Here is a 72089-nt window from a genome sequence, read left to right on the forward strand (position 1 = left end):
ACGTTTGGTTCACGGAATGAATTTTGAGATAATAGGAATGCTATTCTATTAGGAATGGAATAGACAAAGAATAAAATAGGAATTGTATTATATTGTTTGGTTCACAGAAAGAATAAACTTTAAGAATTATATTACAGTGTTATGGCCAATGAGACCAACGACAGAATCTCCGGATCATGAGCAACGGTCGATACAAGAGCATCGAACATCGCGTTATGGCCAATGAGACCAACGACAGGATCTCCGTCCCGGTTTTCGTGAATCCCAGGCCTAACGACATTGTGGCGCCGCTCCCGGAAGTGCTGGCCAGCGGGGAGAAGGCGGTATACAAGCCGGTTCTCTACTCCGACTACGCCAAGCATTTCTACCGAAAAGCTCATAATGGGAAAGACACTATTGCGTTCGCCAGAATAGAATAGGGAACTCATCAAGCTAATAAGAAAGTTCAGATTGATGAACTCCTTACTGGATTAAGCGATAAATATAATACATATGTTTAACAGCAACTATATGTTTCATTAATTTACCTCTACCAAAATAAAGTGTAACTTGTTGCAGCATTTCGTTTTTTTAATATGATATATGTTCTTTTATTAGTGTAATTTGTTGTATTATAAGATTTAGCTTTGGGAGAAGATTTAGCTTTATTATAAGTCGGAATCATTTATATAATGGTGTGATATTTAAATTACTTTTTAAAAAAACTTTGTAGTACACACTCTCTACATCATCGCTACGAGTTCCAATGAAAAAAAAAAACCTTGAAATTTTTATGTTTTAAAAATTTCATTATATTAAAAAATGAATATTATGAAGATTTAAAATTTCTTAAAGGGAAAATGGCACTTTTTCCCCCTGTGTTATATACTTATAGCACTTTTTCCCCCTATATTATTTAAGTGGCAATTTCCCCCCCTGATATATTAAATGGACATATTTACCCTTAAAATAAATATTTCCTTTATTTTACTTCTCCAACAAATTATAACCACAATTTGAAAAAATAAAATACATTAATTGTTGAATTTAGAATACTTTAAAAATAAAAAAATAAAATTTTAAAATAATGTTTGAACCAACAGTTCAAATTGGATCCGAAATTGTGAAACAACGATTCAAAATAAAAACCAAATCGCGATTATATATACTTATATGTGAGAGTCAATATAAATGCGAAAAAAACATACACTACTTGCAAATATTATAATTCTAATTTTAAGCTATTGCTAGTAGTTGTTCCGATTTGAACCTCTGGTTCACGGTTCAGAATCTATTTTTTTCCACTTCACAATTTTAATAAACGGAAACCCAAATATTGGGTTATGTTATGAATCATAACCGAATTTTTATTTATTTGATTGCTATAGTGTTCGGTTCAGTTCGAACCGAACCGTGGTCATCCCTACGTATAAACAATAATTTGTTGAACAAGAGAAATAAATAAAATATGTATTTAAGGGTAAAAATGTCTATTTAATATTATCAGGGGGAAAAACCGCCACTTTTATAATAATTGAGGGGGCAAATGTGGATGCATGAATAACTCAGGTGGAAAAAGTGCTATAAGCATATAACATAGGGGGAAAAAGTGTCATTTTCCCTTTCTTAAAATATTACTCCGTAACTTATAAGATTTTAAAAAAATAGTCATAGTAATCGTTAATCTAAATTATATTGTTTTTTTTTTGGATGTTTTTTGCTGCTGAGATATTATTATTCGCAAAGCAATTTCGTGCACGAATACGATATCTTGGACTAGGCACACTACACTATTCACTAAGTCTAATAATATATATATATATATATATATATATATATATATATATATATATATATATATATATATATTATTATTAGACTTAGTGAATAGTGTAGTGTGCCTAGTCCAAGATATCGTATTCGTGCACGAAATTGCTTTGCGAATAATATATATAGGGACGCACTCAGGTGCGAATAAGTGCCCAGGAAGAAAATGCGAACGAATCAGCGCGTGACACGTGTCCAAATCTAATAACTTAAAAAAAACGCGGTGGCATTTTCGTAAATAATTGAACATCGAAGTGCAAGTAAAATCTCTTATAAGGGCACCTATTTTCACCTATAAGTGCATGTAATTTTGCCTTGTTAGCATTCACTTTCCGCAACTATTCATGCACCTGGGTGTGCTTATAACTATTTGTGCAACTATTTATAACTATAGGTGCAACTACTTATAACTATATGTGCACCTACTTTCACCTATAAGTGCATGTAATTTTGTCTTCTTAACATTCATTGATCTGAGTTCAGCGGGTAGTAATACTCCTGAAAACCACTCGCAAACATTCATACACCTAGATGCAACTACTTATACCTATGTGTGCAACTACTTAGAACTATAGGTGCAACTAGTTAGAACTATAAGTGCAACTAAGTATTGATGCTCAGTGTAAATTTTTACTTGCACCTATAATACATTTTACATGCACTTGTAATACATTTTACTTGCACTTCAATGTTCAATTATTTACGAAAATGCCACCGCGTTTTTTTAAAAAATCAGTGTTTCTCATCCATTAGATCTGGACACGTGGACGAACAGAATCCATTCCTATTTCGCGCCTGGGCGAGCCGTTCGCACCCGAGTGCAACTCTATATATATATATATATATATATATATATATATATATATATATATATATATATATATATTCGGGGCCTGGGTAACCCCCAATATCTACGTCACCTCCTCCCTATTCCCTTCATCAGTATTTTTGCTATAACATATACTAGACTTATGAAAGTTAACCACATGCCCAGACAAATTCTCATATTCAGTTAAACATTCTTTAACTGCCAACGCCTCTTGCATGTTTGTCTTAAAAAATAATAAACTGTCATCTGCAAAGAATAAATGTGAGATTGGGGGGCCGCCTTGCTACCCTACATCTATGAATTAAATGATTATCTTGTGCCTACTGTAACAACAAAGAAAGGCCTTCTGCACAAATAATAAAGAGATAGGGGGATAATGGGTCACCCTGCCTTAGACCACGAGTAGGCGTTAACGGTTCACTACGGGAATCATTAATTAAGAAATTATACGACACAGTAGTCACACATAGCATAATAAGATCCACCCACTTTTCAGCAAAACCAAGAGCCAGAAGCATTCTATGCAGAAAAGGTCATTCCATACGATCATATGCCTTGGCCATATCTAACTTTAGAGCCCCCCAGCCAACAATCCCACACTGCTTTCTATTCCAAAAATGTCCAACTTCCGCAGCTATCAGAATATTATTTGTGATAAGTCTATCCGGTATAAAAGCACTCTGTTAATCCGATATAACATCATTCATCATAGGGTCACAAGAACTAATTAAAATAATGTTTCTGTACAATTATTTAATGTGTGTGTATATAGGGATGGGGAAAATTATGTTATGGAATCGTGTCCACCCAAAACTGTCATAATTGTGAATATAGAGTTCAAAAATTATATATGAACATAGAGTTATGAATATAGAGTTCTATAGTTATGAACATAGAGTTCTATAATTGTGAATATAGAGTTCAATAATTGTGAATATGAAATTCAAAAATTATGAACATAGAGTTTTATAATTATGAACATAGAGTTCTGTAATTGTAAATATAGAGATCAATAATTGTGAATATGAAATTCAAAAATTATGAACATAGAATTTTATAATTATGAACATAGAGTTCTGTAATTATAAATATAAAATTCAATAACGGTGAATATGAAGTTCAAAAATTATGAAAATAGAATTTAATAATTATGAACATAAAATCGTATTCCCCTTCTAAGGAGTGGACACGGTTCCACGCCATAACAATTGGGCAAATTATGCTATGCGCACGGCGCTAAAACGGCGTCATTTTCCGTGAAAACGACGCTGTTTTAACTATAAAAAAAAAATTTGTTCGAAACGCCGTTAACGGCGTTAACGGCATATTCGTTATGAAATTATGAATATACAGTTATGACATTATGAATGTACAGTTATAGAATTATGAATGTATAGTTATGGAATTATGAACTTACAATTATGAACATAGAGCTTCGAAAATTATGAATGTTCGGTATGGAATTATGAATATACAGTATGGAATTATGAATGTACAGTTATGGAATTATGAATGTACAGTTATGAAATTATGAACATAGAACTCTGACATTATGAACTTACAATTATGAACATAGAGCTTCGAAAATTATGAATTTACAGTTATTGAATTATGAATGTACAGTTACAGAATTATGAATGTACAGTTATAGAATTATGAATGTACAGTTATGGAATTATGAATGTACAGTTATAAAATTATGAACACAAAACTGTGAATATATGCTCCTATAACGAAGCGGTCTAAAATTAAATTTAAAAAAAAAAAAAAGGAAGATAACGGTGCCTGACGGCACCATTATCCGTGCCCATGGAGCACGCTGGGCACGAGCCCACAGCATAACTATCCTAACAATTGTAGGGATGGAATCGAGGTAGATAAAGGCGGCCCTAGCCCCACAAATTTATTTCAATTAAAACAATCTAATGGGTAGGTCCAAAAAAAAAATAGGACAAAAGAATGTTTTATTCTTTCTAAGTTAGGCCCATTAGAGATCGGCAAATCATACTACGGACCATGCATGGTCTACATTGAAGGATTGACCATTGATAAATGCAATTATTATTGTGAGGACTATTATCTATACAATTGTATAAATTATTTTATTAAATGATGTATATTTAATACATAATTAATGTATTTTTAATATATTAAAAGTGTATATTGTATATAGGAGGACTGCGTTCAGGTGAGAACTGTCCGTCTAGAAGAGAAATGAGAACCATTCAGCGCCGTCAACGTGTCTAGATCTAACGGATGAGAACTACTGATTTTTTTAAAAATATGGTGAAATTTTCGTAAATAATTGAAAATCGAAGTACAAGTAAAATGTATTACAAGTGCAAGTAGTAGTTTCATATAGTGCACCTCAGTGCATGTAAAATGTATTACAAGTGCAGGTAAAATGTATTACAGGTGCAAGTAAAATCTACACTGAGCAACAAAACTAAGTGCACATAACGTTATAACTAGGTGCATCTATAGTTATAAGTAGTTGTGCCTAGTGTATGAATGTTAACAAGGTAAAATTACATGCACTTGTAAGTGAAATTAGGTGCACTTGTAGTGATTGTACCTGCACTTTTTACTTGCAAAGGTGCACCAGTTACTTGCACTTATAACACATTTACATGCACTTTTTACTTGTAAAGTTCGAGTTATTTACGAAAATGTCACCGTATTTTTTTTTTTAAATTACATCTGATTCGTTGATCCGGACACGTGGACGGCGCTGAATGGTTTTTATTTCTCTCACGGGGAGCCGTTCGCATGAGAGCGTGCCCCGTATTAAAAAAAAAGTACATTATTTTTTATAATATACATTCAATACATAAATAATGTACTTTTTGTAATGGTCTACACAACATTGTGTGTCAATGGAGAGCAATGACAGGATCTCAGTGCCTGTTTTCGCGAACCCAAGGCCTAAGGATATCGTGGCGCCGCTCCCGGAAGTGCTGGCGAGCGGGGACAAGGCGGTATACATGCCGGTTCTCTACTCCGATTACGCCAAGCATTTCTACCGGAAAGCTCATAATGGGAAAGACATTATTGCGTTTGCCGGAATAGAGTAGGGATGGAACTTAATATTATATAACTTAATAAGGAATTGGAGTTCAATAATCGATTTTTTAATTTATTTTGGTGCAAATTAAATTGGATTGACTTTTACTAGTAAGCCATTCTTATCGTTACTTACTTTGGAATTTGGATATTTCGGCGGCTGAGATATTTAACTCTTCGCAAAGCAAATCATGTATTATCTTGGAACCAAAAATTAACATGCAATACATACAAAATGAACCAAATGAACATAAATTATACTATAAATGAACATGTATGTCAATATTGTACATGAGAGAATTAAGAACTAATCAGAGCTACTCGGCCATCTATAGAAATTTAATTATGGATTTTGAAGCAATGAGAAAAGAAAAAAAATGCATTAACATTAAAGTAAAGGCGATATGGTGAAAAGAATATACTTAAGTTATAAAAGTATAATTGCACAGATATTAGCTAGTATAATTGTCTAATAATTATTATAGTAGTTAATCTTATCAAATAATATACACTACTTACATTGTATTATCTGTTCAAACATACTTTCTCAACCTAATGAAGCACAAAAAGTCAACAACGCCTCCACTAAGACTTGATCTCATAACCTCCCACATAAGAGAGGTCACTACATGCCATCTAAGCATAAGGTACTTGGCTCCCTTTTGTTAATATATTATTATTTATATTATATAAATTCCAAAATAAATATTATGTAATTATTTTAATATTAATATTTTGTTTAAATTTATATTTAAAATTTATTTTTATTTTTGAAAATAATGTTTTAAATATATAAGTTAATATTTTAATTTTGAGAAAAATACATTTTTAGTTCATCAATTATTTTTACAAGCCGTTGGAGTCTCTAGCTTTTTATGTTGCAATATACTTCTTTAACTCTTCATAATAGTTGCAATTTTAACCCATATACCAACAAAACTATTAAACTTATTAAAATTTTACTTAGTACATGAGTGTTTTAGTAAATTTTAATGTTTTTTTAAATTTAATTATAATCTTCTTTAATCTCGATATTTCATTTGTAAAATAAGAAATTTGATTTTAACAAATTCATGTAGGAAAAATAGGGAAAAATATTTTCAATTCTCTATCTTGCATATAAAATACAAAAATTGAAAAAGTTATAAAGAATAAAGATTATAAAATTTTAAAATACACATATACGAAGTTAATTAAATTCTAATAAAGTTTAATAGTTTTATTTATCTAGGAGTTAAAACCGCAATTTTTTTAGAAAAAATGGGGTATATTACAATGATAAAAAGTTACAGAGTACGTACAACAACTAGCGAATTGAAGAACAATTCAGAGAATATAAATGCATTGTTATAAAACCACTATTTATGGACATTTGTATTTGTAACGGAATGTAACGGATGTAACAGTTGTATACATTTATTGTATTTATTACATTGAGTCCTTTATATTCTGTACTCTTGTAAACTAAAGAAATGAGCTAATGAGAATACAGAATTCATCTCACATATATCTCTACTCTTTTCCTTTGCTTTCTTTTGCTTTTGTTCTTCAAGCGTTCACCAAACTCAAAGAGTCTAAGGCCAACTAACCTGCATTACAACACGTTATCAGTACGCTCTAACCCCCGGTGAACGGTATTTTTCTATTTTCTTATATATATCTTATTTTTTTCGGATGCCTGAGATCACATATGTTTATTCTTTATGCTTTTGTGAATTTATGAAAGCATGATCATATGATTATATGTTCCTTTTGGTAATATATATATTTCTGCATCCGTAAATATGTATTTTTATATCCATATACTTGCTATAGTATTTTTTTTAATGCTTATGATATTATATGCACTGTTTTTTTTTTTAACATTTTTTTCCAGAATACGAAAAAAAAAAAAACCCTTTTCTTTTACTGTATCCCTTTTCCGATTAAACCTTTCTTAAGGTAATCTTGTCGATCTGGCTCTCATAATCATGTTTTTTTTCAAATCAACATAGAGATAAATAAACATAGATTGTTCATAGTTGATTTGTTTAAACTAAAAGAACCAATAAATAATTTCTATGAAGAATTGAACACAAATTTTTATGGTTATTATCAAGCAAATTTTTAAACAATTGTCTAATTAACTTTGAGTGGATATGATTAAGCTTATCCCAGACATTTGTGTATGCATGTGTTTCACTATCTAGCAATGGTATCATATTTCTCATTTTTTTCTTTCTGCTTAAATTTTTCGAATAAACTGTATATAGAAATTTTCTACACATAAATTTTTTTTGATAAACAAATTTCTCGTTTTTTTAAAAAAAGTGTATATATACATATACTTTTACAGAAATTTGTACATGCTTGTATGCTTATATTTTTTTAGATTATATGCTCTGTATATGAGTTAAGCATCCCAGATTTATATACAAAAATCGAAGAATATCTATAGATTTTTTTTCTTCGAACTTCATACCTGGATCTGTGTGGATTTTCTTTCGATCTACGATCCGTCCCTATCCTGTACGGTCAGGGATGGCGGCAACGCTGGTTGATGACGATCGGCATCGATTCGCACGATCGGAGACAGCGGCGGCAACGCTGCTCGGCGATAGAAACCGGTGGCTGGAGGTGGCGGAGACAACCGACTTCCTCCCGCGGTAATGGCGACCGTCGGTGGCTCGCGAAGATGGTGGCTGCGGTGATGGCGATCGATGGTTGAAGGCCTCTTCTTTTTCCCCTTCGGTTTAATTGAAAGAGGTGGCATAACATAAATGCCTCATCTTTAGCCTAATAAACGCAGAAGCGTTTTTTTTCCTCTTTATGGCCTAGGGTTTTCTATTAAAGCCCTCCTTTTCTTGCATATTTCTATTTTGGACCAGTGTTTTCATTTTTGGACCACCATCATTCATGGGCTATTTTTTTCTCATTCAAGCCCCTAATTTATTTGGACCATTTTTTTTGGGGCATGATATATAATATTTTCTTTGGGCCTTTCGTTTATTGAAATAAACTAGGCCACACATTCCATTTTTTTATGGTCCTCATTCAAATATTTTCTGTAGAAATGGCTGCTCTCGCAAAACGAGAATTCGCTGAACTCGCCCTCGATGGAAGCAATTTCCTCACTTGGGCACTTGATGTTGAGATATATCTCCAATCTACAGAACTGCTGGACACCATTGAAGAGACATCTACGAGCACTGCAGCCCAGAAGGCAAAAGCGCTCATTTTCCTCCGCCACCATCTCAACCACGACCTCAAGAATGAATACTTAACAGAAAAAGACCCCTATGTCCTCTGGAAATCTCTTAATGCACGCTTTGACCAACAGACGTCATTGGTCCAACCCCAGGCCCAACATGATTGGCTTAACCTCCGATTTCAAGACTTTAAGTCTGTGACTGAATACAACTCCGCCCTACACAAAATTGTGTCACAATTAAAGCTCTGTAAGCAAATAATTACGGACGAGGATCTAATTGAAAAAACTCTATCCACGTTCCATCCAAATGACCTTGTGCTCCAGAAGCAGTACAGGAATACAAAGTATAATACGCATCCAGAGCTCATTACTGATTTACTGGTGGCTGAAAAGCATAGCCAGTTATTGATGCATAATCACAATGCACGTCCAACTGGCGCTGCACCTGTGCCTGAAGCACACACTGTTGCCCAGCAGAGCGACAATCGGCGGGGTCGAGGCCGGGGAAGGGGGAGAGGTCGTGGCAGGGGCCCAAAGCGAGGTGGCAGAGGGGGAGCTAGCGGTAGTAACTCCCGTCCTCAGAACAAGCAAACTCAAAGAAATGGACCAAACAAGTCACAACAGAACTCTGGTCAGTCGCAACCATGTTATAAATGTGGTTGCAAAGGACATTGGTCTAGGACATGCAGGACTCCTAAACATCTGGTCGAGGCTTACCAAAAGATGCTCCAGCAAGAAGGAGGACAAAAGAAGAAAGATTCTGGGCAATCATCTTTGCCTGAAGCAAATGCCCTCATCTTAGGGAATGATGACCTGCTAGGCGATGAACTAGCTGATTATGGAGATCAGGAGTGATACTCCTATTCTTTTCTCTCCTTTTTTCTTATGGACATCCATTTTACTTCATGCCTGCGTGCATGTTTATATTTGAACTCCTTTGTCCTATACGAATAATGGATCCCTTATCTTTGAACTCTTTTGTTTTTTTTTTTGAATAAATACAATGGATTCTTCTTAGACATTATCTTGATACCCATTCCTTTTTCTTTAGAGATATGGGAGATGAATCAACCCTATGCTTGGTTGATTGTGCGACTACGCACACTATTCTGACAGACCGGAGATTTTTCCAAACGTTCAAGGAACATAAAGGCAACCTTTCAACCATAGCGAATGATGACATCCCTATTGTGGGCTCCGGCAGAGCGTCACTTATTCTTCCTAAAGGAACAAAGTTGATCATTGATTCAGCCCTCCTATATCCTCAATCAAAAAGAACTTTGCTCAGTTTCAGGGATATTCGGTCCAACGGTTTCCACATAGAAACTAAAACTAAAAACAATACCGAATTCCTTGTTTTGACCAAAACGGTCAATAACCAGAAAAAGGAAATTGAAGAACTTCCTTCCTTTTCTTCAGGCCTGTATTATTCATATATCAGGCCCCAGCACTCCTGCGTTGCACTCGCAGTAAAGTTTAAAGATACACATTCTTTCAGTCTATGGCATGACCGCTTAGGTCACCCTGGGCAAACAATGATAGGCCGGATTCTTTCAAATTCAACTGGACATAACCTTCTTAGGACAAACATTCTTTCTACAAAAGATTACACATGTGTTCCATGTGCACAGGGAAAACTTATTGTTCGTCCCTCGCGTCCTAAGATTGGTTTTGAGTCACCTGTCTTCCTGCAGAGGCTACAGGGTGATATTTGTGGACCAATTAATCCTTCATCCGGACCATTTCGATATTTTATGGTCCTTATTGATGCTTCCACCCGATGGACACATGTGTGTTTGTTGTCCACTCGAAATATGGCATTCGCAAAATTCATAAGCCAAATCATTAGGTTGAATGCCCAATTTCCCGATTATCCTATTAAGAACATAAGAATGGATAATGCTGGTGAATTCACTTCGTCAGCTTTTGACGATTATTGTATGGCCATGGGAATTAAGGTGGAACATCCTGTACCATACGTCCACACCCAGAATGGTTTAGCTGAATCTCTTATCAAAAGAATTAAACTAATAGCTAGACCATTACTACAACGGTCCAGTCTACCAGTAAATTGTTGGGGACACGCAGTGTTGCATGCTGCAAACCTAATTCAACTCCGGCCAACTGCATATCACGATTATTCCCCTCTACAACTTGTACGTGGTAATGAGCCAGACATTTCCCATTTGCGTGCCTTTGGCTGTGCGATTTACGTACCTATACCACCTCCGCATCGTTCTTCAATGGGCTCGCAACGTCAATTAGGTATTTATGTTGGGTATGAATCCCCTTCTATCATTAAATACCTCGAGCCTATGACAGCAGATCAGTTTACTGCACGGTTTGCTGACTGCATTTTTGATGAAGATCATTTCCCGGCATTAGGGGGAGAGAAAAACCCAGTTTTGAAAAAATGCCACGAAATTTCATGGGATGAAAAAGATCTTCAATATCTTGATCCACGTACTAGTCAAACTGAACTTGAAGTTCAGAAAATAATAAATTTGCAAAAACTAGCAAATAATCTGCCAGATGCGTTTACTGATTATAAAAGAGTAACTAGGTCCTATATTCCTGCAGAAAATGCTCCATCAAGGATAATTGTCCCCAAAGGACCAAATAATAACACCGACACTATCCGACGCCAGAAGCGTGGAAGACCAGTTGGTGCAAAAGATGTAAATCCGCGGAAAATTAAAAACAATAAACAATCACAGTTACTCCAAAATCGTCCTGAAGACGAAATACCCAGTGTAAATGCACGTGCTACAAATAAATCTAACACTGGGAATACGGAACACCTTCACCAAGATATGATGGCAAATGAGAAAGACTTGGTTGAAGTAAATATAGAATCTGCCATAAACTTTTTCGAAACAGGAGAAAATCTTAATAGAAATGTAACAGTCGTCGACGACCAATTCGCCTCTACAATTGCTCTTCACATTTCTTTCAATAATCTGGATCCAGAACCAAAAACTATAATGGAGTGCCGGAAGCGCTCCGATTGGTTGAAATGGAAAGAAGCAATTGAGGCTGAGCTCAACTCGCTAAATAAAAGAAAAGTGTTTAGTCCTCCTGTACTTACCCCTAAAGGCGTGATCCCAGTAGGATCCAAATGTGTATTTGTACGAAAGAGGAATGAACAAAATGAGGTGGTCAGATACAAAGCGAGACTGGTAGCTCAAGGGTTCTCACAGAGACCCGGAATAGATTTTGAACAAACTTACTCTCCTGTCTTAGATGGCACATTGTTCCGTTATCTAATATCGCTGGCAGTAAAAATGAATTTAGAAATGCAGTTAATGGATGTTGTGACCGCATATTTATATGGGTCACTAGACGCTGACATATATATGAAAGTACCTGAGGGCATCCAAAATCCTTTATGTAAAGGAAATACAAATAAAAATATGTTCAGCGTAAAGCTACAAAAGTCATTATATGGCTTAAAACAATCAGGAAGAATGTGGTATTGTCGATTGAGTGAATTCCTCTTAAAACAAGGATATGAAAATAAAGATATTAGTCCTTGCATCTTTATAAAGAAATCAACTGATGGTTTCTGTATTATATCAATCTATGTAGATGATATAAACATCATAGGGACGAGCAAGGACGTCAAGAGGGCATGCTTGTGCCTAAAGGAGGAATTCGAAATGAAAGACTTGGGAAAAACCAAGTTCTGTCTCGGCCTGCAGATCGAGCACCTCCCTGAAGGAATATTCATACACCAATCCAAATACACAGACAAGTTATTGGAAAAATTCTACATGGATAAGTCCCATCCACTTAGTACTCCAATGGTAGTCCGATCACTTGAAGTTGATAAGGACCCGTACAGACCTAAAGAGGATAATGAGGATATTCTAGGACCAGAAGTTCCTTACTTAAGTGCCATTGGAGCACTTCTATACCTTGCCAACTGCACTAGACCTGATATTGCATTTTCAGTAAACATGCTAGCTCGTTTTAGTGCTGCTCCAACCAGAAGGCATTGGAATGGCATAAAACATATCCTCAGATATTTGCAAGGTACAAAGGATCTTGGCCTTCTATTTAAAAGAAACCAAGACACCACATTAGTGGGATACGCGGATGCTGGCTTTATGTCTGATCCGCATAATGCTAGATCTCAGACTGGATATGTGTTTCTTTCTGGAGGTACTGCTATTTCATGGAAATCAGTTAAACAAACATTAGTAGCTACCTCCTCAAACCATTCTGAGATTATTGCCTTATACGAGACCTCCAAAGAATGTGTATGGTTGAGGTCATTAATACACAATATTCAAGACTCGTGTGGAATAATGAATAATGGAAAGATCCCCACTGTCCTGTACGAGGACAATGCAGCATGTGTTGCACAAATGAGTAATGGATATGTTAAAGGTAATCTCACCAAACATATTACACCAAAATTCTTTTATCCACATGAACTCCAGAAGAGTGGTGAAATACGAGTCCAAAAGATCCAGTCAAGTGAGAATCTGGCAGATTTATTTACTAAGTCCTTACCTACATCTATTTTTGAAAAGTATGTATACAAAATTGGTATGCGTAGATTAGGAAGGCTGTTGTCTTCAGGGGGAGCAACAACATCTTGAATGTAACAAAATTATTAATCTAGAAGATCAATTTATTCAGTTTGATCCAGAAGATCAAGACTTATCCTTATGTTTTATACCTAAACCCAGAAGGTTTACAATTGTACTCTTTTTCCTTTTGCTGAGTTTTTTTCCCACAGGGTTTTCTCAGTGTAAGGTTTTTAATGAGGCAACCAAAGCAACACATGCATTATCCATATATCATGTACTCTTTTCTCGACTAGGTTTTTCCCACAGGGTTTTTCTAGCAAGTTTTTAACGAGGCATGATTATGGCAAAATAATGTCCAAGGGGGAGTGTTATAAAACCACTATTTATGGACATTTGTATTTGTAACGGAATGTAACGGATGTAACAGTTGTATACATTTATTGTATTTATTACATTGAGTCCTTTATATTCTGTACTCTTGTAAACTAAAGAAATGAGCTAATGAGAATACAGAATTCATCTCACATATATCTCTACTCTTTTCCTTTGCTTTCTTTTGCTTTTGTTCTTCAAGCGTTCACCAAACTCAAGGAGTCTAAGGCCAACTAACCTGCATTACAACAATTTTTTCATTATTTTTAAAATTGGATTTGAGTGGCAATAATGCAAAACTGAATAATGATAAATTACTAATACGATGAAATGAAAATGAGACCATGAGAGAGTATTTAATGGATGCCCAAAAACCTACGAATAATACATCGGCCCTGTTTGGTAAAAAATTGGCCTATAGGTCAATTTGGGTACTCAATCGTTATGCTGTGTATCCGTATGCACCATGGATGCCAAAACGACATCGTTTTATTAAAAAAACGCGCGTCTCCCCTTTAAAAAAAATTCAGATTCGATTCCCAGCAACAACATTATATTGTTCATTCATTCTGGAATTTTAGTTATAGATTATGGAATTATAGTTCATTGATTATGGAATTATAGTTCATTGATTATGAAATTTTAGTTTATAGATTATGGAATTTTAGTTCATTCATTCTGAAATTTTTAGTTCATAGATTAGATTATGGAATTATAGTTCATCGATTATGGAATTATAGTTCATGGATTATAGAATTATAGTTCATGGATTATAGAATTATAGTTTATCGATTATGGAATTTTAGTTCATATGTTGTTGCTGGGAATCGAACCTGATTTTTTTTTTTTAAGGAGAGACGCGCGTTTTATTAAAACGACGTCGTTTTTGCATCCGTATGCACCATGCATGGTGCATACGGATGCACAGCATAATTTGCCCAATTTGGGCTTATTTTATCACTATTAATTGTTTAATTTAGTTAAAATATCAATATAAATGTTTGGTTAATTAGCTTTTTGCAACTCCAAAAGACTAAAATTCAAAAACCTACTCCAAAAAATTTTTTCAATTAACTTTTTGTGAAAAGAAATTATACCAAACAGCTATCAGCTAACAGCTAATTTACAAAACACTTTTCTACAATTAACTAATGTTACTAACTATTTATACCCTCTAATTAACACAATCAGCTAACAGCTAATATGCATGATCGAGTAGTTCTCACTTTACTAATTACACGATCATGCATAGTTGGCAGTTTCCTGGCATATATGCATGATCGAGTAGGATGGTTGTGGGTTTAAAAGTCGCCTATAAAAACAAATAATTGTGATTTGATACATATACGGTATGCATGTGCATCTTTTTCAAAAATTTGTCCTGTATAACCGCATATGTAGAAAACATGTATAGCAGACATGCCTACACCCTATTTTGGATATATATATACACTTGCCTTCCATACGTACACCAATTTTGGATATATACACTCGCCTTCCATACGTACACGGTACACCCATTTTGGATACACTCACCTAACAAGAAATATAGCACTCATGCGTAGACCATTTTGGATTTTTGGATACACCCACCTAACAACAAATAGTGTGAGTCTCCCGTGAGAACGTCTCATAAATTATTGTGAAAGAGATAGATTATAATGGAAATATAATATAATATTTATGCAGAACAAAGTAATACTAATTAGGAATACATTATTTGTTATTTATAAGGAAAAATATAGTACCTTTAAATCAAAATTTAATATTTAGGGTTGAATAGTTACATATGAGAAAAAAAATGTAATACTGTTTAATTGTTATTTATGAGAGAGAGTGCATAGTAATACTTATAACGAAAATTGTGATACTTTTGATGAAAAATATAATGTAATACTTTTTAAATCAAAATGTAATATTAAGATCGAGTTTGTTAGGAACATTTGTAATTTGATTTTGATTATGTTGCATGTGATTGTATTAGAGCTTTATTAGATACTCCAATTCTTTTATCTTATGTTTTGGCCAAAAACTTAGGGGTCGTTTACCAACTTGGAAAAATGGAGGATTTTCCAAAAAATGAAGAAATTGAGAAGTGGAAAAAATAAAAAATAGAGAAGTTGTTTACTAAATTTCTTCTTCCAAATGTCTTTTCCATCTCCATTTTCCAATCTTCTTAAGGATTTTGGAGAATAAAAAAGCCAATGTTTCCAAATGGAAGAATGGAAATACACGGATGAATAGTGTAAGCTAGCGTGAGGTCTTGGTATCAAACCCTGTTAGCTACTAAGATGCTTTTTCTTCTTCTTTTAACGCCTGAAGCTTTTCCTTCAATCTTCTTCCATTTGGCTGCCTCTTCAAGATTTATTATTATTATTCAATTCTAATTATTATTATTATTATTATTATTATTATTATTATTATTCAATTCTTCTTATTAGTATTATTATTATTACTATTATTATTGTTGTTGTTGTTATTATTATTATTATTATTATTATTATTATTATTGTTGTTGTTGTTGTTGTTATTGTTATTATTATAATATATTATGATTATGATTATTATTATTATTATCTTTGTTGTATAAATATACAAATGGAATATAAGATGATTGTATTTAATAAAATCACAAAATTAGAGAAATGAAAAATTGGAGGAATGGAGAAATGGAAAATTGGAAGAATGGAGAAGAAAAACTGGAGAAATGGAGAAATGAAAAACTGGAAATGGAAAAACAGAGAAATGAAGTAAACGACTCCTTAGTCTTTTTGTTGTAATCAATCGAGTGTCTTCAGCTGAATAGTCTATAGAAGATTAAGAATTGAAGAAAACACTTGGTATCTCTTCTAGCCTATGATGAAGATATATAGGACAAGTCACTACTGGAAATTCTGAAATTTCCGACCACCTGAAAGTGATCTTAAATCAAGTTGAAAGCCTTGTTTCCGACCACTTTTGGTATCCGGAAAAACCTTTGCTGCTATTTCCGACCACTTTTTGCTTTCAACTTGATTTAAGATCACTTTCAGGTAGTCGAAAATTCCATAATTTCCAGTAGTGAGTGTTGCACGATCCTTTTTGAATTCACGCAAAATCTGAGGTAAAGAAAGAAAGTTGTTAAGGACAAATAGTACTTCCTCTGTCCCATTTGATGTGGTTCAGTTAATGAGGTTTGACTGGAGTTATTTTTAATTCAATTTTTCATAATATTAACTTTAGTATTAGTATACAAAATTTTTATATTTAGAAACTATACTAAAAGTATTATTAAATATAAAAAATCAAATTTAAAAATAAGTAAAAAATACTAAAGAAAATAAAGAAATAAGAAAGAATTAGTTTGACCAATGAATAGTAAGTAGGAAGATAAAATGGGACAGAGAGAGTACACTGCAGCACGTTGGAGCATTGTGGCAATATTGGACACCTTTTCAAATAGGGGGCAACGGTCAGATTCAAATTTCAAAGAAATTACTAGCGTGCCATCATTGGCCTCTACGTTATAAATAGAGGACTCCAGAGCTTAGGAAGGTTGCTAGAATTGGTGAATACTGCACGACGGGTAGCAAATTTTAAAGAAGCTTAAGTGCAAGATGGAATCTAGGCTTCATTGTCAGATCTAGAAGCAACCAAGAGCTCATCATTGAATTTCTAGATTTATGTCCAAATGTTTGTACAAATAAACAAAAACCCTTTTGTTGTTTGTGTTTGGATTTCTTCTTTTCAAGGGGACTTTTTGTTTGATCTTTGAAGTAGAAGGTCAGGTGTTGAAGATCGGCAGGAGTGCAAATCCAGATCGAAGGAACATCTTGGCATTTTGGTTATCAGTGCTTTGTGGATACACTGTGTGGCCCTTCCACTTGTATTTGCGTTAAATATTAGTGGAACCTTCTTAAACGATAAGGGGAATTGAAGAGTGGAGTAGGCGGTTGTCCAAACCACTATAAAAATCTCTGTATCTTGCTCTTTATTTTTCCGCACTTTACTTTTCAGTTGATTATCGTACTAATCCCGCTGATTGAATCGATACACTCACAAACCACGCGTTTTCAGCTTACTTGTTTAGTTGTTAGTCTTTAACTTATCCAAAACGCGCTACAAAGTATTTTTTTAGTCTTCCGCTGCTTGCTACTAGCTAACGAGCTGGTGACACGCTCTTTTGAAAAATATTTGAAGTTAAAATTTCTAGAAAGTCTATTCAATCCACCCTCCTAGACTTTCTTCTTCACACAGGACCGGCATAGTTGAAGATTTACTTATAATAAAAATTGTAATACTTATGAGAGAAAATATAATACTTGTAAAATCGGACCCGTCTAATAGATAAGGATCCGTGAGACAGTTTCATAGGAGAATATGCCCCAAAAATATAATGCTTGACTGAAGTTCTTTTATTTTGATTATAATATTGCATTAATAAAAATATTTTATTATTTAACAAATTTTACTAATCCTTGTATGGCCAATGCGTGAAAAAAATACACAATATTATTACTCTTTTTTAAAACCAAAAACTTAGAAATATTATTTAAACTGAAGGAAGTAACGAAAGAATACAATCAAGAGGAATAGTATCCGGAAAGTGAGATTCATATTGAGTCTGCTATCCAATCTAATGCATGGTCAACGAGGTTCACTGATCTCAAAATGTAGCGACAAGAAATACTTTAATGGCCCGTTTGGTTCACGGAATAGGCCGGGAATGGCATAGCATTCCTAGTAATAGGCCTATTCCGTTGTTTGGTAACCATTTCTATTACCAGGAATAATATTCCTTGTAATAGTCTATTACCTCAAATAAGGTAATAGCTATTACTAGGGCCCCCCCTGGTATTAGCCTATTACTGAACGCTCATGAATAGATTTTAGAATCTATTTCTTTTTTTACCCCTTTCTTTAACCTAATTTTTTTTTATCATATATATAAATTTATCCTATTTCACTACCGTCGTTGCCGCCACCACCATCACCGCCGCCGCCACCACCACCATCGTCGCCGCTGCTACCACCACCATCACCGCCACCGCCACCACCACCACCATCGCCGCCGTCGCCACCGCCACCAGAACCACCACACAGCAGCACCACCGCCACCACCACTACCACCACAACCGTCGCTGCCCCCACCACCACTGCCACAACCGTCACCGTCAACACCACCACCGTCGTCCCCACCACTGCCACCGCCATCACCACCACTACCACCCTAGCACCACCACCACCACCGCCACCACCACCGTCACCATCACCACCATCACATATTTTTATAAGGGTATTTATGTCTTTTAAAACATATTTCATTTCTATTCCTTAAATCAACCAAACACTGTAATATAATTCCTAAAGTCTATTCCTTCCGCGAACCAAACAATAGAATACAAATCCTATTCTATTCCTTGCCTATTCTATTCCTTATGGAATAGCATTCCTATTACCTCAAAATTCATTCCGTGAACCAAACGTGCTGTAAAAGCTAGACATAATATTACTATTAATTAGTTTCAAAAAAAAAAATTACTAATACTTAGTCTTTAAAAAATTATGATTATATGTTAGCTTAGAATCCCATGAGAACACATCCGGAAGAAAAGTAAGAACCAATCTCAGCCTTACATCTGTAAAAATCGATAAGAATCAAATCAATTTTTTTAAAAAAAATACAGTGACATTATTGTATTTATCGCCAACTTTACCATGAAACTTTTAACACTATATTGTGCACTTTTTAACAACATAATGTGCATTATTTCTTGATAACTTTTAAAAAGATCAACGAAAAACTACATTTTAAACATAAATTGTAAATGTTAAACTCGTAAAAAGTGAACCCTTGAACCAAATAAAACCAAAAACATCAATCATAAACTAAAAAATCCAAACTTTAAGTGCATTTCACTTTCGCATTTTGCAAAGTGCAATTTTTAAAATTAAACGTGCACCTTTTAATACTTGACCGTGCACTTTTTAACAACATAATGTGCATGTCTAAAAAATCATGAGAAGTGTGCAGTAGAGTGTTAAAAGTAATATAGTAAAGTTGAAAATAAATACGAAAATGCCATATAATGTTTTTAAAATTCCATTTGATATATATATATATATATATATATATATATATATATATATATATATATATATATATATATATATATGAAGGCTAGTGTCCCGTGAGTCTCACCCTGGTATATGAATCCGTGTGGACAGATCTTGACCATTGAATACTTGAGATCAATGACTTAGATTTGACCAACTGTGCAATTGTGCAACTGTGCACGGCAATTGTGCAACTGTGCACTTCACTTGCACAGTTAGTGAAATCTAAGTCATTGATGTCAAACCTTCAATAGTCCAGATCTGTCCACATGGACTTATATAACAAGATGGACTCATTTGATCATTAGTTTATACACGAAAAGGTGCAACAAAGATTGATATTTGTTGTACAGTAGATTTGTTTACAAAAGAGCTTATTAGTAAGAATCGTGCTATATAGATATATGCTCAACCTTGGGAGGGAGTAGTTATCTTTGGGGTATGTGGTTGAGAGTTGAGACCTACTGTTACTTGTATATATATAGGAAGCCTGTACAGTACACAATGAGTACAAATTGATCCATATTTAACAATTTTGTGATAATATAATTGTGACAAGAGGTTACTTAGCACTGTTAGCAGGCCGCATAAGGTCTTATATATAAATAGCAACAATTTTGTCTCTTATAAATTCTCCGATGCACGGCAATTATTATTGTTTTTCTTTTCTTGGTAAACTTGTTAGATATATATGACGTGCAATAACTAAAGGTCCATTCATTTTAATGATTAATGCAAGACAACGCAAAAGTAAAATACCCAAGTAAATGTAATTCATACAAAAAAGATTTTGTCAGAGGGACTAAACTGAAAAGATATTTATAACAATTCAACTTGTCATAAATTAAAGCGTTAATTTCAAAAATGGTCATCTGATTATTGCGATTTTTCAAAATTAGTCCTTGTCTTTTAATTTGGATAAAATAAACTCTTGAGTATCATATTTGTTCCAACATTGGTCCTTCCGTTTGAGATCAGTTAGTTAGGCGTTAGTTTAGGGGTTAAAATGGTCTTTTGCTTAGTTATTGATTTCTTCTTCCTCCCTTGTCCCACCGGTCGGCGTTAGTGGATGGATTAATATTGTTTCCAGTGTGGTCGGCGGCGGCCGTAGCTGACGCAATACAGCAGTACTATCATCAACATGAAAACAACTCCGAGCATACAGGAATAAGCATGAATAATTCTTCTAATAATTCTCCACCGCGGCCGTCTTCACTGGTTTCTTCAATCTCCGGCACCTACACAGACGGTGGTGGCATCAATTGGTGTAACCAGTTTTCCCGGCAACAACATAAGAAGCCACGAACCGGATCACAACGATCTTCATGTCCAGTGATCAAGGTAATCTTCATAATTCACATATTCCAACATTAAAGAAAACCAAACCTCCAAAATGCAACATATATTTTGCATAGAATAATATTACTCATATATATATGTGTGTGTGTGTGTGTGTTGTAAATTAAATGATTAATAAGCAGGTGAGGAAAGAAACACTTGGAGACAGGATAGCAGCTCTACACAGATTAGTGGCACCTTTTGGCAAGGTATAGTTTTTTTAATGGACGGAAGGCTGTTTGGTTTAAGAGGGGAAGATCGTAGGAGAAGAAACGTAGGATTGCTGGTTGGACAAGGGAGGAAGAAGAAAGCAATAGCTAAGGAAAATATCATTTTAGTCTCTAAATTAACACCTAACTGACTGATCTTTTAACGGAAGGACCAATATTGGAACAAATATAATAGTCAAAGGTTTATTTTGTCCAAACTAAAAGACAATGACCAATTTTAGAAAATCGCAATAGTCAGAGGACCATTGCTGGAATTAACTCTAAATTAAATTATCATTAATTTTACCTTGTAACTTTAAAAATCTTGTGAGCATCAAGAGAGGTATCCGAATGAGTGGAGCCTAATTCAAAATTCATTCAGTACACCATTGAATAGTAATTAAGTACAATGCATGAATGTATGAAATAAATGATTTTGTAAGCATCAAAAGGGGTATCCGAATGAGTGGAGCGTAATTTAAGATTTATCCAGTACACCATTAAGGGTGGGGAGTTATACGGTGTATTTCGTTTTGGGTGTGTTGTGTATTTTTGTGTGTATTTGTGCATTTCATTGTTGTGCTTTTTCCTAACACTATTAGTGCATTTTGTTGACACGATTAGTGTATTTTGTCAAGCAGTAGCACGACCGCACGGAAGGGCGCGGCCGTATTTGAACAAATATATATATATATATATATATATATATATATATATATATATATATATATATATATATATTGTATCTAGATAGAAATATAATAAACTTAACCATTTTGTTCCAATGCAACATTTTTTTAATTTTTTTTTTGAAAAATATGCAAGATTTTTCTTATTCGTACATTAAGCCATTTAGGCTTATGGAAGGATCTTCCTAAAAGCTTTGATGGATCTTAGGAGCTTAACGCATCGTTTGGCATCCCAATGATGGGGTTCTTTCTTCCCCGTCTACCACGACGACAAAAACGACGTGCTTCGCCGGTAGGCCCACTTAGGTTCTAGACGTTCAACTTTGCGAAATCCACAGTCTCTTTTCCATCGTGAGCTTTCTTATAGAAATGCCTCACATAATCGGAGTAAAGAACTTGCTTGTACAATGGCTTCTCGCCGCCGTCAAGAACTTCCGGCAGCGGCCCGATGACGTCCTCCGGCCTTGGGTTGACGAAAATGGGGACGGAAATCCTGCTGTTGCTCCCGTTGGCCATCACGCGGTGCTCGATGCTCTTGTACCGGCCGTTGCTCAGGATTTGGAGGGCGTCGCCGATGTTGATGACCAGGGCGCCGGTGATCGGAGGGACAGCGACCCAGGCGTCGCCGCCGCCGTCTAGTTTGCGGACGTACAGTCCGCCGATCTGGTCCTGGAGGAGGAGGGTCAACGTGGAGACGTCGGAGTGGCGGCCGATGCCGACGGTGAGATCCGGGTTGGGGCATTTTGGGTAGTAGTTGATGTTGATCCTCCGGGAACCCATCAGAAGTGACTCTTTTGCAGCGGTCATCTCTTTCACGTTTAGTCCTCCCATTAGTGCCTCCAATAGCCGCCTCACAATAATTTCTGTGATTTTAAGGAAATTCAATGCTTCTTCCCTGAAAATTAAACCACAACTATATAATATCTGTGCTACTTGCCAAGTAGCTTGTAGCTCAATGACGAGCACTTATGTGACTCTTCTAAATGAGAAGTTACAGGTTTGAATTATAAGGAAGCATTGATTCTTTGTGTTTCAATAGTTTGAGAAACTATATATGTTGAACCAGATAATACATTGGGTAATATAATAGAGCCGGCCGTAGTACATACTCAAAACAAAACAAACAAAAAAAAATCCTACAATGTACATGTCTCAATTTTTACTATGTTATTTTTACTCCCGGTGATAAACTATCTTGGATATATGAATCTCAAATAAAGTGCATATATAAAAACAAAAAAAAAAAAAAATTGAGTCTAATATAAAATTAAGAGTAAAAAAAGGAGTTCATATAATATTTTTTATAGAATAGTTCATTAGTTATTAGTCTAGTCATCAAAAGCACACATGATAATGGCTTTGAGCGCAACCTAAGTGGTTTAGGGTTTTTTTAAAAAAAGAAAAACTTTTTTTGTAGAATCCATAGCCAAATATCAAGAATAAACAGAAAACGAAATATCAAAAGCAAAGAGTAATTGAAAGTTGGCCACCACTCTCAAATGTGTTCGTAGAGTTATTTTTTTCCCTTTTCCCCGATAAAAATCTTATGTTTAGCATACAAAACCCCTTCCCTTCTCCTTCTTCCACATACATCGTAAAAAAAATTCTAAAAACTGTAAAAAAAAAAAAAAATTAATAAAAAAATGAAAAAATAAAAAAAATCACCATTGATGGTGCCCTAATAAAAGTATATAAAATAAGGAAATGATTCCTTTGAACATCAACATGCATGTTACACGTCCATGTATTACGTAGTGTTATATATTTATAAGAACAATGTTTCTCTGCAAAATAATGTTAATTGTTCATCTGAATTATCAATAACTGTAAAGTAAAGAAAAAAAAATTGCAGTAGTATTTTAATAATTACAAACAATATATGTGTGCCATGCAAAATTTTAAGGTGGATATGCTAGTAGGGCAAGTTGCATCCTACTTGAGTGTTCTTATACAAATAATGAGTTCATTATATTGTTATGTATTAGTGAATGCACTTTGAAACTTTTCCTTGTGTAAGTTTTGATGGAATATCCGGAGTTTGCGATAATTATGAGAATATAACATCATTTTTTTCCCCTTAATTTTAAGTGGTTATTCATCATCTCATATCTACAACTAGCATTATTATTCTACATTTTTTTATAAGAAGCATTATTGTTTTCACTAAATATGCTCATGTACTTTACACATATATGTAAAGTGATTTTATATATGTAAACTTAACAATTTGATAAGCGGGTTACTAATGTAAGTAAAGTGATTTTATGTATGCACCATATATTATGTGTGTTTCATATATATAATGTTACGTGGTCTATTAGCACCAAGTTGCAGTTTCATATGGAAGATTGTGGATTCGAGGCAGTGGAGATGGTATTGACTCTTTGTGCTTCAGCAGGTTGAAAAAGTAGTTATGGACAGATACTGCATTGTAACAGAGTTATAAAATCAAAAAATATATAATATTACGTTGTATACGAACCTGCAAGCTGAAGGCCATAAAGAGTTAGCCTGTTCATCAGAAACATAGAAGAGGCTAAGATAGTCTTTCCACTCCAAAGCCTTCTCGGCATGGGGAGCGAAACTCGTCCCATATCTGACGTTGGTGGTCGGAGAGTTTTCCTTGGAATGCTTCTTCTTCTCCTCCGCCGGCTGCCTGAAAAACCGGTAAGTGGCGGCCATGACCTCCTCCAGAACTTGAAGGGGAATCCCGTGGTTGATGATCTGGAAGAATCCCCATTTCTTGGCCGCCTCGCAGATCATCTCGCCCACCTCCGGGTTGTCCGACGACATGTCGATGACCGGAATGGAGGCGTCGGCGATCACCGTGCTCGCCGTTATCCGCTCCGACGGAGGCTGGATGTATTGCTCCGGGAGGGCTTCCAGGCCCAAGTCGGAAAGGCCCTTCACGCCGTGACCGTCGTTCACGACAAAGGCGGTGAGGTTTGAGAGGACTGAGCACAACGTTGAAGACATTTTGAGAGCAAGAAAATGGTGTTTTCGTTGTTGAGATATTATATGTGAGGTTACGTTGTTGCTGACATTATCATCCCATTCATCGTTCCCTTTTATAGATCTTTTAGAGTGCAATAGATCTTTCTTTGTACACAGACCTTGCAAGATAGACTCGAGTCAAAATACACAATTTATATAATGAATGTTATATACTGATTGTTTACAATTTAAATTGTAAACAGAAAACACTCAATATGTAAATTCTGAACTATATAAAATTGTGAAAATGCAATATGTAAATTGTGATCATTCAGTATATAAAAATTGTGAACATTCAGTATATAATTGTAAACATCCGGTATATAAATTGTGTATTTTTGGACCCCAAGTCCACTTACCAAATGGACGCAGTCCACAGAGTAATTTGCCTTAGAGTGACTGTAAACCACAAATTTTCATATTTTCAAAACTCCAAATTACAAATAATGTTCACTGTGAGTTTCAATTATTGTTGTACTAGACTGCAATTATTTTTTTTAATCGTACTTTTCTGATCTTTTTGGAAATATAAGAATTTTGTTTTTGTTTAAATGATTCATTTAACATATATATATATATATATATATATATATATATATATATATATATATATATATATATATATATATATATATATATATATATATATATATATATATATTATTTTTTGGTATTTGGCTAAAAGTAGAAATCGATATTTTTTTTTGGTTAGTAAAAGTTAAAAATTGTATTCTTCTCTATTTGATTCATTATATTTTTGAAAATATGAGCATAAATCAATTACTAAGTTATTTCTTATAAAATACTAATTATTTTAATTACAATAATAATTATTTATATTAAAATTATAAATTAAAAGTTATAATACTTATAAAGATTAATAATAATTATAATAAACAGATGAAAATAAATAATTTATAACTTTTACCATATTATAATAAAAATAATAAATATATTAATTATGAATTAAAGAAATTGAAGAAATATTTACTTATTTTTTGAGATGTGGGCCATGTGGAGTTAAGATTTTTACTGTTCAGCTCGGTCCATTCTGACTTATATTTACTTTGACATTGATAAATATAATAACTCTTGTGCTAAAAAATTGAATAAAAAATTAATTTTTTAAAAATATTTTGGGGGTTGGGCAAGGTTAAGTTTTTTATAATTTGTTTGTGTGCTTAAGCCTTAAGATGCATGGTTTTTGTACTTAAGGTGTGTCATTTGAATATTTAAGGTGTCTTTTTGAATTAACAACACAACCGCATGTTCGTAGTGGTAAATAGACTTATTTACAGAAGGGTTTAATAAGAATAGTGTTATATAGATATATATGCTCCACCTTAAGGAGTGTTAGAGTATACGTGCATGCATGCCTGCCTCTCAAGTCTCAACTATCCATTATATATTTATATATCTTTAGGATATGTGGTTGAGACCTACTGTCAACTTGTATATATATATATATATATATATATATATATATATATATATATATATATAGGAGGCCTGTACAGTTAATGAGTACAATTCCATATTTAACAGTATACGTCATACGTGCATGCATGCCTGCCACCTAACTGAACTTCGCATCAATTACAATTCTGTGATAATTCATGTGACAACAGTTTATTAATTAGCAAGCCGCATAAAGTCTTATATATATAATAAATAGCAACAATTTTGTCTCTTATAAATTCTCCAATATACAGCAATTATTATTGTTTTTCTTTTCTTGGTAAACTTGTTAGATATGATGTGCAATAACTTAAGGTCCATTCATCTTAATGATTAAAGCAAGACAGCGTAAAAGTAAATATAAATCATACTAAAAAGATTTTATGAGACTGAATAAACTGATAAGATATTAATAAGAATTAAACTTATCATAAATTAAATCATTATTATTTTTATCAAGAGAGAGGTTTCGAAATGAATGGAGCTTAATTTAAGATTTAATTTATCCAGCATAGCATTGAATAGTGACTAATTACATACTATGCATGAATGTGCAAAATAAATATACTTTATTTTTATGAAATACGGAGTAATAAACTTAATCATTTTGTTCCAATGCAACATTTTTCTTATTCGTACATTTAGGCTTCTAGACGTTCAACTTTGCGAAATCCACAGTCTCTTTTCCATCGTGAGCTTTCTTATAGAAATGCCTCACATAATCGGAGTAAAGAACTTGCTTGTACAATGGCTTCTCGCCGCCGTCAAGAACTTCCGGCAGCGGCCCGATGACGTCCTCCGGCCTTGGGTTGACGAAAATGGGGACGGAATGCGGTGCTTGATGCTTTTGTACCGGCCGTTGCTCAGGATTAGGAGGGCGTCTCCGATGTTGATTACCAGGGCGCCGGTGATGGGTGGGATGGCGACCCAGGCGTCGCCGTCGTCTAGTTTGCGGACGTACAGTCGGCCGATCTGGTCCTGGAGGAGGAGGGTCAACGTGGAGACGTCGGAGTGGCGGCCGATGCCGACGATGAGGTCCGGGTTGGGGCATTTTGGGTAGTAGTTGATGTTGATCCTCCGGGAACCCATCGGAAGTGACTCTTTTGCAGCGGTCATCTCTTTCACGTTTAGTCCTTCCATTAGTGCCTCCAATAGCCGCCTCACAACAATTTCTGTGATTTTAAGGAAATTCAATATTTCTTCCCTGAAAATTAAACCACAGTGCTACCCAAGTAACTTGTAGCTCAATGGCGGAGACCTCTCTGGATCTCATAAATGGGAAGTCACAAATTTGAATCACAGTGGAAGGCTGGGAGCATTTTCTTGCTATAATAGGTTGAGAAAGTATGTATGCACTATACTACATTGTAATAGAGTCAATAGTACTCAAAAAAATCATAGAATATACCTGTCTCAATTTTTACTATGTTACTTTTACTCCTGGTGATAAACTATCTTGGGTATATAAATCTCAAATAAAGTGCATATATAAAAAATAAAATAAAATTAAGTCTAATATAAAAATTAAGAGTAAAAAAAAAAAAAAAAAAAAAGAGTTCATATAATATTGTTTATATAATAGTTCATTAGTTATTAGTCTTGTCAAAAGCACACATGATAAATTGATAATGGCTTTGAGAGCAACCTAATGGTATAGGGGTTTTTAAAAACTTTTTTGTAGGATCCATAGCCAAATATCAAGAATAAACAAAAAAAAAATAAATAAAAATAAATAAATAAATTGTCAAAAGCAAAGAGTAATTGAAAGTTGGCAATCACTCTCAAATGTATAGTTATTCCCGCCCGCCACCCCCCCCCCCCCCACCCCCTCCCAATAAAAATCCCATGTTTATAGCATACAAAACCCCTTCCCGGCCTTCTCCTTCCTTTCGTCAAAAAAGTCTAAAAAACTGTTTAAAAAAAATTACCATTGTTGGTGCCGTAATAAAAATAAATAAAATAAGGAAATGATTCCTTTTACCACATATCAACATGTATTACGTAGTGTAATATATTTATTATAAGAACAGTTTTTTTTTCTTTCTTTTGTAAAATAATGTTAATCATTGATCATAATTATTAATGACTCTAAAGTAAGGAAAAAAGTTACAATAAGATTTTAGTAATTGTTACAAACAACATATGTGTAACCATGCAAAACTTGAAGGTGCATATTCTAATATGGTACGGTGCATCCGATTTGAGTGTGCTTATACAAATAATATAACAAGTTCAGTATATTGTTATGGATTAGTGATTTTTTGTGATTCTGTAAATTGAGAAAAAGTAGTTATGAAAAGATACTGCATTGTAAAAGAGTCAGTAATACTCAAAAAAATATATAATGTTGCCAGAAAGAGTTAGCCTGTTCATCAGAAACATAGAAGAGGCTAAGATAGTATGTCTTTCCACTCCAAAGCCTTCTCGGCATGGGGAGCGAAACTCGTCCCATATCTGACGTTGGTGGTCGGAGAGTTTTCCTTGGAATGCTTCTTCTTCTCCTCCGCCGGCTGCTTGAAAAACCGGTAAGTAGCGGCCATGACCTCCTCCAAGGGGAATCTCGTGGTTGATTAGTGGGAAGAATCCCCATTTCTTGGCCGCTTCGCAGATCATCTCGCCCACCTCCGGGTTGTCATGTCGATGACCGGAATGGAGGCGTCGGTGATCACCGTTATCAGCTCCGCCAGAGGTTGGATGTATTGCTCCGGAGGGCTTGGAGGCCCAAGTCGGAAAGGCACTTCACGTCGTGACCCTCATTGACGACAATTTGTATTGTGCACCCTGGTGCAAACAAAACCCGTTTATAAGACCTAGGCGTAGCAACAAAAATGTGTCTTACATAAAATTAATATATATTTGCATAACTACATGAAAAAATACTAATTACAAATAACTTAAAATAAGATATACAAGTTTTTAACAAATTTTGTGTGCACAGTAATAATAATGAAAACAACTCTATTGATGTTTTCGTTAGTTATAAATGAATTTTCCTTTGTTGGCTTAAAAAAATTGCTAAATATTCAATAATTGCATATGTGATTTCATAAATAAAGAATTATAGTTTATAAAAGTGGATAAACAATTTAAAACCAAATAAATTTATAGACAATCACATTATTATTATAATAAATAATAAAGTAACTATTAATAAAAATTATAAAACACAACATACAAATAAGAGTAGAGCATGAAATCTTAATTATTGAAGCAATAAATCAAAACACTTTAAAACGTGAGAAATGTAACATGATTAATGGGATAAAATAGTTTTAATAGAAAACAACATTATAAATCTCGCATATTCTCTATTGATATCATATTTATAAATACTTTTTCTTTTAGTTAGATCAATTTCAAGTCTTTTTTAGATTAATTTGATAACTAATTAAATCCACAAAATATATTACATATACATAAATCATTATAAAGTTCACAAAATAACACATGTTCTAAATATTAGTAAATTACTCAAATAGAAATAGATTCAAAAATTGATATGAATCACAAATCAATCTATATTATAAATCTTACTATAATTATAGAACGATTAAAAAAATCACTTAGTTACAACTCAAAAAATACAATTAGAAATAGAAATAAATTCTATACGTATTATATAATATTCCTAAATTCATCTTCTAAAGAGTAGGAGAGGAAAAATTACATAAGTTATAATTTCAATTTTAATACTATATAATATAACATCTCTTATTTTAATACTATATAATATAATACCGCTAAATTAGTCTTGAGAGAAAAAGTTTAAAGAAAAATAAAATATATATTATGGAGCCATGGTAGTTCGACACGTTGTCTCTACACTAAGGCCCACAAGACCAACCAACTCAACTAAATTAACTCATTTAATTTCAATGTATACTAAATACTTATACCTAAAATTAATCTAATCTAAGAATCTAATAAGTGTGAATGAAGGTTGGTACCCTTCATTTATGTCTGTTTTTCTGTTATCTTTTTTGATACATTAAGCTATAAATGTTGTACTATATAATTTTTTGGACAATAATGCCCATACTGTTATAACTTCTGTTATTTATTTCCATTGTTGTTACCATGCACTTGCATTCACCATATATTTTCTTACATTCTTTAATTTTTTTTTTTTGAAAAGGACATTTTTTAATTGTTTTAATTGTAATAATATATGTAGATATTATATTAGAATATGTAATAAATAAATTATTAATCATACCATAATTATTAATATACTTTTTAATATATAATATGAATTCTCTACAACTATAAATTTTATGAATTTTTTATAAAAAATTATAAAATTTTATTTTAAAAAAAATTATAACCATAATTTTAACATTGAATACTAATGTTGGGCACTTAATTTTGCGCATCGCGCATAGAAAAGACTAGTATATATATATATATAAGGTAATGAGCTAAGGTGGTGAGCCTCTTTAAAGTGTGGGTCCTAGGCAAGGGTCCAACTCGTCCTTGTCCAGGATTGGGGCTGGGTGCAAAATAACGTTGTTTTGTACTTTTTTTTTTAAAAAAAAATTTCGCTTTTCCGCGTTTGTTGTTAGCTTATTAAAAAAATTCATGTTTTGAAAATGTATATAATTGTATACTAAAATGTACATAATTGTATATGAGAATGTACATAATTGTATAAAATAATGTACATAATTGTATACCAGAATGTACATAATTGTATAACATAATGTACATAATTATATAACATAATACATATACGCTATATCGCGTCGACTCCCCACATACATTAACAAAATGCCGTCATTTTGGGAGACGCGGGATGCACAGTGCTATGTGCACTGTGGTGCAGGGTATAACGATTGGTTTTCGTTGTTGAGATATTATATTTGAGGTTACGTTGTTGCTGACATTATCATCCCATTCATCGTTCCCTTTTATAGATCTTTTAGGGTACAAATGTACAATACTTATACCATGGACCTGGGTCCACCTTGCAAGGTGCGAGTCAAAATACACCATTTATATACTGAATTTTTACAATTTATATACTGAATGTTTACAATTTAAATTGTCAACATTTAATATATAAATTCAGAACATTTAGTATATATAATTGTGAACATTAAATATGCAAATTGTGAACATACAATATGTAAAAATTGTGAACTTTCAATATATAAATTATGTATTTTTAAACTCAGGTCCACTTTACAAGATAGATCCGGTCCACATAATAATTTTCCTTAGAGCGAGTGTAAACCACAAATTTTCATATTTTCAAATCTCCAAATTACGAATGTTGACTGTGAGTTTCAATTATTGTTGTACTAGACTGCAATTATTTTTTTAATTGTACTTTTATGGTCTTTTTGGAAATATAAAAATTTTGTTTTTTTTTTTTAAATGATTCATTTAAAAAAAAGAAAATCATTTTTTGGTATTTGGCTAAAAGTAGAAAACAATATTTTTTTTGTTTGGTAAAAGTTAAAAATTGTATTCTTCTCTATTTGATTCATTTTTGAAAATATGAGCATAAATCAATTACTAAGTTATTTTTAATAAAATATTAATAATTTTAATTACAATAATAATTATTTATATTAAAATAACATTATAAATTAAAATTTATAATGCTTATAAAGATTAATAATAATTATAATAAAAATATGTAAATAAATAATTTATAACTTTTACCTCATTATAATAAAAATAATAAATATATTAATTATGAATTAAAGAAATTGAAAACAATATTTACTTCTTTTTTTGGGACGTGGGCCATGTCGGTTTAAGATTTTTACTTTTCAGCTCGGCTCATTTTGACTTATATTTACTTTGACATTGACAAATATAATAACTCTGTGCTAAAAAAAATTGAATAAAAAATTAATTTTTTACAAATATTTTGGGTGTTGGACAGGGTTAAGTAATTTTATTATTTGGTTCTGTCCAATCCAATTCGTATTTTAATCAGTCATTGATAAATGCAATAAATCCCAGCTAGTGAAATTGAAGAAACAAGCTTACATAATTTTTATTATATCTTTTGCGCTATTAGTTGGGTTAGGTCAAGATTGTTATTGTTTAGTCTAGTCCGACCGGATCCAACCAATATTTTAATCGAACTACCCTAGTCTAGTTCAAATAATAACTAGAAAGATGACGAGCTAACCAACCCATTTGACACCTCTTAGAGGGAGAGAGAGATATATAACTGAGCGTGAGATAGAAATTCAAAAAATTTATTCTGAGTAAAATTGAGAGTTGCGCGTGAAAAAAAAAAAAAAAAAAAAAAAAAAAAAAAAAAAAAAAAACCTTAAAATGAACACAAGTTTAATGACAATGTAATTGAATGACCAAATTAATTGACAAGGTTTGAAACAATTGAGGGACTAAATTTCTAAAGATCTAAATAAAGAACTGTTGGTCATGGACAAATTAAAGTAAAAGTCTAGAAGGAGTGGAGAATAAACTTTCAAGTGAATTAAACATTTTGAAAATGCAAGAGTTTTTGTAGCGGAAGTCATAACTTGCCAAGTTTTGTTTTGTAGCTTAGTTTGTTTTGAACGCTTAAGTGTAGTGTGTGAATCATGAATGGTTGGCAAGATAAGAGAAGCTAAAAAGAAAGATTTCACTATGTATTTTGATACAAATGCAAGTGACTACTTTCACAACTTATGCTACTTGCTTCCTTCAATGACAGCCATTTGAACAAGTCACGAGCTCTTCATTGACCTACTCTCTACATTGCATAATCAAACTATGCCAAGGGCCAACCACAAAATCACATTGGAAGTTGATCTTCCAAAAGAGATTGTTTTTGTTTGAGGTTGGACTTTTAGAATCTAGATGACTCTGTTTGGCATAGAACATGTACTGAATATTGCTTGAGAGCTTTAAATCTATCGCTTTTTGTTCTAAGGAACTTGCTTGTAAAAATCAACACTTAGTTTTAAGCTTGGATTTCTCCTTATATAGATGAAGGAGGTTAAGTGTAGATTAAAATTCAACTATATGTCCATTATCACTCATGCAAGTGGTAGTCGTCTAAAAGCTGCCACATTCTCCAAATTACGATGCCATGAATCATAAGGTAAAGACATTTTCTCAAATTTTGTAAACTCCGCGTTATCTTGAGCCCAAGTTTGGCAAAAAGTCTAGAGGGGGGTGGGTGTAACACCCCCAAATTCTACATACAGAAAACTCAAAGAAAATGCGGAAGCGAATTCAATACTTTAAACTCAATGGGGTGTTATGTCACGCTTAGGTTACTCTAAACCCAAACGCACAGGCTTACAAAGGTTCTAACTACAAACCCTTTAGAAGGTACAAATGAATTAACTATAGAACAATCTAGGTTCTATTCCAATCAACTAAACCATCCATTCTAGACAGCGCTCTCGGGAAAGATCTCTAAGCCAACCTGAAATGATTTTAAAACAATTAGCGAGAGATGCTAAGTAAAACCACTCCAACACGTACATATACTTTTATACTCAAAATAGGTTTTGCAACGGTATGACTATATATATATATATATATATATATATATATATATATATATATATATATATATATATATATATATATATATATATATATATATATATATATATATATATATCATACCATAAAGAACTCAGCTGAAGGATTCCAAAGACTGATACTCAATCAACAACGCAATTCTAGGGGCACTAGCTAGACTCATTCAATAGAATACTCAAATGAATTCAATTCAAGAAAGTCAATAGGGAATCAACTCAACTCAACTTAGATTCAAGATATCAATACCAAAGCGTAAACAAGATACAATTCCAAGAGTCAACACATCAACAAGTTACTGTAGTATATATATAACCGAGTTTATATAACAATAGCCAAATGCTCAATATCAAATCAATATCAATCAATATCCAACCAAACTCTAATCCAACCTTTACACCAAGAGTCCAACATGTACACCAGTCCAACCTTATCCACCAAATGAAGATTAAGCTTCTTCCGCCAATCAAAGTGGAGCTGAAGCTCTCCAATTCCACCAATCCAAATATACTATATATATATATATATATATATTCAAGGAAATATATACCATCAAGTCACTCAACAATCAATTGATATAAAGGAACAAGGATTCATGAAGGAATTACAATTCAATAGGAGGTCAAAGAGTTCACAAGGTACCGGGAAAGAGTTACAATGCATCAAAGACCAAACAAGAATGCGCTGAAAATCAAAGGGTGCATTTTAGAAATGTACCGGACCCAACGATCATATGCCACGGGAAAAAGAAGCCCGCCACACTCTACCGCACGAAGAAAACGGGTGTGTGCACCGAGCAAAGGATTCCCGCCACACACCCCTGCAAGATACCTTGTGGGGTGTCCCTCACGGGCATCTCATGCCTGCAAGGTCAAAATCAGAACAGAACTAGTACGAAGCAGAAGCAACAACAGCAAGGCTATTCCATCAAATCCAATGCTAAAACTCAACAAGAAATCCATACCAACAAAACTAGAATTACGATAAATCATAGGGGATCAAAGATAGACATCATAGCTCAAGATTAACATCAAGAACACTCAAGAACAAGGCTCATATCAAGAATATAGTCAGAGATTTCCAAGAACATTTATATAAGTTGGAAATAGGTTTTGATGGACATGAAATTTACCATTTAAGCTTAGCAAATCAATCCTCAAATACCAAGCATCAACCTAGCAACTTATCTCCATCTTGATCATCTAGAAACCCCAAAAACCCACCATGGAAATGAAGATGAGGTTCATAAAGGTAGCAATCCAAATGAAGAAGATGCAAGAAAGGGTGAAGTCTTACCATGATCTTTCTCTAAGAACACTAAAAGAGGAATCTTGCTTTGATTCTTGAAGGTGAAATGAAGACCAATCTTTGAATGAGGAAGAAGTTGAAATGGCGTATGATGAGTGAGGTGAGAGTGGAGTGGGGAGAAAGACAATCTCTAGGATATTTTATGTAGGAATGACGAGGATAAGATGATAGATATATGGAATGTATGTATTAGGTTAGGAAGATGTATAGATGGGTTATAATATATGGTTCATGGGCTATTATATTATATAAGAATATAATGCTTTATTTTATGGAAATTGGGCAAACAAAACTAATTAAATATATCTACAAAGAATAAGCTAGGGATTTATTTATTGTGAAGGAAATTGGGCTTTTAAATAAATACATATAGACTATGAACTATTCATTTGAAGAATTTGGGCTACTAGAAATAACTAGTATTTGTCCCGTGCGATGCACGGAAAATATGTTATAAAAATATACCCTATATGAGGTTTATTAATATATAAAATTTTTGTTATTTAATAATTATTACGTGTGAATTCCTATGATAAAATTATGAACATAAATATATTTACAATTAAAATCATATTTAAGGTGGGTGATTACTACAAATCTTAAACTATATTAAAAATTTAGTACATACAAATTTTTAAGAACTTAGTAAACTACAATAGTAATTGAATTACAATTTTAGAGTCACCACGGATCAAAATTTTTAGACCTTTGAGATTTCTAACTCTAGATGTAGCAACATACAATTGACCTTTTAAGACCAAAATCACAATCCTAGTTCGAACATTGATTTTTTCTTCCAAATACTATTGAATTAAGTGTGTAATCAATAAAAGATGAGAACTAACAATTCGAGAATATAATCTTAATATTACTAAGCCACTTCACGTCAATTAAGTTGGAGAGTGTTGTTGGACAATATCCGATGAATCAACGAATAACACATCTTTGTCTCCGTAGTCCTCAATATGCACATCAACAATCTTAAATATTAGGCCGCCTAGCTATGCCATATATTAATTTCAAACTTATGAACTTTGGGGTTGCATGCAATAAAAAGTATATTTTAAATATACTAAGGGTACATTATATATGTATGTAAGGTACTTTCAATATAAAAATAATGTAATTTTAATATATTAAAAATGTATTTGATATTCATGATCCATACAATTATGTGGACCATAGTTCACACAATAATTTGCCAGTAGAAATTGAAATATAAATAAATAAATAAATAAATAAATATATATATATATATATATATATATATATATATATATATATATATATATATATCTACACACACACACACACACACACACACACACACACACACACACACACACACACATATATATATATATATATATATATTAGAAATTGTCAATGAAAATTATTATCATTATTATTATTGCAATTATTATTATTATTGTTATTGTTATTATAATTAACAATATTATTATGGTCTTGTGAAAATTAAATGTTGATTATCACCATTTAATTTTCACAAGACCATATAGCTTTATTATATATAGGATAAATCCCTTACAAGAATAGTTAGGGGATATAATTTCCGAAAATGAAAAATACTGGGTGTCACGGGGGGGGGGGGGGGGGGGGGGGGCGGGGGTGTTAATAGACTTTTTTTTTTAAAAAAATTAACTTAAAAATAATTTTAAAACAGCGTGTATCGCCAGCTTGAAAACAAGGTGATAGGCAGCGAAAGTCTAAAGTCTGTAATGCGATTTTGTAAGAAAACAACTTGGGCGAAAACGTGATGTGTCTGTGTGCTAACTGTTCGATCACCCCTGGAACGAAAATGTAGAAAATTGAAGAGTTGAGAGAGAGATTTTTATAGTGGTTCAACAATTGCATACACCACTCTTCTCCTTAATGTCTAAGGAGGTTTTCACTAGTATTCTGGCTACAAATACAAGTGAAAAAGCCACACAGTGTATCTAGGATGTCCCTTCCGTTCTTCAACACCTGATCTTCACTCCAAGGGTCAGCTTCAAAATCGCCTTGAGTGATAGATCTCAACGCTGCATTATGCTTACTTCCCAAGGGGTCACCCATCCTATGACTATTGTAAGTCAAACACGCTTAAATACAGAGTTCTTTGGCTATCTGGTTGTCATATCCTACTTAAAACCAATTGGTGATAACTAGGTGGACATTAACGATTTAACCACATCTCTCCATGGTAAGCCATAACGCCACGTCTCGAATCGAGCATGGGCTGAACTCGGCCAACCTGGCCGACGCCCAACAACTATGAACGTAGAAGTTCACTGTGAAGCTTAGGTTGTACTAGATTTGAACTTTGAAGCTTCGTCTCTCTCTAACTTTTATTGCACTACGCTTCAATGGTATTTAGAAACTTTTCACAGAAAAAAAAAAAAAAAAAACTTAGCAACAAGCTATGAGATACCTTTTTAGAGCTTCGGAGACCTTCACTTATTGACAGAGGTGTTGGGGGGGGGGGGGGGAGGTTGTTAATCATCCAGGAATCTTTGAATCTGTTTGTTACCCCTAGTGCGACAGGTATCCAAATCTATCACTATCTCCAACGTGCTGCAAATGTACTGTTTGTCTTCTTGTGTAACAACTTTTGTCATTTTTCTCAGAGTTACCGCAATTTTGAAAAAGAAGTTGCAAGGGGCAGTTTAAGCAAAAGATTAAATAAAAGCCCTAAGGGTACAAGTTATATGCTCTGCACACATGGGGCCGAGCTCTCATAGTTCGCTTCGAAATAGATTTAAAAATGCTCGACACAACGGGGTCGAGCTGGCAATCATCATCACGTACTCCATAGAAGGAGTATTCTCTCTCTCGGTCTCTAGCTGGGATGTGGGTGGCTCGGTGGGGGCCGACTAAGTATATGGTGCGGGCCTGGGATCGGCCACTTCCTCGGGTAAGACGCTGAGAACTGCCGCAAGATCATCATCCTCCAACGACTCGGCGAGGGCATCTTGGACGTCCGCCCGCATCTTCCTCTTTCCGCAAAGAAAGCCCTAGCGGACATATTCCCGTACGAGTCTTTCCCAGATTTAGTGCCCAGCAAAGCTCGAAAGAATAGCTCGGTAATGGCTGGGTCATTGAAGATACGAGAGGCTAGGAGCCCGGGTTCTAAAACCGCGTCAATAAGGAAGGCCGGTGAGGCCTTGTAATCTAACAGTGGAGGAAATCTTCTGCTCGGCCACCTCAGCCCTTTTGATTGCTGCCTCGATTGATTCCTCGAGCCCACGGATTTTAGCGTCCCAACGAGCGATAGCCTTCTTCGCACTGTCTATATTCGTGTGGTAGAGGGTCTCGGAAACACAAATTTATTTACGAAACGAAAACCGGGAGGATAATATGTGAATAAAATCCCGAGCTCATCTTTTCCCAAGTTTGTTGGTAGTCCACTCGGTTGTTTCCTTGGTAGCCAGCAAGACCGCGTTGATCCGGTCGAGAAGGGTTGCCAGGGGGGCTACTAAAGAGCAGAGCGTCGATAATCGCCGTGTGATTGGGGGATCTTGCCTGCTTCTCCCATTTAGCTCGAGCCACTTCTCCCGAGTCCACCGCCAATTCCTTACCCCTCTTAGAGTAAGTTTTGGCCACGGGCGGTCGAAGGCTGAACCCGTGGGCACGATTATGGTTAATAGTAGGCCGGTTGGAACGGCGGGTGCGAACTCAGGGGTGCGAACCTTCTTCGCCCCGAAGATGATCTTGGCCTAAGGTGCTCGAGGAGTTGTAGTCGCGACCTCAAAGGATTCGTTCAGGCCCATATCTGCGAAACCGAGCATAGAAAGTTAGTAATCGAAATAAAAGTGTTATGAAACTTTGGTAGTAAGAGTATAGGCAGAAAACCTCCTGCGACTGGGTCGACCTCCCGATGAGGAACTGTACGTAACGGTGACCTCCTTCGTCTCGGACACGTATTTCTTCTCAAGATCGTACTAAGGCTCTTGAAGGTTGGCCGTTGCGTAGTCCTCGGGTGTGCGGAACACACGGTAGACATAAAATTTGCACGAAATCATCTCGACGTAATTGGTCAAACTTGCGGTCAGGGCTGGATAATCGTGCTTCTTAAATTGCGAACTCCAAGTGTTTGAGACCATGAGACGCCACTTATACTTCAGCCCACTTATACTTCAGCGAGAAAACCCTGTGTTTCCTCCCCTTGTTGTTGGGGGAGGTGGATAATGCTGCAGGTCAGGGCCTTGATAGAGCTCATGGTAGTGCTTGTATTAGAGCCATTGGTTGAGCTCTATTTTTAGAAACAATGTTGAGCTCTAACCGTAGAGCTTGTAGTAGAACTGTTGTAGTGGTGCTTGTTTATATAGTCGGGTAATAGAGCTTGGTAGTAGAGCTAGTACTTGAGCTCGTGTAGTAGAGCTTGTAGTAGTAACTTTGCTTGAGCTCTAGTAGTAGAGACTTTGTTGCCTGGGCTCTGGTAGTAGAGCTTATTTCTTGGCTCTAGTAGTAGACCTCCCTTCTTCTCTATTCAATATTAGCAAATTAGAGCTCATTTCCCCATTTGCTCTTTGTAGAACTTGTTGCCCATTGTTAGTAGTAGAGCTCATTGCCTTTAGTGCTTGTAGTAGAGCTCATCTTTTCTTCCTCCACTACTTAATTAGCACGTGTTGAGTAGAGCTTTCTTTTGCTAGTAGTAGAGTAAATATGTTGAGATAGTATTACCCTCATATATCATTAATAATAATAATAATAATTACAACAACAACAACAACAACAACAACAACAACAACAACAACAATAATAATAATAATAATAATAATAATAATAATAATAATAATAATAATAATCTACTATATATATATACTAATAAGAGCCCAAGAGAGTTAGACCTATAATGGGTAGAAAAAATGGCGGTCAAGTTTTTTAATAAAATGAATGGTTCAGATTGATCAGATTTTAATTTTTCCTTGAGATTTCCTAATTTATCCTTAATGAATATGATTATCCGTTAACTTTTTCGTTAAATATTATCTTTTCCGTTAGTTTCTATTAGTTCACCGTTAACTTACTCATTGATTTTAATAAGAAAGGTCTCAGGTTCGAACCCCATCCCAATCAAATTAAAGTTGGCATAATTAGTACTCTAATTTACTTTTATTAAATTAATTAATAATTTAGTAGATACAACAAAAAATAATACATATGCATTTCTTTAATTTAGAATTATGTGTGTACTATGTCTTTATTCAAAAAAATTATTCATTATCAAAATAAATTAAATATGAGAAATAATTTCATTAGTTATATTGTCTTTATTTTTTTCCAATGTAAAAATTCTTTACATTCAAATTAATCAATTAATTATATTCACTACATTGGCTATTATCTTTTTTGTGCACTATTTTTTAATTAAATATCAAAGTTATAATACCAAATAATGCTATATATTTATTTACCAAATATTTTATTAATACCATGAAAAAATTAAAAATTTTAAAAAATATAATTAATAAAGTCAGTCATATTAACTACTTGAGAGATTTGTTGACAAAGAGAGTATTCAAATCACACAACAAATTGAAGTGAGAAATACATCGCAATGTCCTTGTTTGATAATCAGCAGTTAGCGGATAACGTTAGCGAATTTGACCAGCGAATTATATTAACGGTTGATAAAAAGATATTTGAAAAAATTAGCCGTTTAGATTAACATGTAAAATGACCTAAGGGTATACATATATTTCATAATAATAATAATAATAATAATAATAATAATAATAATAATAATAATAATAATAATTGTTATAACAAAATTTTTAAAAAAAGTATAATTAAGCCAATCATATTAACTACTTGGGGATCTATTGACAAAAAGAGTATTCAAATCACACAACAAATTGAGGTGGGAAACTATCTTGCAATGTCATGTTTTAGCAATCAGCAGTTAGCCCTTCAATATTAGTATATATTTAATATTTTATGTCCTAATTTTTATTTGCTCTCCCTTATTTCCCATATTTGGTTTCAACCATACGCATACAACTATTTTATTGACAATTATAATTAATCTTCTCCCAATTATAATTAATCTTGACTATATTATCTTGCATTTGTAAACTTAGAATTACCTATTTAAATACGCAAATTCAACATTTAATTATCTATGCATGAACAATTCTAATATAATCTTGCATTGATATATTTTATAGTACTTAAATATATAAAAAAAATTAAAAAAAAATTAATAAAGCCAATCATATTAACTACTTGAGGGATTTATTGACAAAGAGAGTATTAAAATCACACAACAAATTAAAGTGAGAACTACCTCGCAATGTCCTTGTTTGACAATTAGAAATTAGCGGTTAGCGTTAACGGATTATATTAGCGGATTTGACCAGCGAATTATATCAACGGTTGGTAAAAAGATATTTCAAAAAATTAACTGTTTAGATTAACATGTAAAATGACCTAAAGTAGTTACCTTGATATACTTTATAGTACTTATTTTTAAAAAAAAAAAAAAACATTGGGCATTATCTCAATCGCGCAATGCGCGTAAAAAACTAGTAATAATAATAATTGTTGTTGTTGTTGTTGGGATATTTAGGGTCCGTTTACTAACAGAAAACTGTTTTCTGTTTTCTATTTTCTAATTAATTTTTCAGTTTTCATTCTCTTTGTTTTCCATTTTATCTAACTCGATCTTACTCTATCACATTTTATCTGTCATGTTTACTATTCATTGGTCAAACTAACTCTTTCTCATTTACTTATTTTCTTTATTACTTTTTATTTATTTTTAAATTTAATTTTTTGTATTTTATAGTACCTTTCATGTAGTTTCTAAATATATAACTTTTATATACTAATATTAAACTTAATGTTATGAAAAATTGAATTCAAAATTACTTCATTCAAGCGTTAATTATTAACCCAATTAGATACATAAAATGGAACGAATGGAATACTAATTATTACTCCGTACATAACAATTTTTTTTTTTTTTTTAAAAAACTAACTAAATAATAAAATATATTTTCTCATTAATTTCTTTCACAGAAAATAAAACATGAAATCTGTCTTTTTGTTCACTTCCCATGGAATTTAAATACTATTTCTTGTATGCATCTTTGCACGAACCAAACAACATTTAAATATAATTTTCTTAATGCTACAAATTGAAAGATGTTGTTGTGGTGTAGTGGGTATCACATTAGTCTTACACACTAAAGGTCCCCAATTCAATCTTGGGCAGCAACAAATCTCAAAGGTTCCCTTTGATATTTTAAACTTCTCAATACTAATTTACAATACTTAGGTAGAAAAAGTCAGAGTTAATATCTAATTTAGTCATTTACTATAATTGTTTTTCTTAATTTGGTCTTTGATTCCAATAGGTAATGATTCAATTAGGTAAAATTATTAAAGTTCAAAACTCAATTAAGGACAAAAAGATGTCGATGGCTCAATTAGATTAAAATCATCAAAATTGATAACCCAATTAAGTACAAAAAGACATTTAGGACTAAGTCATTAAATATAATTTTTTATTAATAATACAACTTGTACTCACAATTTTTACTCCATCTCACAAATTATAAATTTGATGCTGACATTTTTCTTGGGCCCAGAGAATGAAGATAACTAATAATCAATTGTTATATCATTGAGTAAAAGTGAGAGAATAAAAATAAGACTAAATGTAATAAAACTCAACATATATTGTCCTCATTCCTGAAAGATGAGCTTTTTCAAGATGATGTGTTAGACGATGTGAATTTTTTATTTTTGTTTAGTTATAATTTTTTATCCAATGTCGCTTCAAAGCTTGCTATTTTAGCAAGCAAAAGGTTTTTTTTTTTAGTTATTTTAATATTATTTTATTATTATATTTATAATATAATATGAAAATAAGACCACTTTTAAAAGTGATAGAGTATTGTAAAGATGTATAGAAAATAGTAAAAGAATTGTAAATTTGATGATGTGAAAAGTAAGACTTATTTTTAAAAGTGAGAGTATTGTAAGGATGCAGGGGCGGAACTACTGTGGGGGCAGCTGCTCCCCTCTCCACCCCCATAATAGTACCCCTTGTGTGTGTGTGTGTGTGTATATATATATATATATATATATATATATATATATATATATATATATATATATATATATTACATGATTAGATATAAATAAATTATATATATACTTGTAACTAAAAATTGAGTTAGGTGGGATGGCAAGCTATGATTTTAACTTAGGAAAGGTCAAAGGTTCATCTCACTACCCCCACTTGATTTTAACACTTTTTTGGGCTTTTTAGAAATATTAATAGTGATATTTTTATTGTTATTCTTTAAAATATAATATGTGTAAGCTAGCATTCTTTTATATTAACAGGGAAATGCATAATTTATAATGTGTTTTCTATTTGAATCATTTTATCAAACTAATTATGCTTCATATTTTGATATAAATATTTTTGTTATGATTTTAATGTGTTCAAATTTTTTGTTCATATTCAACAATATAATATTTATGACTATTCAAGAATTTTTTTTTTTAAAAACTATCTATTTCGTATTAATCTTTCACCCCACCGGAAAAAATTTCTAAATCTGGCCTGCAAGATAATGATAGCCTCACAACTTCTGTCGATTTGATTGCCACCATGAGACTATACTGACAGAAACAATTCTAACGAATAATTGAACCCAATATTTGAACTGCTGCTCTGGCAAAATAGATATGGTTGAATATTTTACACGTTCATACATAATTTCGGTCAGTTATTTTTTTATTTATTATTATTATTATTTTTTTGGAGAAGGTCGTCAATTATTGCTTTGGTATCTACTTATATTCAAATATGTACTAGGAATTGAACTTGATATTATTCTTTTCTCATAAACATGATTTTTCAAACCATATTCATGGTAGTTTAGATTATCAGATCACCATCCCTAAAATATTCTCCTACTTCTATAAGTATGTCATACTGCTATATTATCACAATAATAATTTAACACGAATTTTCTGAATAAGCCTACAATTTCAATTCAGTTGCTCTACACCCACTTTAAATATTTTTTTTATGGCAAAAAATTATGTGAGACCATCTTACGGATCCTTGTCCGTGAGATAGGTCGAGTCAAGATAAAATGTAATATTTATACTGAAATATCTAATACTAAATCAGAAATAAAATATTACAATGTTTATTACTTATATAGGAAAATGTAATAGTTTTGAAAAAAAAATGAAATAGTTTTACATTTTGATTTAAAAGTATTACATTTGTCTCTATAAATAACAAACCCTTGCGAACATTATATTACTTATAAGGAAAATTGTAATATTTTTTATTTATAAAAAATAATACTTTTAGATCAAAATGTAAAATTATTACATTTATCTTCAAAAGAATTACGTTTTCCTTTATACGTAAAAAAATATTTTATTCCTAATTAATATTACATTTTTCAGTATAAGTATTACTTTTATATATATATATATATATATATATATATATATATATATATATAGACTTGACTCGACCCGATTTCTCTCACACAAGTCTTTTTAATTAAAAAATAAATTAATTAATTACCAGGGCACCACCTTGTCGGTGGAGGTTGTGTAAGGATCTATCGGACATTTGAAAACATTGCAAATTGTCAACATTTCAAATGCCAAAGGCTGATCTGGAATAAATAAATAATCGCACATAGAAATCGGAATCGGAATGAGTATCAAATACTTGGTAATAGTAATAAGTTTTGGTGAAACTATTTAGCATGTTTGGTAGTAAGGTGAAATGAGAATGGCTACTAATAGTAGTGCTTGAGAAGAAATAATTGAATGAAACCCTTATTTTATTTGAGTATGATTTTTTCAATTAATGGGCCGGGATATTCGAAACTCATAGACCCCATAACTTAAAGTGAAAAATCATAGATTAGGGAGTAAGGAGTAACTAAAATGCATAGATTTTGGAGGAATATAATTGAGAAACACAGAATTAATCATAATGCATATGAAGAAGTATTATATTATTTATATATTAATTATGTAATGATAGGAGATTTACATTCATACCTGTAGAATATCCCTTCAATGGTGAGTGTTGCAAAAGAAGTTAGGTTCTGTGTTTGTTGAATAACAGTGAACAGGGGTTAATATGATGAGAATATAATTGTGTTGTATTCAATCATAATGTTTGAGGGTACAGAGAGCGAATATATAGGTACTAGATAGAATCCTAGTCTAACACGAATAATATAGTCCTAGTCTAATATGGATAACATAGTCCGAATACCCCCCCCCCCCCCCCCCTAAAGCACAAGGTTGGCTAGCCAAAACATTGAGCTTGTCACGGAGAAAATTAAAACGGATAGACGAAAGAGACTTGGTGAAGATATCTACTAGTTGATCCTTGGTTGAAATAAAGTGCACCTCCAACTCCTTTTTGGCTACTCTATCGCGAACAAAATGATAATCAATCTCAATGTGCTTCGTGCGGGCATGAAACACTGGATTGGCACATAAGTAAGTAGCTCCCAAATTATCACACCATAGTCGATGAGGAGACGCAGGTGGGATGCCGATCTCGTGTAGCAGAGAAACAAGCCATGTAATCTCAGTAGATACATTAGCCAGACCCTTTTATTCTGCTTTAGTTGAAAAACGTGCCACTGTTCGCTGCTTCCGACAGACCCAAGATATAAGATTATTCCCCAAGAACACAACAAAACCACTAGTAGACTTGCGATCATTCGGATCGCCAGCCCAGTTTGAGTCAAAATAGGCGTGAATATCCATCGATGCAGACCGAGAAATACGCAGACCAAAATGCAGAGTACGGTGATTATAAATAATTAAAAATTCCAATTTCACTTTCAATTTCACCGTGTCACTGGCTGTGTTTAATTAATCAATTATTTATTTATTTATTTATTTAATTAATTTGTGAGATGGAAAAGACAATATATATTACCCATGTTAAAATTGGGAGTAAAGTTTTTTGGCAAAAAATGAAAAGAAAATGCACCGAAATGACCAAATTTGCTAAGAAAGTCATAGTCGTGGACCAATTCTACAAATTTTAAAAGTCGTGGATCAAAGTTGTTAGTGACACCGTAGTCGTGGGACCAAAAGTGCAAAAAAAAAAACTCTTTTACTATAATCAAGGAATTATTTCGGTCGTCACATGCACCATTTCGGTAATAAACTCTTATTGTGTGGACCATGATTTATACAATTGTGAATCATACTATCAAATAATGTACATTCAGTACACAAATAATATACTTTTAGTATATTAAAAATTAACATTATATTCAAGAGAAGTTCATTATTTGAGTATTAAAGTTACATTATTTTGTATACTGTACATTCAATACACGAATAATGTATTTTAAATATATTAAAAATGTATTTTTTTTTTCGTTTTGTGAACTATATAGTCCACAATAATTTGCCCAAATTCCTGTCCCCTACCAAGCAACAAATTTCAATCACCGAATATTTGTTTTCAAACAACCAATTTCAAATACTAAATATTTAAATTTTAATTTCAATTCCAATGCTCCAACCAAATGGACCATAGCTTTGATTAAGATAAATTCCGATGATTTATTCCATTCCAAGATTAACATTTAACATACTAAACAGAGCCTAGTGGAAACATAATTGTCACCTCCACTCCAGAAAAGAACAATATCCACAAATAGAAAGGCTTAGGCCAAAAAGAGGTGCAATAAGGCACTTAAGTAACCCATATTATCAACTGTGAACAAAAAAAAATTCTGTGTTCATCCTGAAAAGCGCCGAAGAATTTTACATTACATTCCAAAGACTATGCGCTCTAGTCTCCTGATGAAAGCTTCTTCTTGGAGATTAGAAACAAGTTCCATATTCTTACAAGAGGGTCGACAAGTATTGCTTCCTTGCACATTTCTGTACTAAAATTATACAGGTACACGTTTTCCCCTGTAACGGTCAAAGATCTGCACAAGGAATGAATGGATTACTCAACAGTCACCAAATTATGATTTCACAATCGTAATAAGTTCTTTAGGTAGAATTTGCAATCAATCATGCTTATAATATTCACCAAACCTGAAATGTTGCGCTTACGTATTTGAGTTAAGAAAAAACTGACACATCTATTATGCATTGCATCCATATCACAGTAGCGCACCATGCCTCAAATGTCTATATGAAAATAAATTTGGCCTAGGCACTCGGTGCCCCTAGGCCGAAGGGAAGAATGGGAAAACCGGCCTTTTATGTGGTTAGCCAACTAAGCGGCTGTTTTTTATTTTATTTTTGATTGCTTGTTTCGTTTGTATGTGTCATGGTGCCTAGTGATTTTACAACATTGAATAGATTAGAGAATAAAAGAAGAAAACTTCACATGTATAGCATGTAACATGATTGATGAAGATTATGCCATGAACTCCCATTGTCCCGCAATGGTTGTAGCAAACACAAATGTAAAAGATTGTGAGGGAAAAGTACCATATTGTTCATATTTTGCCCATAAAAGGTGGATATTGACGTTTACTAGAAGGGAAATGCATGTAGAAATTTTTTCTGGTGTTTATTTTAGGAAAGAGGACAACATTATGGAATCAACTAAAGAGGAAACATGAGGGGAGTATTTGTAAAGGATAGTAGCTTAGATCCACTCACTCTGTGCAGTTTCAAAACAAGTTTTCTCAATAAAGAGGTTCTGTTTCTAATAAGAGATTTAATGGTATTTCAATGTGCCACAAATATACTGCTGATAATTAGAATACTCGTATTGAATCTTTAAAATAATATACTCTCTACCATCCAGACTCATCATTTGATCAATTTATAAAATTTCGGTTGGGTTTAATCCGTTAATGGTTTTGGGCAAGCTCTGATAGAGTGCTATGATGTCAACCAGGCATTCTTCCCCCACTCCCCTCCCCTCTCCCCAGAAGAAGAAAAAAAGGAATCAAGAAGGAATTTAATTTTCTTTTCAAATGTCAACTCTTATTCATCATCATAATCCATACACCAAGTGGAGTGCACTGAAATATTCCTATTCCCCTACATATCTCCACTCCTTCCAATGAAAATAAAGCCTTTCAGCAAGGATACAGGCAAATCAGGGATTCAATTAAGACAAAGATGTAGGAGAAAGTCATATAGCCTTAAAAATCATTTGTCAGTTCTAAAACTATCCGATAGTCCTGATTTACTTTATGTTTTTCTATCAATAACAGTAGTGCAGAAACCTAGATGTTTAACCAGATCATTCCAACAATGACCTTATCTACCATGAAAATTAAAAGTTTAGAGTTTTATAGACACAATAGAAGTATTCCATTCAAACAGTATCTACCCAACCAGTTGATCATTAAGTTGAACTATTAAAATGGCAAAAAAATAAAATAAAATAAAATAAAAATGGTAAAACTAATTCGAATTTCTTGCACATCAATTTCACAAATAGATCCGCACATGCAACAGCTAATGACAAGATATAGAAAACCATACCGATCTGACAAAGGGGTGTTGAAGTAACCACCCAAGAATAGGTATCTTCTGCAGGAAAACTGCCAACGTTGGCCAGAACCCACTGCATAAAAGCCATAAATAATTTTGTCAGCAACCCACTAATGACTTAACCAGGAAAAAGCAAATACACACCATTAAATTTAGGGAAACAGACACCCCCACTAACCTGAAGAGTATAATAAATCCATATGCTTCAAGAATCATCCCCAATATAGGCCACCCAATAACAACCAGGAAAAAGCCTGCACCAAATGACATAGTTCCCTACACAATGAACAAAAGAACAAGGTCAACTAATAAATTTTAAAATGAAGTGAACAAATAAATAAACAAAATGAAAAATGAGAAACAATACAAAGTTACAAAGATTCAACCAATGTGAGGGGAGGGAGATGTGGAAGAATGAATTGAAGGGAATGGTGAGGAGAAGAACATCAAAAGAAACAAGTATTAACCTTATAGTTAGTACGTTTCATGAAAAACTGCATGGATGATTTAAGACCAATGGTTAAGGCCACCCCTGAGAAGAAGAGGATCTGATTCAGTAAAACAATAACAGGTCAACAACATGAACAAGGAAGCAGCATATGGAAATAAAAGCCTGAAAAATAAATATAGTGTGGCCACGTACATTTCCCATGGCAATTAATCCCTTATCAAAGAAGAAAATGATTCCCAAGAATGAGAAAAATACTCCAAATCCAGTCAACCCTAGCCCAATCTCTGTTTCATTAAGGCATCACAAGCTTGTTAGTGTGATCATAGCATTTGAAAACATAAATTTCTCTCTTCATTTCATAACCCAAAATTTATTTGGATTAACCAGTGCACACTTAAACTCAGCAGTAATAAACATAACTGCAAATTTGAAGAATTGAAAACAGGGGAACAAATAAATTAACTAACTGATGAAGAGTAAATCCTAAATGGAAACTTGCAATGCAATTTCTCAAGATTATAAATAAGTCACCTTTTCAAAGTATTACTCTGTTTCTTTCTGTGAAATGTAAACATGTCATTTTCTTTCTATGAAGATTAAAATTCGAGAAAGCTTCATTAAGTCTATGATACACTTAAACCTATAAACATCCATGCCTACAAGAATTAAATTAAAAACACAGAATTTCCTGATAATGGTCAAAACAAAGGCCATTGGTAAAATAGTTAGCCTACAGGCCAATTTTGGCTTATTTGATTATTATTAGTTGTTTGATTTGGTTTAAAAATTAATATAAGTGTTTGATTAATTAGCTTTTTATACTCCGCAATGCTAAAATTCAAAAGCTACTCAAAACAACTTTTTCAATTAGCTTTTTTAGAAAAGAAATTATACCAAACAGCTATCAGCTAATAGCTAATTTACCAAAACACCTTTCTATAATCAGCTAATGTTATCAACTAGTTATACCCTCTAATTAACCTAATCAACCCAATCAGCTAACAGCTAACGGCCATTCACCAAACAGGGCCAAAAGCTTTCTATTATCTAAATCCAAATTTCACCAGAGACATAGAGAAATATTTGTGCATGAAAATTTTAGACAAACATCAAACTAAACCAAAAGAAATTGCTCTTTCTCCAACATAGAAGATTTATTCGTTTATTAATTAAAAACATTAATCCAAGAGGAAACCAATGAAGTTCAACCAATCAACTCACTTTTGCGATCGTTCATCTCAAAGGAAACCATTTTCGCGGATCCAGATCACCACAAAACCCAAAGTATAACCTACAAAGTCGAGTAGAACCACAAATCCGATACAATGAAAAAAACATTAGTGAAACTATTCAAAACTCCAAAATTGAAAAGTCGAACAGAAAAATTGGGGCCTTGTTCAAAATATTCACTCAAACAATAATATTGGTAAATACAAGTCCAATTTCTGACATATAACAAATGAACAAGATCCAATCACAGACATATAAGTATACCCAGGTAGATAGATAGAAAGAGACAGAGATAGAGCTAACAGGTATGCTTCGTGATGGCGGAATTTGGGGTTTCGTCTTCGATTCGTAGAACGGTGAGAAGCTCAGGCAGTCGCCCAGTCGAATTCGATGATGCAAATGGAATTTTTTTCTGGAAAATGAAAACCGATGTGAAATAAAAACTGATAATAACATAAAGCTCCCATTAGGTTTAGTGAAATTACATTCACGTCTCTATAATTTCAAATAGAATAAGTCTATGTGATACTATCTCATGTTAAATGTATGGAAAAAGTACAAATAAGTCATTCAACTATTTGGTGAATAATAATTAAGTGACCGTATCTGCATGGGCAGCTCAACTGGTTATAGAAGTAAAAGTTTGAAAGAATTATTAAATAACTGAATTCAATAAGCTCTAAAATCATCAACGAATCATGTAAAAAAGAGTCATTGACATTTTTAACAGGTTAACAACTTATTTGCACGCATTGGAATGCCATGTGTTTATTTTATTTTATATTTTATTATTATAATTCACCAAATATAGGTAAGCATTTCTTCTCTTCGTGGACTGATCAAATTCAAAATGAAATTGTAAAACCTTATTTCTTCTCTTCTCCCTTTTTTGAGCAAGTTTCTCGTCTTGATTTGAACGATTCTCTCCGGCTCACCTTCAATTTTCTCCTGAAAACTCCACGCTAAATTGGTAATTTCTTCTCTATTTTGCGATTTTTCTCTCTTTCGCGGTTGTTTGCGCTATTTTTGAACACTTATGAGTAGTCAACTCATTTTTCTTCTTCACTACTTTTGAGAACACTTACATGTATTCTTGTTACTCACTTGTATCCTTGTTCTTTTGGGTTCAGGCATCAAAGTCGAAGAACAGTGGGTTCTGGAAAGCCATAGCCCTCTAGAGAAGCTGAACGGTGGGTAGCGGAAAGGTATATGCCCTACTGTTGAGATATGGATTTCTAACCAATGCACACATAAATGTGTGGATAGTGAACTTTTTGACTTATTTTTATAGACATTTGTTTGGGGTTGTGGTCCATGTAAATATGTAATGTTGATAAGAGACATTTTTATTGTTGTGGTCCTAATTAATACTTTTATTATGTACTACTATTGTCTTTTAGTGAAAATATTAGTCGTTGGAGGTAGTTGGTAAGATATCTTTATGGTTTTGATTTCTGATTTCTTTATGCCCTTATGGCTTTATGATTTTGATTGCTGATTTCTTTATGCCTTTATGGATGTAGTTGGTAGGAGACCTTTATGGTTTTGATTTATGATTTTTATATGCTTATATGGTCTAGAATTTGCACTTCCAACAGACGAACAGAGCACACTATTAGTGTAGAAGTCATTACCTAGAGTGTAGTTCTATGAGCACAATGAACTGATTTATACTCCATTTTAAATATGTGAGAGTGCTTTATCTTCACTACATTTTGTATTACTAATTTTATGTAGTAGAATGTGCATGTATTAGATCCTATGTCCCACTATACTAGGAGTATAATGTATTACTAATTTTATGTGCACAAAGAACTAACAAGCTTATTCCAAATGTATTCCGAGTGTTGATTCCCTGGTTGATTTCAATTGTGTATTCCGAGTGTTGATTCCCCAGTTGATTAGAGATTGGGAGTTTCCAAAATAAAGTGTAACTCACATTCCTCAATAATTAGGCCTTCTAGTTATATGATTGTGTAAATAACCAATATGCAAATTCCATTAATACATTGCATTTCAAGCTCTGTAACATCTTTTTCCTTTATAATTTTCTTTGGTTTTAATATGCACTTGATATGGTTTTCGCAATTTCTTTGGCTACTTAATTATAATAATAACCATTATGCATTAGTACATAACAATTAATTTGTTACTGTTGTAAAGGGCTTTTCGCAACTGTTGTACAAAAACAGTTGCGGATTTTCTTTTAAGAAAAAAGGGCATCCACTACTGTTCCTAAGATGGAATAGTCGCCGATACCCTTTTATTTAACAAAAATATTTTTTAAATAAATTAATTAATTAAAAAAAAAAAACCCAAAAGCTCAATTCCAGCTTCCGAATTACAAGCCTCCATTTGTTGACTGCCAATCAAATCCCAAAAATTTTGAGTTTAATCTTAAGACATACAATTTCCAGGTAGCAAATACTGATTTTGGTCTCACGAGTATTAACAAAATGACAGTTTTGGTCTACATGTTTAATTTCCTACCAATTTTCATCCACGACTATTATTTTAATACCAATTTTCATCCATAACTATTACTTTAGTATCAAAATTCATCACGCCGGTCACCCCATCGTTTAAAACATGCTGAAATATGACATTATTAAGGGTATTTTTGTCCTTTTCAAATTAAGATCACAATTTGAGCACAAATAAAGAGATTTAAGCTCTAAGATCGATCTCAATTCACAATTCTCATCCTCAAATTAAGGTAAGATGATGAGAAGAACTGTGAATTGGGATTGATCTTAGGTTTTAAATCCCTTTATTCATGCTTAAATTGGGATTTAAAGTTGAAAATGACGAAAAACACTTAAAATTTTAGATTTCGGCATGTCTTAAAATGATGAGTTACCGACGTGATGAATTTTGGCATTAAAACAATAGTCGTTGATGAAAATTGGTACTAAAAGAATAATTGTGGATGAAAATTAATAAAAATTAAACATGTGAATCAAAACTGTCATTTTGCTAATATTTGTGGGACTAAAATTGGTATTTGCTCAATTTCCAGGCTTAGAATTCATAAGATCAACAATGAAAATTGTTCTGCTTGAGTTAAATTGATCAATTAGTATGACAAAGTACATCAGTCTTCTTCACGTCAGCAAGTAAATGAAAGTGTAATACAAAGTACATCAATTAGTATTTCATTTAACTCACTCATTGAAGGAGTTCTTTCAACAGCATGAACACTTACAATTTCCAGAGCTTAATTAAAGCTAAAGGAGTTACAAGTAAGTGTATAAACACTGAGATGCATGTAAACACCACAAAATGTCTTTTTGCTTGAATTGCAGTAATGGCAGATATATGCTTCTGGCCTCTTCATATCAAATGGAAGGGGGAACAAGCTTATTCCAAATATATGTATTGGAATGTGTTGTTTAAACTTAACTACTAATAAAATTATTCTATTTTACCATTTTCAGAATGTATGACATAGTAGATTTAAGAATTCGTCATGGGGTAGTTTTATGCGAGATCCAACACTACTGTATATGAATGGAGATGTTGATGAAGTAACAACTAACCCCCCGATCTTATTTGTGTGCCTCACTTGATGAAGTTCAATTCATAGCACATGAGAGATATGGTAAGATCGAAAGTCTATCTTACAAGTATGGAGCCGATGATGGAGAAGCTTAGGCCATTCTTTAATGACACCCACACCTTGGAGCTATGACGTACGTTAGCACGTAGATATAAGAAGGTGGCCGACATATATGTTGAGCATGGGATTGACGAACCAGATGTAGTACCATATTCAGAGCTAGCACTTCAGTTAGCATCAAATGTAAACCAATCTCAAGGTCATCTGGATGGAGGTAACCTATATACTATCCTAAATGCATATCATAGTTCAGAGGAGTCTCTTTTTCATTGACATATTAGCCAGACAAAATTTACATATGATTATTTTAAAAAATTTCAGAATTTTTTTTTGAATACGTACAACAACAATTGTACGTAATTAGATTCTTGATCTCAAAAATTTGGGAAACACTTCTTTGAACTAAACTGTTATAAACAGTACTAGGTAACCTATATACTATCCCAACTACGTGTTATTAGTTTCTCAATCTTGGACAAATATTTAAATTTTTCAGGAAAGACTTCAATCAGTTGCCAACATATTAGACAACAAAAACAACCTCATTATTATTATTATTATTATTATTATTATTATTATTATTATTATTATTATTATTATTATTATTATTATTATTATTATTATTATTATTATTATTATTATTATTATATACATACATACACACACAAACACACACACACACACACACACACACACACATATATATATAAACCGTTTAGGAACAGCAACCAATTATTCCATATATATTATAGTCTTACTACCTATAATTTACAAAAACAAAAAAAAAAAAAAACAAAACAAAACAAAAACAAAAACCAAAAAAAAAAAAAAACAAAAAACAAAACAAAACAAAAACAAAAATCAAAAACAAAACAAAAAAAAAAAACAAAAACAAGAAAAAAAACAAGAAAAAACAAAACCAAAAAAAAAAAACAAAAAAACAAAAAAACAAAAACCAAAACAAAATTCCAGAAGATTATTCTTAAAACATGTTGTACTCAATGCAGGCTATTTACTCTGCTGGAATACAAGTAAAATTTTAACATGACCACCAATTATAAATAAATTTAATTACCAATCATAATATGGCACCTCGAGAGGAAAAATAGGTAAGAAAAAAGGAGTTTATAACATTGCTCTATTATTATTATTATTATTGTTGTTGTATAAAAAAATGATAAGTCTAGAAAATGTTCGAGTCGGGTATCAAGATATTTAACTTTGATTCGATTCATTAATTAAACTATTTTATTCACTTATTAGTTTATCCAAAATAATTAGATGCATTTACCTATAACACCAAGAACAAAATTATCAAAATGTCTAGGAAAATGAGGCAACATTATCCAAGTTGATTACATTATTTATTTGGTAATCACAATGTTACAAGTTTGACTCTCAGCAATTACAAAAGATGCATAGAGCTTAATTGGAATATAGAGATGATAGAATCCAAGAAGAAGCTATTTTATTTTATATAAAAATCTAATCTCATCTTCAATAAGTAATTACAATTTCTGATGCACTACAATTTAATGTTATTTTTTCTGTGAAAGATTGAAGGGTGTTATTCTTGTTATGTGGATACTGTTGGAAAAAATAGTTTAAAATAACATTATAAGTGGCTATTTTGTAGTACAATTATTAGTGAGGTTCACTTTTGATTTGGGTCAGGATCAAAGTAGATTTGAGTTCTTCATAATGAGACGAAGAGATTGATATATTGTACGCTCAAAACGGATAATGGGTGAATGAGAAATTGATTCTCAAAGTAGACTCATTTGGGTTGGAAAAATCAAGGAAAAAAGAAGAAGCTTTTGTCCCACATTGGTTTGGAAAGTGCGTTTGCACCACTATTTATACAAGAGTCTTTCTAAGGCTTATTGAATTGTATAGTATAGAGGTTCTTTCTTACGTAAAGTTGGAAGTTATGCCAAATTGAGGCATAGAACGAGTTTAGTTCGACACCTATCAACACGAGGCTTGATTCTTGTAACTAACCATAATTGTTAACAACGCAACACGAGGCTCGATTCTTGTAACTAACTATAATTGTTAACGACGATTCGTCCTCTCATATTCTTGGCTCAAGTAGTGGTAGAGCATAACTCGAACCATAATTGTTAACGACGAACGATAATCTCCTCTCGTATTCCTGGCTGTAGAGCATAACTTTTTCAGAACAACAACAAAATATTGTTTTCGAACCATAATTGTTAACGACGAACGATAATCTCCTCTCGTATTCCTGGCTGTAGAGCATAACTTTTTCAGAACAACAACAAAATATTGTTTTCTTGCCTCTCTTATTCGTTGGGTTCTTCGCTTGTTTTCTTGCCTGCTGTGTTCTTGCTTTGCTCTTATTCGTTGGGTTTTTCGTTTAGGTGCTTAAACACAGAATCGTAGTTTGGGTGCTTAAACACATAATCGTAGTACGTTTTATCCTGGGAAACCTAGGTTACAACACTCCTAGCACTTTTGGGAGGTAGCAAATAAGATTTTAAGGAAAGAGTGTTTCCCTCGACTCGTGCTAACCACCTACACCGTACCCACCAGATATCCATTCGTTCTTCCCAATTTTTTTCCATAAAATAATAATCCTTTTCATAGGATTATTATTGAGTTTTTCCAACCTTGTTTCCTACATATACAAGGGATTTAAAGAACAACAAAATGTAGACAAAGCTATGACATGCAACACTAACAAGGTCAATGAAATTAAACTATATTGTTCGAAAATTGTAATAATAATAACAATTCAAATGTTTATAAACTAGCATGATACTCGTGTGATGCACGGATTAAATATTATAAATATCATTATTATGTTGAGATGCTAAGAAGTATTATTGTGATGAAATTAAATTTTGTAAGAAAGATGTATATATGTTGATTTTAGATATATAAGTTTGGTAGATATAATGATCATGGATATATATAAATAAAAGAGAATTATATGAAATAAACATGTTGATTAAAAGTTAAATACTAACTAATTAAAAATTATAAATTATTGAAAATTTCATGGTACACAATGATAGTCATTGATGTACAAATTCTATTTGAGTCACTACAAATTAATATTTGAGACCTTTTGGATTGCTAATTCAAGAAGCAACAACGTACAATTGACCATGGACAAAGACTGATTTCTTTAGTAGCAATCCCACATGTGTTAGCGTTTGACCTTGACTTTTATTAATAATCATTGCATATGACAGTATCGGAGGGAATTGTCTTAATCATGCGAGGAACCAAGACTTTTGTTCCTTCATTGTCACCGGACATTATCTTGGTTTCAATAACATGATTTGATAACTTCGTGATAACCAATCTAGTACCATTGCATAAACCAAGTGAATGGTCAATGTTTCTCAACAACATTACCGATGACCCAATCTTTAACGTAAATGAATGGCTCGGTACACTTGAAACTCTTATACCATTTAAAAACTTTGGTGTGTCGACATCTGCAAGGATTTCATTGCTCAAATCAGCTTTGTACACAGTGTCGCAACATAGGTATCAGAAGTATGCAATGCACTCATATATTCATTAATAGAGTTAACCACATCAAGGGTTGGTGCTAGTATAGGACGACCTTGGAGATAACTGAAATCACAACTGCCCTTCATAAACATAGGAAGTGTAATTTGTACAATTATAGCAACAGGGTCACTAGTTGAGGGCAATAACATATCATGTGGATGTCAACCTTTGCATAACCATCATTCAGACCCCCAATTTTTCAATTATCGATAGAAGCAACCCAATCAGCAAAATCTTCAAGTACTTTTGAGTTAATACCCAAAGTGATCTTTTAATTATGTCATAATTTTAAAATTGGTTCTTGATTATTATTTTACACAAAATGGTCTCTTAACTATGCAAAATTTTATTCATTTTAGTCCTTCATTGCTCATGCCAAAGATTAAATTGAGTCAACTTTTGCATAGTCGATGGACCATTTTGAATTAATTGGTAGTTGATGAATTTGAAAATTATGACATACTTGAATCATTTTCGGTGCTATCTCTAAATTTTTAATTTATTTGTACTTGTAATTTTTTTTAAAATTAACATATTTAAGTTTTGTTTTAAAATAAAAACACATTTTGAATGGCAAGGGAAATTCGCAGCTACTATTTGAGGGTGTGCATTCCCGCCTTGTGACTTTAGTCAATAAAGAACCACAAGTAGATAAATCATCCTAGGTTATATATATAGCTGACATACTCAAACCATTATATTAGTCTTTATTATTAAAATTTTCAACTAATATAAATTTAAAAATTTAAAAGTTTATATTAATTTGTATAGAATTCTTTTACAAATATAAACAAAATTTTTTATCTCTTTATTCTAAGATGATTTTAATCAAATTTCGTAATGTGGTATCAAAGTGATTGTATACTAAAGTAGGGTGGGATGACATCATCGCAGTATGTTTATGGGAGTCTAAAAGAGTCGGAAACTAGAGGGAGGCATTACACATGACATCAGCAATATTAAAGGTATTAATAGGTAGTTTGACCCAATGATTTAGTCGGCCATGAAACACAAGTTTGGGCATTTCTTTTCGGCTTACAGATTCACACGAAAACTAAACCTTTATCTTAAGCCGCAAATCAAAACAAAATGAGAGTTTTGTTTTGACATTCTAAAACAAAAAGTTTCAATTCATGAAGTTTTTAGGCATCTTCGATTTTCCACTTTATTATGTACACATAAGACATTCGAGTTGAGGTTAGGGATGGCAACGGGCCGATACTCTCCGTCCCTGTTCCAGAAACTCTGACCTCGTTCCTGTTCTCGTCTTCATCATTGATTTTCTTATTCTCATGGAAATTAGATCGAGACCTTATCAACTTTTAGTTAAAATCTTAAATTAGTGTAAGTTTTAATTTTAAAAATTAAAAATTTAAGTCTTAATTTAAAAAATTAATGTATATATGTATATGTATATATGTGTGTGTTTATATATATATATATATATATATATATATATATATATATATATATATATATATATATATATATATATATATATATATATATATATATAATATTATATTCGGGGATGGGGAGGGGTATCTTCGTCCCCGTCCTCGATTTTCGAAAAAATTTTCCATACTCGTATCCGTCGAAAATGGAGAAAATTGTCATCCCTAGTTGAGGTGCCCCGGGTTATATGACATAGTGACAAAGGGTGAGCCTATTGAGGGCGGTGCTCTCATGAGGTTATGGGTTTGATTTGTTACTATTGCATTGCACATTCTGTGATTTACGTCTTCGATCCACAAGGCTTCAAGGCAAAAGCGGTGGAGGTGCTCGTGATGGGACATTAATCCCCCCTCCCAAAAAAAAAAAAAACAAAAACATTAGAGTGGAGGCAACTCATGCTGAATTGGTCAAATAATTGATAAGTCATTTTTTGTGATTCTTTGTTAGTTATATATGAGTTTCACTTAGAACACACAGAATTCATGTTTATAATGTACAAAATTCATGTTCATGATACACAGAATTCATATTCATTATATCATATTTATATATATATGTATTATAAATATGAATTTTATGTATTATGAACATAAATTCTAAATATTGGACCCTCGCCAATAGTTTGGTCCACGATATAACCATTGTTAAAAATATACCTATGATTTTCTTTCAGGTAATGTTTATAAAATAAGTCTACCTACCTACATAGTCTGTACGGAAGATCGATTTCACATGATTACCTATTAGCCGCACACTCATGACTCAACTTTTATGGAGTTATTTTTCACGTTGGGATGTGATTCTTGAATTTTTGTGGGTCATTTTTGGCCCACCAACTTTTTGGGTTTTCAATTTGTTGTTTTTAAAAATGACACATGCAATATAATTATCTAAAAAGTAAATAAATGATGCAAATTGCCAATGATCTTGTGGTCTAATGACATAAATTGACATTTCTAGATGAGAGGTCATGGATTTGAGCTCGAGTTAGTAGTACTCAAAGAGTTAATTCAACCAGGTTCTTTATCTTTAGTGGCAATTTCAAATTTAGTCTTAGACTATCATTTTCGTCATTTAACATCTCACACTATTATTTTTTAGACACTTTTAGTCCTTCTTAGGACTTTATCTATTTTTAGTAAGTGTATTTATGTCTCTTTATATTTTTCTTTCGTTATTTTTTAGATTTCAACTGATTTAATTGATTTAGGACTTTACTAAAAATAAGAAAAATAACGAAAGAAAAACATAAAGAGATAAAAATGCCCTTACTAAAAATAGAGAAACTCATGAGAATGACTAAAAGTATCCAAAAAATAATAGTCTGGAATGTTAAATGACAAAAACAATAGTCTCAGACTAAATTTAAAATTACCACAAAAAAACAATGGACTTTTGGTGGAATTAGCTCTACTCAAAATTACTAAACAATTTGCAATTTACATTGTGAAGCTAACACTTACGTCAACGATAATTATTTCGATCATATTCATAATTGTTTTAAAATTTTTTAGACTCTTCGTAGAAGTATGAAGTCACTTCTTGCCAAAGTCCTTGTAAGGGTTGTTAAATCCATATATAGTAATTTAGTTATTCTCTTTTAGTTTTTTTTTTTTTTTTTTTTTTTTAGAAGTTACAAAATTTTACAAAAATTTATTTTTAATAAGTTTGAAGTTGAAATTTTATACTAAATTAGTATCAAACAATTTAAGGTGCAGTTGGGAAAACAAATGGACCAACTATATAAATTTTGACTACATTAATGAGATAAAGGTCAAATAGTGTAATTAAAGTGTTCGAATCACTTCAATTTCTCCATCATTATTTTAACCATTATAGTTTCACTGCTCTCCCAACCAAAAACTTAGTCAATACCTAATTGGTAAGTATTAGACATTCTTAACTTTTATTTATTTTACTCACTTAATTTACCTCATTAAAGTTGCAAGACATATTCACAAGAGTTACACGAAATGATTTAGTTGAAAGATATTTCTAACTCTAGCAAGACGTTTACAAGCTAAGTAATAAGACTATATAACCAAGTGGCTTGTGGTCCACTGGTACTCAGTTACTCCCCTAAGTGGGAGGTGAAAGGTTTGAACCTCAATTAAGGCAAGTAGTGTGTATATAGGGTATTCTCTTCCTAATAAAAATAAATAAAGCTATAAGGATCTAAAAAATGCTTATACTTAAAGCATATATATCAATATCATGTACCAAACGCCTTATGCTCAGATAGCATGTAGTGACCTCTCTCATGTGAGAGGTCATGAGATCAAGTCTGTGGAGGCATTGTTGACTTTTTGTGACTCTTTGTGTTTGAACAGATACTACAATATAATAGAGTCAGTAGCATCAAATTAAAAAAAAAAAAAAAAAAAAAAAAAAAAACAATTATCCTGTTACATTTGTAAGCATGGCACAATCCTAATTAAACGATAAAATTGTAAAAATATGCTACTTTAAACCATAAACCATAACCATCACATTGTCGCTGAAGATGTGAATTTAAAGACAAAGAATTGAAATGAAAGTAATTGATGATCTTGTTTAAATACTTCGAAATACGAACTATATGTGGTGGAGGAGCTAGCATTGATGATCAGGTACACACTATAATATGGTTGATTCGCAAAATAGAAATTAAATAAATATGAATACTATTTCATAAAGAATAAAATAAGAGTAATCAAATAATTAAGAATTCTATTTTACTATTTCGTTTGCAGATGGAATAAATTCAGAATTAACGGAAGTATCTTATCCAATTTCTGATTGATTTAAGAGTTAATGAACAATTTGGTCCCTCAATTATTAGCGAACTGTCAATGTAGTCCCTTAATTACTTATTTATCGATTTGGTCCCCGAACACAATTATTTTTAGTCGATTTAGTCCCTCAGGTCGTCTTCCGTAGATGGTCGGAGGGACTAAATCAACTAAAAATAATTGTTTTTGGGGACCAAATCGACGGCCGAAGGGACTAAATCTACTAAAAATAATTGTTTTCGGGGACCAAATCGATGAATAAGCAATTGAGGGACTACATTGACAGTTCGCTAATAATTGAGGGACCAAATCGTTCATTAACTCTTGATTTAATGCATGGAAGAAGTATATATATCAAAAGGATCAAGTTACGTACAACACTCACAATAATCCATGTTCGTACAGGACTAGCCCAATTCAATGTGTGTGTGTGTTTCTAAACCTAATGAAACACAAAGAGTCAACAACTACACCTCCCTTGAAGCTCGATCTCATGACCTCTCACATGGGAGAGATCACTACATGTCATCTGAACATACGGTGCTTGGCTTTTTCATTGTTTTATAGTTGTCAGTCATCCTTAAATTAATGGTTAGGATGAGTTTGCAATTGTTATATCATCATGGACAAGGGTCTACCTTGCATTGTAGACTCTGGTCCAAAAATAACCTCTAGATTCTGTATCTATAATTAATACATTCTAAAGGGTTGTAAAAATCCCGCCTAGGCACCCCTAGGCTGTGGTGATTTCTACACTAGGCTCTCGCCTAGGCGGCCGGCCGCCTAGCGCCTAACTCGGCCGAATTCGGCCGAGTTAACTCGTCCATTTCAATCGAGTTAGCCGAGTTAACCTAGCCGACTCGGCCTTGTTAATGTTTTTCATATATATATATATATATATATATATATATATATATATATATATATATATATATATATATATATATATATATATATATATGTATGTATGTATGTATGTATGTATGTATGTATGTATGTATGTATGTATGTATGTATGTATGTATGTATGACTGACGTATATGCACATACACATGTGCACTGTTTTTCTTTTTTCTAGTTAGCCGTCTAGGCGACCGTCTAGGCCGTCTAGGCGCTAGGCGCTACTCTACCGCCCGACTAGCGCCTATTGCAACCATGCATTATATATTTACAGTTGCTAGTTTCTTTACCTGTAGTTATCATATTATGTGTCAGCAATTATCAAGTCAGATTCTATATCTATAGATACATAAGACACATTCTGTACCTGCAGTTGATAGTTCTGTACCTGTAGCTATCATACTATGTGTCAATTATTTGTTTATATATACAGAAATTGTTAACTGTAGGTACAGAATAGGTTAACTGAAGGTACATAATTTTTATATTAAGATTCACAATGCAATATGAACCCTGATCCATGGTATAACAATGGGGTGTATGGGGGGAGGGCTGGGGAGAAGAGTTGTAAATATCAAGCCTCACTTGAAATGGTTAATTATTTGCTTTACAAAATGACTAATTCATTCTCAAAAGTAGAAAATCAAATTAAACGAAATAACAAATAAATCAATTTTCATTCCGTTATACTGTCTCTGTTTAATTTGATTTGTCAGGTTTATTATTCATTAGTCAAATCAATTGTTTCTTCTTTGTGTAATTATATTTTAAATTATTTTTAAAATTGATGTTTTGTGTTTAATAATACTTTTAATGTAATTTCTAAATATATAAATTTTATATATTGATAGTAAATTTAATATTATGAAAAATTAAATTAAAAATAATTTTAGTTAAGTCTTGTTAATTGAATCAGACACATAAAACGCCGGTGAAAAAAGCACTAAGTTTGACATATTCTACAAATCAAAGTTACTGGAAGCCTTGTTTCATCTTTGTATAACAAATTAAAACACGCCATGCATGCAGGCGCAATTTAAATTTCTTCAAGTGTATAAAGTTAAGGCTGTTGATTGAGTCGCTGTTGTAATCCTTTTTACTTCACTATTTGTTTGGATCGGAGATGGAAAGCATATATCCGTACAAAAAAAGACTGGTCAACCAACGTGCGATTAGTGAAAACATAAATCAACTTAATTAATTAATTACGTATAGTATACATCCAAAAAACTTATCTTTTTTTTTTTTTCTTTTTCCAAACATCTACAGCGTGTATACCTTTTCCAACTCGGTTTTCTGGTATTGAATATTATTTGAATGTGTTAACCCACCACAATCTAATGTTCTTAATTAATTTAAGAAAGTTCTAAATTCCTTATATTAGTTATAGGGAAATTAAATGACACTTTTAATTACAAGTTATAATAGATTTAATTTGTTAATTATTATTAGTGATGGGTCCCGATGTACGGTCTAAAGGATAATTAAAGTGAGAGGTGGGCTTGACTAAAGGGAATTCAATTAAAAAAGTGAAAGTTGGCATTTTTTCTAAAAAGAGGGCTAAGCTGGGTGCATTTAACAACGCGATAAGGAGCATGATTCGAGAAAACAAGGGGCGGGACAGAGCGATCAGCCTGAATCGTGTATTCGTGGGGGCATCGGTTGGCAACCACGGTGGTAGAGCTCGGTTCATCGGCGAGTAGTAGACCCGTGGGGGGCCGAATGGACCGCTCTTGCGGTGGACCTCGGGCGGACCGCTCAGGGCAGGGTGGGGCTACGTTCATGCGCGCAACCTTCAGGCAATTAGCGTTGCAGGTGGCGAGGACCCTAAACGTGGTTTACGACGTGGTGCACGGGGATAAATTTTGAGGGAAAGCACATCACCTGGTGGGTCACGCGTATGACAGATGAGGGTAGAGCATTGCGGTCCGCAAACTTATCTACGACATGCGGCGCAGGCAGTAGTATAAAAGGCGAGGGGTGTCTGTTACAAACCAAGATCATCATCAGCTATTCTTCTCTCTTGACTTCTCCCTCAATCAACAACACAATACGTCAGATGTCTTTGCGATCCACTAGTTAGCAGCGGTAGTCCTCCCTGTGATTGGGCTTGGTAGTTGGGCCTATTGGGCCAAATTTATCCCCTTTATTTATTTAGTACACATGCAGCTCGTTTGTATTATTTTAAGGTTTTTGGCCTTTTGGGCCCTATCAATCCAATATGTTTTTCGTGCATATTACTCGAGATCAATGTGGTCTTTATGGTGGGTCGGTCCATTATAAACCATCATTGGTGTCGTCTGTGGGAAATATTACAAAAAGTATGTGTATTTAGCTCTAACCCAATTTTGAAACTCACAACTTATATCTGACTATGAAACAATATCCGACCTAGTAATACCGACATGGTCAATTCAAGAAACCAATGCTCCAGGGAGCTTCGTGAGCAGATTATTCGATCGGCGCAAGGGACGTGTAACACCCCCCCAAACAAGACCTATATAAAAGCCTTAACACATGTAGATTAAGCGACAAAACTAGCACAGCGGAAGATAAAAACGAAACTGGATAAAAAGAAATCCAACGGGGTGTCACGCCACGTCTACCAAACACGGTAAACGCTACGGCAAACAATCTGCAAGTGTGTACATCTATCCCAAAACATCAGTCTAACTACATTGGCGCACAGGCCACAAAAGCAAGGATAAAGGTGCTAAGCTACCAGGCTCTAGACATCGCGCTCGTCTAAACATCACCTGAAAGATACAAAGATAAACATTGGGACGACGCCCGGTCAGCGAATAATGCTGGTAACCCACCAATACCGTTAAGTATCATAAATAGATAGATATAAGTCATAAAAAAACCATTTTCGAAACGGAATACATATATATAAGTCAAAACCAAGATCAACTGTCAACACAAGACTCATCACTCTCAAGGATAACACGGGAACACATCCCAAACCACAAAGGTTAACCACACGCAAGGATAAAGACTCACCCAACGGCAACACATGCCACAACAACACAAGCCTCCGTGACTACACACATCACGAGAAAAGATCACACAACGCCGGCTTTACAAGCCCTCGCAACATCACCCATCACGAGTTGGTATGCCTTCCTTATGCCCTGTTCCAACCTTATGGCTTCCCCAACCTTGTATCTTCTTTCCAACCATTACCTCCAGGAACCCCTGTACTTCTTAGTCCAACCTTATTCCCCCGGGACCGTCGTCCCCCACCAACAACCACCAACGAACACCACCAATCACGGCAACACATGTTATCCCCCAAAAACGTGGACCCATCACTCAGGCCACAACTCCATAATCACGTCACGGCCACCACGAGGACCGTTGCAATACCTTGGTGACTAGTGTCCCATACCACTAATCGTGCAATCCAGGTAGAGCCACACACGCATCACAACTCAACAAGAGTCAAACAACGGATCACAACGAAGGTATGAAACATACTCAATCAAGGAGCGGGTCACAGCCCAACGACAACAAAGATGAATAACACAAGTTATCATCAACCAAACGGAAGGTACAAACCACACACACGCTAGCATTAAGATAACAAACTAGCATGCTTATCAACGGGGAAACTCAAGATAGTTCCGAGGAACACACAAGACACCTCTTGGTCCAACGAAACACAATGTTGAACACTTAGCACGATTCAAGACACCAAAGTCCTACATGGATACCTACCATATAGTTCTAGACGTACGAAACATCAAGAAGACGCTCAAATAGTTCCACAAAAGAACAACGGGAAGCCAAAAGATCAAATACCGAGCCAAACAAATCACGGGGAACAAATCCCATCTCAACTCCACTGTGTTCCCCGCGGGTGGACCCACGGGTAGGCTCCCACCCGTGGTTCCGCCCGCGGGTACACTACCCACGAGGCTACATGTTCCATGCGGGTGGGCGGCGGGTAGAGCTCGACCCGTCGTTCCGCCCGCGGGTACATCTACTTGGGCAAAATAATCCCTTTGGGGATTTTCTTCTCCAAACACAAATTCAAGTCCAAAACATGCCAAATCTCACCAAACACAACAAAATGACTTGAACTATGGAAAATGCCAAGCAATGGCACAAATGAACCCTAAACACAAGCTCTAGATATGCAATATCACAAGACAAATGCATAAACCCTCACATTTCATAGCAAAACACAAATAGAATCCAAGAAATCACATATAGGTAAGCAAAATAGGTTTTGTAGAGCATGGGTTACCTCTTGAAGACCAAAAGACTTCACTTTACACCACAACAAGCTCTCCACAAGGCTTACTTTCCAAACCCACTTCAAGATTAAACCAAAAGATCATAAAGATCCTACCTTTAAGAAAAAGACAACTAAGATGGAACCAAAAACACAAGATGAACTTAGATCTTACCCTCCTAGATGCCCAAATAGGTGAAAGGTTGAATCTTGGAAGCAAATCTTGGAATCTTGACAAGGGTCTCAACTTGGCTTGGAGAATAAGCTACACTTCTTTTTTAGAGAGAAGGTAGAACTATTTTCTAAGAATTGTAGGGAATGAAATGAAGAAGTCTTCTAGGTTAGGTTACAATACTAACTCTTGGTGAAAAGACAAGAATACCCTTACTAACCCTTAGAAAGTGTAAGGAACAAGGGAACTCCCCTCAAAGCACAAGGTACAACACAACTTAAAGGTTGACTAGTCAAATTCTAGTCCTTGAGTATTAAAAATCAGGATTTTAGGAATTAATTCCTCAAATAAAATAGGATTAATTACTCAATTAATCCATGGGTTGAATGTGGATTTTTGGGGTGTCACAGGACGTCTCAATCCTAAAGGCCTGGCTCGCTTCCCCGTGAAATCAGTAGACCAGCGACACCCTCATGCTTGACAAAGTTGGGCTCGCACTGAGAGAAGGAGACCCAACGGGTCCACATGTAGGGAAGGCAGAGAAATATCCTAGTTGTGCCCGTGCTAGGGGAAGGCGGCCCAATGGATTAAAGGCAGTGAAAAATCTTACTTGGACCCGCACGGAGGGAAGGCGGCCCAATGGGTCCGCATGTAAGGAAGACAGTGAAAAATCCTAGCTTGGCTCGCATGGAGGAAAGGCGGCCCAATGAGTTCGCATATGGGGAAGGTGGTGAAAAATCCTAGTTGGGTCCGCACATATGGAAGGCAATTAAAAATTCTAGTTGGGCCTGCATGTAGGGAAGACATTGAAAAATCCTAGTTGGGCGCGCACTGAAGGAAGCCAGTCCCAACAGGTGCGCATGTAGGGAAGGCAGTGAAAAACCCTTGTTGGGCCCGCACGGAAGGAAGGTGGTCCAACAGGTACGCACAGAGGGAATGTAGCAAAACAAATTCCTCCTTTTTCCTGTAGGGAAGGTGGCCCTAGGAGCTTACAAGTGGTCATCTCAATAAGCCCTAAGCCCGCAGGGAGAGAAAAGTGACAAAAAATATCAAAAGTAAAAAAATAAATTGTGCATGTTTACTAACTGGAAAATTTCTCCAATTTTCTAGAAATTTGGAGAATTGGAGAACCGAAAATAGAAAACATATTTACTAGCACATTTTTCCATTTTGAAAACAGGAAATAATTTTCGGACAACCGAGTCAAAAGTTATGCCTTCCGAAACTTTTTCGCGCGGCGGCCTCTTAGGCGCGATTTTTGCAACATTGACTTTTACATTTCGATGTAAAAGTATTACATTTTCCCTCAAAAATATTATATTTTTCTTTATAAGTAATTAAGGGGCACTTGCCAACATTACTTATTATGGAAAGTGTAATACTTTTTTTTATGGAAAATATAATATCTACTATACTAATAAGAGCCCAAGAGAGTTAGGCCTATAATGGGTAGAAAAAATGGCGGTCACAGATTAAAAGATTGATCAGATTTAAATTTTACACTAAAATTTTCTAAAATACCCACACACCATTACTAATTCCGTTAAAATGTTAAGAATAGCCGTTAGTTCACCGTTAACTTACTCATTGATTTCAATAAAAAAAAAAAAAATCTTAGGTTCGAACCTCATCCCAATCAAAGTTAGCATAATTAGTACTCTATTTTACTCTTATTAAATTATATAAATAATAATTTAGTAGTTACAACAAAAAATAATACATATGCATTTCTTTAATTTCAAATTATGTGTCCATAATGCCTTTATTCAAAAAAAAAATTATTCATTATTAATAAATTAAATAAGAGAAATAATTTTATTAGTTATATTGTCTTTAGTTTTCTTCAATATAAAAATTCTTTATATTCAAATTTATTAATTGATTATATTCGCCTTACAATGTCTTTATTCAGTGAAAAAGAAATTATTAATTATCAATAAATTAATTAAAAGAAATATTTTCATTAGTTATATTGTCTTTATTTTTCTCAAATGTAAAAATTTTTACATTCAAATTCATCAATTGATTATATTCACTACATTATCTATTATCTTTTTTGTGCACTATTTTTCTAATTGAATATCAAAGTTATAATACAAAATAATGCTATATATTTATTTACCAAGTATTTTATTAATACCATGAAAAAATTTAAAAAATATAATTAATAAAGCCAACCATATTAACTACTTGAGAGATTTTATGACAAAGAGAGTATTCAAATCACACAACAAATTGAAGTGAGAACTACCTCGCAATGTCCTTGTTTGACAATCAGCAGTTAGCGGTTAGCGTTAGCGGATTATACTAGCGGATTTGACCAGCGAATTTATTTAATTATTAACATTGGGTAGAAAAAATGACAGCCAAATTATTAAATCAAATGAATGGTTCATATTGTTCAGGTTTTAATTTTTTTCTTTTAAGATTTTCTAATTTATCCTTAGTTATATGATTATCCATTTAACTTTTCCGTTAATTCACCGTTAGTCTAATTCTAATATTAAAGTCTAATATAGAATTATAACTATACCATTAATCTAATTCTAATATTAAAGTCTTAATAGAACTTAACCACAAATCCTAATGTCGGAATTTCCTCAAACAATATTAGTATATATTTAATATTTTATGTCCTAATTTTTATTTGTTCTCCCTTATGTCCCGTATTTGGTTTCAACTATACCTATACAATTATTTTATTGACAATTATAATCAATCTTGACTATATTATCTTGCATTTGTAAATTTAGAATTACCTATTTAACTCGCACGGGCTTAGCTCAATGGTTTAGTGGGTAGTATTTGGGAGAAGAGACCAATGTTTGAATCTCGGCGGCGGCAGTGCGGGAATTATGTCCAAAGTGGGCAGATTCCTTGTGCGTATCAGCATTTGGCCCTGTCTGCTGAACCATTGAGTCACCGTGATTTACAACTTCCCACAATGCTCTGTCGGGTCGGAGTATGGGTGGCCCTTGGGGTTGGGGACTCAACCTTTGGGAGAAGAATTACCTATTTAAATACGCAAATTCAACCTTCAATTATCTATGCATGAACAATTTCAATATAATCCTGCCTTAATATACTTTAAAGTACTTATTTAACAAAACAAAAAAAACATTGGGCATTATCCCAATCGCACAATGCGCGTAAAAAACTAGTGTTTACATAAAAATGCAAAAGTATTACATTTTTCATCAAAAGTATTACATTTTCCCTTATAAGTAACAAAATTTTTATTCTTGATTAGTATTACACTTAGCATATAAGTATGACATTTGAATGTTTATTCGACCGGCCTGACTCACGAATAAGGATCTGTGAGACGGTCTCACACAAGTATGACCCTTATTATTAAGTTAAGAGATTTATTGGTTTTAATTATTTTTTCATTATACTCTACAATTATAACAGAATTTCTAAATTTAACAAAATAAATAAATATTTTAAGTAATTATTCATTCACTTCACTAAACCAGCAATGCCTTAACCTCAATTATTCCAAGAGTCCCAAGACTCTTTGGTCTGGTCTTCCATTCAAAGAGTTGAAAGAAATAGATTGCAGTTTCTTACTGGGTAAAGACCAGGCATTTTCCCTTTAGATACTCTTCCAACCATCAATTCTAATATTCATTTCTTGCAGTATAAATTGGTTCAACCTGACCTCTCCTCAAACATCCCAATCATGATTTTATTATGTTTTATGGTTTCAAGACTCATACTTTTCTAATTAAGTATTAATTCCAATATAGATTTTTTTTTTTCCATAAACCATATACTTTGAATTTTTATTCTCAAAGTATTTTAACATTAGTTATTATATGCTCGATCTTAAAAAATAAGTAATGTATTTTTGAAAAAAATTAGCATCATTTGGAGCTTTAAAATATGGATTATATTACCTTTTCTTTCTCATTTTACATGTGCAAATTAAATTGCTATCCATTAACCGAACTAATTTGTTACGCTTAATATCTTTAACGTACAATATAATGAGTTTCTTCACTTTTGGTCCCTCAATTATTGTACTTCTTTCAAATTTGGTCATTGATTATCAATTTTTTTTAACATTGAATGCATGACTATTGAATTCTTGCCACATTTGGTTCTTCACTCCTACATATCAATTTTCTCACTAATGTTGTTTGCCTAAATTCAAATATGAAATAACTCACATGATAGTTATGTAGGAGATTTTGGCTAAGAATGGCTAGGAAATTTATCAAAGGGAGCAAATGTGCAAAAAAATTGATAGTCATGAACTAAATGTGAAAAAATTAATACTTAAGGGCCCAAGGTTACGAAAACTGCTAGGCGTTCCTCGGGCACCCGGGAGAGCCTAGTGCCTAGGCGCCTATTTTATTTAATTTAAAAAAAAAATTATTTTAACATTTGATAATTATAAACTATTTAATACCTTAATATTTAATACTAAAATATTAAATATTAACCTAAAAATAAAATTGTAAATTGTATAAAGAATTAAAGAATCAAAACACAATTTTACAAAGTCACAACTTACAAAGTATCAATATTAAAGTAGATGATTTTTTTATTTTTTTGTTTACATTTTTTGGGTTGCGATCGATTTGAAAGATTTAGATTTTTTTGTTCAAAGTGACATCGTTTTGAGAGAGAATAAAAACACATTGAAAGTGAAACAATAGCTAATCGTCGGCCGCGACCGAGTCAATTTCTAGGCGGCGCCTAGGCAGCCGCCCGCATAAATCACCAATTACGGTAATTTTCTAGGCACCCAGCCACCGCCTAGGAGCGATTTTTACAACAATGTAAGGA

At 33.2% G+C, this 72089-nt stretch overlaps 3 protein-coding genes, 1 non-coding gene and 1 pseudogene across 4 annotated transcripts; 2 read left to right on the plus strand and 3 right to left on the minus strand.

Annotated features, from left to right (window-relative positions):
* The first annotated feature begins 8750 nt into the window (after nucleotides 1-8750).
* On the plus strand, nucleotides 8751-9743 carry LOC109159865. Its single transcript, XM_019307975.1, has one exon. The coding sequence runs from the start codon at nucleotides 8751-8753 to the stop codon at nucleotides 9741-9743; it is 993 nt and encodes a 330-aa protein (XP_019163520.1).
* A 12494-nt stretch (nucleotides 9744-22237) lies between these two features.
* LOC109159769 (feruloyl CoA ortho-hydroxylase 1-like) lies at nucleotides 22238-25149 on the minus strand. Its single transcript, XM_019307881.1, has 2 exons — nucleotides 24613-25149; nucleotides 22238-23025 (listed from the first exon to the last, which is right to left on the minus strand). Exons 1-2 carry the CDS (start codon nucleotides 25104-25106, stop codon nucleotides 22440-22442), a joined length of 1080 nt encoding a protein of 359 aa, XP_019163426.1. The 5' UTR covers nucleotides 25107-25149; the 3' UTR covers nucleotides 22238-22439.
* Nucleotides 25150-27152: 2003 nt separating this feature from the next.
* On the minus strand, nucleotides 27153-37481 carry LOC109159866 (annotated as a pseudogene).
* A 5075-nt stretch (nucleotides 37482-42556) lies between these two features.
* Nucleotides 42557-42629, plus strand: TRNAV-UAC. Its single transcript has one exon. It is a non-coding gene; the product is annotated as a tRNA-Val (tRNA).
* Nucleotides 42630-47019: 4390 nt separating this feature from the next.
* On the minus strand, nucleotides 47020-51023 carry LOC109159678 (vesicle transport protein GOT1-like). Its single transcript, XM_019307760.1, has 7 exons — nucleotides 50890-51023; nucleotides 50578-50647; nucleotides 49549-49640; nucleotides 49373-49453; nucleotides 49084-49181; nucleotides 48897-48978; nucleotides 47020-47371 (listed from the first exon to the last, which is right to left on the minus strand). Exons 2-7 carry the CDS (start codon nucleotides 50606-50608, stop codon nucleotides 47333-47335), a joined length of 423 nt encoding a protein of 140 aa, XP_019163305.1. The 5' UTR covers nucleotides 50609-50647; nucleotides 50890-51023; the 3' UTR covers nucleotides 47020-47332.
* Between the last annotated feature and the right edge of the window lie 21066 nt (nucleotides 51024-72089).

The sequence above is a fragment of the Ipomoea nil genome, unplaced genomic scaffold, assembly GCF_001879475.1.
Source record: "Ipomoea nil cultivar Tokyo-kokei standard unplaced genomic scaffold, Asagao_1.1 scaffold2845, whole genome shotgun sequence".
NCBI classification, from domain to species: Eukaryota; Viridiplantae; Streptophyta; class Magnoliopsida; order Solanales; family Convolvulaceae; genus Ipomoea; species Ipomoea nil.

Coding starts and splice junctions, on each gene's coding strand:
- LOC109159678 (XM_019307760.1), bottom strand. CDS start 50,608: ATGGTTTCCTTTGAGATGAACGATCGCAAAA. Junction 49,641..50,577: donor TGAGATGAACGATCGCAAAA/GTGAGTTGATTG, acceptor TTAATGAAACAG/AGATTGGGCTAGGGTTGACT. Junction 47,372..48,896: donor AACACCCCTTTGTCAGATCG/GTATGGTTTTCT, acceptor TTCCTTGTGCAG/ATCTTTGACCGTTACAGGGG.
- LOC109159769 (XM_019307881.1), bottom strand. CDS start 25,106: ATGTCTTCAACGTTGTGCTCAGTCCTCTCAAACCTCACCGCCTTTGTC. Junction 23,026..24,612: donor TTATGGCCTTCAGCTTGCAG/GTTCGTATACAA, acceptor TTTAATTTTCAG/GGAAGAAGCATTGAATTTCC.
- LOC109159865 (XM_019307975.1), top strand. CDS start 8,751: ATGGCTGCTCTCGCAAAACGAGAATTCGCTGAACTCGCCCTCGATGGA.